The following is a 72,089-nucleotide window of genomic DNA, read 5'->3' as shown; positions in this document are numbered from 1 at the left end:
GGATTCCACTGGTATTCACTGTCCAACTTTGCTTATAATGCTTGTGAATGAAGGCAATATCGAGGCAGACGCACAGTATGCACATATGCCAATAAAAGACTGATCAATTGCAGTTCTAAACATCGATGGGAAGATTCAAGTAGATAATACCAAGTGAATTTAAGCTTCACCTCATTGCACAAACAAGTGGCTATTGAGACTCAGTGGCTAAGTGGATAACGTGATGGCATTTGAAACGAACGGTACTGAGTCTGAGTCCCGGAGTGAACATCAACTCCGCGATGTAAGTAAATCCTGCTGACGAGTCCAAAAATAGGACGAAACGCGCATCCTAGATGCTACTACTAGTCACTACCCAACTTTGCTTATAATGCCTGTAAAAACGATTATTAATTTACTTATCTTTTCATATTTACGAATTTCTTAAATGTAACAATATTTAAATAAATTGAAGCATTGTCTGTAACTAAATCGATTATTGTAAAGGAAACAGAGCATTACTTATACATTTTTGTTAGTTTTAAATAAAATGATTTTATAACTTCACTTGATTTTATGTAACCATTTCTACTTTATAAATTTTGTTTACTGGACATAATACAAAAATACCTGGATACAAACACTTTCATATCCACAAGATATTGTTTTAAAAAACACCAATCTTTTATGTACAATCAGCTGTAAGTATAATTTTCCATTATAATTCAAATTTCTTTACGTTGTTTTCCTTTTAACTTTTTGCATTCTTTTTTTATTGAATGTTAATATTAGGAGTAGCCTCAGGTCTCAATATACACAAAGGGAAAAGCAAGATTCTTCGATACAACACAGCATGCACCAATCCAATCACAATTGACGGAGAAGAATTGGAAGATGTACACACCTTAACATATCCGAGCAGCATCATTGATGAACACGGTAGATCTAATACAGATGTGAACGCGCGAATCGGGAAAGCAAGAGCAGCATATTTACAACTGAAGAACATCTGGAACTCAAAACAACGGTCAACCAACACCATGGTCAGGATTTTCAATACAAATGTCAAGACAGTTCTACTGTATAGAGCAGAAACCTGGAGAACTACGAAAGCCATCATCCAGAAGATACAGGTGTTTATTAACAATTGTCTACGCAAAATACTTCGGATCCGTTGGCCGGACACTATTAGCAACAACGTACTGTGGGAGAGAACAAACCAGATCTCAGCTGAGGCAGAAATCAGGAAGAAGCGCTGGAAGTGGATAAGACACACATTGAGGAAAGCACCCAACTGCGTCACAAGACAAGCCCTCACATGGAATCCTGAAGGCCAAAGGAAAAGAGGAAGACCACAGAACACATTACGCCGGGAAATGGAGATAGACATGGGAAAAATGAACAAGAATTGGATGGAACTAGAAAAGAAGGCCCAGGATAGAGTGGGTTGGAGAATTCTGGTCAGCGGCCTGTGCTCCATTGGGAGTAACAGGCGTAAGTAAGTAAGTAATATTAGGAAATTATAGTCTATTATCAAATACATGATACTAGAAGGTTAATGATCATTTAATTACAAAAACTTTTTAAAACTTAATTTTTTTGATGCAAATATATAAAAATTGACTAAATATCTAATTCTAGAAAACTGGATTTAAATTCAATAATGTAAAGGTATAACAATTATTATTAGGGAAATTGACATCAATAATATCTATCCCGTATAAAGTTATTGATGAGAAATTATACAGAGTCGCATACTCTTCTTAATGAGCTATATGTTTATAAAATACCTTATATTATTAGATTTACATCATTAAGTTGTCTCATTAATTTATCTTAAACGGCCATCCAGTGCTTCCAGGTTTTCAATGGTGATCTAGCTTCAACTGATTCATGATTTCAATCTGTGAAAATTTCTAAAAATCTCCACAAACCCCTTCTGATAATTATCTTAAATAGTTGATAATTATCAACAGAATTTATTATTTTTTTTTATTGTGTTCAACCAATGAATTAGTTAATAATTTATCTATTTCTTCTTAATTTATTTCCTTTCATCGAATAGGTAACTACAATAGATTTACGTGTAAATATGATTTTTCGTGTGTACATGTTTACATTTATTAAGTAGGAACATATATGTATGTAAAGAAGGGGGGGGGGAATAAATGCACTAAGTTTGTGATTATCTGAATACTGAACATTTTGAGTAAACATTTGTAGTTATGTTTTTTTTGTAGACTAATAGTTTCAATATTTCTTTAATTCTTCTTTCTGTAGAAGACAATAGAAAGTAGACTCTTAAGTAAAACCACTTCATTAAAATGTATAGAATATTATTAATAAAGATAGGATCACATATGATATATCCTATAATCTCTTTGTAAGCATGTGTATACATATATTTGTATATTAAGTCAGAAAATGAATGAAGCGTAAATAGAAACAGGATACCCCGATCTTATGCTCGAATGATTTATAAAAGATATGAGAAGTAAAAACATTGAGAGCAATAAATATAACAACAATAACAACAAGTAGAAACAGAAGTCTATTTTAAAGAAGGGGGGAAGAAGAAAACATTCTTTTCTACATATTTCCTTTATAGAAGAAAAAAACAATTTTGCTGTCTGTAATATCACTAAAAGAAGGGGAATACTATTAGTAACTGAAATATATCATAACCATATACACATACAGTTTTCATGAAGTACCAATCTATAAAACATACTCTTATTGAAAGTAGATACGTACATATAAACATATCTCAACATCAATGTATTACATTGTCTTTAATTATTATAGTAGATTTTATGTAAGAATTTGATATAAATGAAGTTATTTAATAACATTCCTTTTTATAGAACAAATTGACAGATAGTAATTAAGAAGCTTATGACAGATAGATTGAGGTTGAAAATATCATTCATTGGAATCATGTTAAATTATTCCAAATTTATATACACACACCAATTTGAAATATGCACCAATGACTATATTTTATTGGTGGAGAAGATTTGTAGCTCAGGTGGATGATTTTGATGGAGTTTTGTTTGTGTACAGAAGAAGCTGTGAGACGCATATGGAGAAATTCGAACACTTCACTTCTATCTGAAGGTTGTACTGATGATGTTCAGAAGAATGATGAAAGCTCCAGCTCAGAGAACAAAACTCCATCAAAAACTATATTTTATTATTGATTTTTATAGAATTACTGGGTTCTAAGGTGTATAATTTGTGTATAACTTTAAATGTTCATGTTTATTAATGTGTAAATCTTAATTAAATAAAACTGTTTATTGAATTAAAAGTATGAACAAATTTACTTAATATAATCATACATTAGCTTATTCATAAAAGAGAAATATTTGCCTATTTGATTGTATCAATTTCACTAAGCACATGTTTTTTCTTCTTGATTAATAGTCGAGATAATTCTATGAAAGAGAATAATCTTTCTAGCCTTAAGTACACATTAGATTTGGATGTGAAAAAAGGAAGAACATGCTAATGATGATGATGATAATGACAACCTTCAGTTTACTCTGATCTCGATAGCTGGTCAAATTAACACGTTTTATATGTTCACTTACTGAAATGATCTTATTGAATAAACATGGGTATCATTACCAAGGTTTGATTTGATAATTTCGAATAAATTGAGCATTGGGTAGATTGTTATAAATAAATAGTATATTTCTAATATCCCAATGAGTAGAAAAATTAGATTTTCTGGCCAATTTGGTTATTTATTCTCTGAAGAAGTGACTTACACTAAGCCACGAAACATCAGAAAATCTAATTTTTCTACTAATTGAGATATTACAAATGTACTATTTATTTATTGAATAAACATTTAAAATAACTTTATTTTATTTTAAATCATAGAGATTTACATCTCATATGATATTTTAAACAATAATTTTCAGATTTAAATGTATTACTTTGATTTTAGTAAGCAATGATGGACAGTGGCTAGCAGTAGCATCTAGGATGGGCGTTTCATCCTATTTTTGGACTCGTCAGCAGGATTTACTTACATCGCGGAGTTGATGTTCACTCCGGGACTCAGACTCAGTACCGTTCGTTTCAAATGCCATCACGTTATCCACTTAGCCACTGAGTCTCGATAGCCACTTGTTTGTGCAATGAGGTGAAGCTTAAATTCACTTGGTATTATCTACTTGAATCTTCCCATCGATGTTTAGAACTGCAATTGATCAGTCTTTTATTGGCATATGTGCATACTGTGCGTCTGCCTCGATATTGCCTTAATTCACAAGCTTTTTGTAAGCAGCTGACGAGTCCAAAGTAGGACGAAACGCGCGTCCTGGATTTCACTGCTAGCCACTATCCATCTTTGCTTATAATGCTTGTGAAGGAAGGCACAGTATGCACATATTACTTTGATTATTTAACATTTGCGATAATCACTTATATTTTCTATATGGTTGAATAAAATAAATCTAAAACAAATTATTGGAATATCTTGATATTCCATAACTGTTTTAGTTTATAGTTATTACTACTTCTACAAATCATACTTATTGTACTAATACTTCATGTGTTACTATTATCAGTTATATCACGAATAATATTCTATTAGGGAAAAAAACAGAATAAAAACGAAAAATAACAAACTAATTTGATTGTAACATAGAAATTGGCAGTAATAAGGGGTATTGAAAGCTTTCTGTTGTAAAACGATGAGATATCGTTGTGAAATAATTCAAATCAAAAGTTGAGAGAAGTTGCTATATAAATATTCCTTCAAAATATATGCTTTCTACAGAAAAGTGAACTTTCATGCAATGAGTGTTAATGGTAAATTGTCGTAATTTGTTGAACCAAAGTGGGTTCTTAGGTCTAGTTTTATCGAATATGAGACAATCATCACCTATGATAATCGTAGTTTACCAACCACGAACTGAACTTACAAATCTAAGAGATTAAATTACAGTTGGTTAGGTCAATATTGTAGTGCCTTCCACAAGATACAACGGGTTTGAGTTTGTCTGAATTACGGGGTATACGCTTCTAAGGAATCTCAAACTGGAATTTCAATTACCTATCCAGTGTTTTGTGATTTTAGTGATCATCTATCTGATACCATACAGTGATCAGTTCGTGCAGTTTATCAGTTAGTCATATTTAAAACTTGATCATTTCGACTAAATGGATATCAGTTTCTAGAAAAAGAAGAAAAATCCTTTTATTTAAACTATTAATTAAGATATACTAGTTGTCAACAAAACTAAGGGCTTAGTAAAGAATGATAGCATAACTATATATGATAATGTATGGTCTTTTTCTTATTGTTCTCACTGAAAAAAAATGAAATACAAATCAATACTACTGATATTACTGTTTAAGTACGTGTGAGTCGATATATGTTTTAATGTGTTTGTTTTTGTTGTCTTTAGAAATTTTTCTACCAAGAAACATATCCATACTAAGTAACCATAATATTACCCAAAACAATTGAAGTGTGTAAAAAAATTTTTTTTTGTTTGTTTCAATCCTGATTAAATTGTCCGTTATGGTCGATGTTATTACAAAATTAAAATCACTACTTAATTATATATTTACAAACATACAATTACACACCCTAAACTCTGTTATACTCTTAATTGATGAAAGAAACACCCAAGATTTATACACATACAGGATGTTGACAATTATCTCTATAAATGAAATTTAAGTTCATTCATTTATAAAGTTTCTCTCCGACATTTAAAGATATTTATTTACGCATAAATCTGTCTTGAACAAATTATTATGAATGCCCTAATTACTTTATAAGATTACTATTATAATTACTATAACTACAATAATCTACGGATATCCATACATATCAACACAGCAAGTATACAGTTGATATTTCAATAACCAAGACTTATTATTAGTTGAAATAAATAATTCCCCACCACACTTATTATTATTATTATTATTATTACAGTTAATGCTTTAAATAATGATAAAAATTGTTATGGGACAAGAAAATGAAATAGTGACTAGTAAGGCCTTTAAGATCATTGAAGTTAATTAAATGAGACAAGGAACAGAAATAGTTACTGCAATCATAAATTAACTTTTCCCCGTCTTATTTTTTTTTTTGAAAAAAAATATATTACATATTACTTTATATGTCCGTTTATTCATTTACTACTTACTCCCTAAATGACTTATCAAATAAATAAACTCATGCAAGCATAAATTCACATTGCTTACATATTTATGCATTGGTGCGCATTACGATATATAATTATATACGGGTTATATTTAACGTTTATTTGTCTCTTTCCTATGAATTCCTTGATGAGTTTAGGTTAAGAGAAGCATAATATTAGTATAGGGTTAACTAGAAATAGAGTATTAAGTGGAATATATGATACGATCATCTCTCATTAATAATAATAATAATAACAGCTATGTTATCCATATGATAATTGTTGCTTTCATTTTATGATTAATAATAATGACTTTTCATAAATAATTAGTTATGATAAATTTATAATTTTTGGGATAATTAGAATTCAATACAAGGGAATAATTTAAAAAAGGCCAATATTCTATACTTATTACATTAGATACAAGTATGGAACATAGTTTATGAGAAATTTAGGTCATCTAATCTTTTAAGGTGCATATATATGTATGTATGTATATATATAAGCAAATTCCTATATATCTACATTCTATTACTATGTTTTTCTTTCTCTGGAGAATGAGAATTGACCGGAAGTCAAGTTTTAGAAAATAAGCTAGACGATGAGAATAGTAGTAGGATAAGATAATTAAAGAGATAGAAGCTAAGGAAAATAGAATTAGTAGAAGGAAAAGTTTATATTTCCTTCCTTACTTTCTTTTATTTTTACAGAAGAAAAATTATAACCCCGGTAGAAGACAATAAATGATAAACAACTTAACATCATGTATTTATTCAAGTGTATATACACGTATATATATATGCATATATATGCAGGGGATATACATACTTCAACAGTTCTATCTGGTGAAACAGAATATACACACATATATATATTCCTGCATGCCTACACAAAATAATAATGATTAGCGGAACCAAAATAAGTCACTAGAAATAAGAGTTGAAATCTAATCTTTATAATAATTACATAGTGAGAAGAAAAAAAAATGTATGTCAATTATGTTAAAACAGAAATGTAAACTATTAAAAGTTTATGATAAATTAGTTATGCTGTTGTTGTTTTTTCCTCCGTAGTATATCAGTAACAAAGAAAATGATGATAATTCTAATAATCATAACAAGAAATCAGTTATACATCATAAGAGATAGAGAGAAGAAAAGTTATGTTACTCAGGGAATATTTATGAGACAAAATCGTTTATTGATAATAAACGATATATAATTGAAATGAAAAATACGATTTTAAATGATAGAAAAGATTTATAGCTTATAGTAGTAGTAGGGTAGTGTTTTATGAGTTCCATAGGTTAGAATTGTTAATGATACTGAAAACTTGAATGTTAAAGAAATTTTGGATACTAGTAAAGTTTCAAATGAATCTGAATATGAGTGGTTGTTGTAAAAAATTTTCAACAACCAAATAAAGATACTTACTTACACCTGTTGCCTCGTGTGGAGAAGCATAGACCGCCCATCAGTATTCTTAATCGAACTCTGTCCTGGGCAATCCTTTCCAGGTGTTCACATGAATGAAAGTAACAAAGGATTATATGAATGGTGACATTTTTAGAGGCTCCATAATATATGCTAGACTGTTAATTTTTTTCTTTTAAGAAACTGATATTTTACCGGGAATGTTCTGATAAAGAATAACTTCCTGCACTGATATCTACATTTTGGTAATCAACTATTTTAAATGGTTATTTTTCATCTATTATGTTTCTCCTTTTTCTTTTTTACTTAATATTACATCCCTGTAATAATGATTGTACATTTTGAAGTCTTAAACTAATCTGTTTGATATTTTCAAGGTTGGTACAACTATGTAACAATTAGCCTTGATAATTAGGCATTAATCCCACTGTACAAAATACTTTAAACACAAGGATGTCATTTTGCTAGAAGTAACTGTTTCACCGGAATGATGATTTTGATTCTTTTGAGGCTTACAGTAAGTTTAGGTTTTGTGTGTAGTCATCATGTATCATTACCTATCAAAATCGATTGACATTTCATTTATTGATTTTAAGAATTCAAAACCCGTTCATCGAATCATAACCTTCTTCTTCATAGCAAAAGTTGTGATAAAATATGATAGTGTTTTACTTACCTTGTTTGAGCTATCTTCATCTTGTATCCACCAGAGTTAAATGGATCAAACATATGCTTGGATGACTTTGATTTTCAAGATTATATTATTTATTATTGATATGAAACTCTATCAAAAATGTTTAAACGATACTATACTGAACACGCGATTAAGTTATTATGGGTTATGTGCAATATTATGAACAACTAATGGGTATGTTCGCTTCTACTTTTATATTGTTACTGTCTTTCCTGTCGAGGATTCTCTAAAAACATATTTTATATGAAAAATTGTGGGACCTTCCTGATTACTCTACATTTGAGATCTGAAATTGCTTTGTTTAAATAAATTTTAGATCAAAATTATAGTTTGAGATTGAATGGTCGAATGTATTTAATGTGTTATATTAATAATAGAAATGTGTGATTTGTTTATCATCCAGTCACTAAATTAGTTCAAATGATTGTGTAGGTTGATTAATACGTTATGGTTTGAATTCTTCCTTTATTGATGATTAGAATTACAATCGATAAGCCTCTTTTAGCATATGTGCATCCTAAGTGGATCACCCAGAAACTTCCATATAGTCACAAGCATTTTAAAAGAAGAATCTGTTGGTAACTAGCAGATATTACCTTCAATAAATATGTAATATTGCCCAATCATCTTTTAATGTTATTGGTAAGTATCTGACTCCAACCTGACTTGATTGAACTCCACTGGTCATGATTTCTTACTTGAGAATCACTGTTCAAAATCGCTCACTTATGAATACGTGATTGTTAATAGTGTTAAGAGTTTCTGCAGGCTGTTAAATTTTATAATTTACAAGTTAACTAAAGATAGCAATGTAAACCATCGGATTTCAACTTGTTGATCTAAACATTAAGAGCTTGAAAAGAGATCTGAAAGTTTTTGGTTTAATCTTCGATATGATCTCAAATGTTTGACTTTATAAAGTACCATGTTAAAACAAAGTAGCTCATCACTATTTTATAACTGTCAGTCCATAATATAAACTAGAAGATTTAACAGTTACTACAAACCCCTTTCACTGAAATTTAAACTCTCAAATAAATTTAATAAAAATTTCAGAGATTGAAATCATGAGTCAATTGAAGCTAGACCACCATTGGATGCCGGCTCAGTGGTCTAGTTAGTTAAGCGCTCGCGCGCGAGACTGATAGGTCCTGGGTTCGAATCTCTCGGGGTGCGGGATCGTGGATGCGCACTGCTGAGGAGTCCCATACTAAAACGAAACGGCCGTCCATTGCTTTCAGGCTTTTCATGGTGGTCTAGCTTCAATTGACTCATGAGTTCAATCTGTGAAATTTCTAAAATCTCCACAAAATCCCTTCTGATAATAAAAAGTTATTGAAAAACAAACAAGCAAAATGTCATTATGAGATGACAAATATCAAACTTTTTATTTTGATACACTTCACTAATATATTTTTTAAGTTCATTTCCATGCCTAAATACAATACAATACAATCCATTTTGTACTATCCTGTAATGAAAAATGAGTTCATTTAATTTACCAACTAATTATCATATTTAACATTGAATACATTATTCATAATAATAATAATAATAATAATGGTAACTATTATTATTATTATCATACATTTTTGCAAAATAAAAAAATACTTTAATAATTCAGTGATAAGAGAAAGCAAATCGGTAACTTTTTATACAAACCAGTTCAAATTGTATTTTCCGTTGTTGTTGTTGTTGTTGACTAGACAATTTTCAATCATTACGATCATATGAAACGTTTAATTTATTGTTAACATATAGTTAGTTTGACCTTAAATTAAAAAAAAGTAATTTTTTGTGGTTTTTGATTGAGATCATAAACCGATTAATGTTAAACCATCATTGAAAACCTGGAAGCACTGAACGACCGTTTCGTTCTATTGTGTGTTTTTATTATTGTGTTTATTACAGATGTAAATTAGAATATAAAGATTACATTATTATTACCGATTAAGTTATGTTTAATATGTATAGTATAAATAATTATTCTTTACAAAAATTATACTTAGGCTAATGAAAATTCATTAAATAAATAATATGCTTTAAAGTTACTTGGTGTTGTTTTACTTGTATCTTCCCATTGTTATTTAGGACTGCAGTTGATCAGTCTCATGTTAGTATATGTGTATCTTATACGGATCGCCTCGATATAGTTTTAAGTCACAAGCTTTTCAAGCAAAGATGAATAGTGATTAGAAGTAAAATCCAGGACGCACGTTTCGTCCTATTTGAGACTCGTCAGCTGGATGTACCTGCATCCGAGTCGATGTTCACTGGGGGACTCGAACTCAGTACCGTTCGCTTCGAACTTTTATTATGATATAATAAAATTTATCATATTTTCTATTTCTGAATGTTTATCATAAATTCGATAGTTTAAATTGTAATGATATCATTGATCTAGGTAGCTTAATATTAAATTCAGTATGTTTCGGTTTTAAGTAGTTATAGTCAGTCATTGAATAGTTCGAAAATTAGCTTTCATGCTGGTTGATACTCAGTAAAAATTTTGAGGTATTAGAAAGGTAAACCATTACATACTGGTTCAACAATCTAATGGTTAGGCACAAGACCTAAATGTCCTTGATTTGATCTCCGGCGGGGGTTGTGAGCGTGAACCTCTGAGCAGTCTTATGGTAAGTAAAGGAGTTGCAGAATTTACTCCCGTAGCTAATAAGTCACTGTATAAATCTTGGATATAACACTTCAAACTCATAGATTGTTGTTATATTGACTTCTTGTTCTACCATAATTTTCTTTTGCGCTGAGGTTTGTTGAGTAAGCATGGTCATAACCTGTACTTTGTTAAATGTTCATCTATGAACTGTCTGTTTTTGTGTGAAGGTAATTTGTTTGTGATACTTTTTTAGAAACTTGACAGTTATACTGGTTAGACTAACAAATTAGTGATTAAACACATTTCGGGCTAACTAACTACGAAGTGATGTGGATATAAATCGGTACGACTGTTATGTAACATAAGAGATATAATTATTCGCAACAATTTAAACTTAAAGGGAATTTCGACATGTGACAAATAACAAAACATAGAATTTGCCATCGATATAAGTGCAATATGATGATGTAGGCTAACAATTGTCTTAAATTTGGCAAAAATGAGGAGTACAAAATATGAATATGATGAACTATGTTACCTTATCATAACCAGTATGATTTTGATCGTGAGAAGTAGCATAAACACTTCAGCCCTTACTCCAATTAATCAGTTGAAATTAAGATATGAACGAAAGGATGTAGAACAAAATTACATCTATCCCTCTCCAGATTGAAACTCTGCGAACGTATACACTAAAAACTCTCTATGAGATGGGATTCAGAACCTTCTGATACCACAGCCAGCATGATACTAATCTTTAAACCAGCTAACTTTACATCTCACACGTTTACAGGTTAGCTACAAAACTTCAGAATTTGATATATGTGTATTAAAATTGTTTCATGATTGACTCGTAACTGTTAAGCTATTTAACCACCATTAACTGAGATGAATCAGTTATCGAATTCTGATTGTTTTTTTGATTGTTCCTTGACTGATGAACATCATCTTGGATTGATACGAAATCAACATAAATCTATTTAAGTAAATAAAACTTATAACTGAAATTTTATACATTACTGGTAGGACACAAACTGTGACCGAAATTTCAACCAACATACTGATTGTCAATATTTTTTTCATTTTTCAGTTCTCTAAATTACATAAATATGCTCCGCTATTTCTCTCTGTACATTTTTCTCGATCAAATAATATATTTTTTAAAAGGCTAATTTACTATTAATGAACTTAATTACTATCTTAGTTTTAGAGGTTCTTTCAATAGTCATACAATAACCTATTTCTTCTTTTTATTTTCATCTCTTTCTCTTCCTTTTTAACACATACGTACACATAAAGACTTGCATACAAGTACAAAAGAACTAAGAAAACACATTCAGTTTTTGTATTTTTATTCTTTTTTTTTCATTGCCTTTAGTGAAACAATTTCATGATAAGGCTCCAACCTAACACTTTTTTCCATTATGCCTATCCTCATTGTCTTACTCTTCGAAATTTTCTTCTTTTTTTGCCTCATAACATCTTTTCGAACCGGATATTAAGGTCATTAAGCGAATAAATTCTTTAATATGACCTTGTGTTGACAATTATTATCAACTATTTTAAAAAAAGTCAATTATCCATATTTCATTAGAGTTATACAATTATTATTATTATTATCATTATTATGGGGTTTAAAGAAGACATAATTCAATAGGAAATGAATAACTAAAGGAAACACTATTCAGACTAGTGTACACATCATTATATATATGCATAGTAGAGATATAAGGAAGTTAAATTTTGAATCATAAAAATAATTGAATGTCAACTTCATTACGAACTATCGACAAATAAAGAGAATTAATTAAACTGAATACTTATTGAACAGCTGATTTATTCTGGTTAGGGGATCATCCATAATGAGTCCTAACTACCTTACACACTGGATTTTTAGCCGAATAAAAAGTTAGTTATTTTAGTAATCAGCAAATATTACTTCGTTATTTTTGTGCATGACTTGTAAGTAATGTATAAACTGATAATTCATTTCAATCAGTGTTCTTTGATGTTCACTTGTATATTTGCGAAAAATGTATGCATGGTAACCATGTACATAGTACTCAATCTTAATGTGCTTTCATCTAACTGACCAATGGTTGTGTGAATTTTTCTGGAAAAAGAAGATACAATACCTTTATAATAAATGAAAATTAGTGACTTTTATATAAAGGCTTTCATAAGTTCATGTTATTTGAATGAAACACTTATATAAGTAGAAACTCTACTTAGAATATGGAACGAATTTTTACTAGTTTTTTCATGTCAGCAATTTACATAAAAGTTATGTTTTCAGCCTAGCTTCGGAAAAAATTGATTTCATTAAAAGGTATGTTGCAACCAGTACTATAATACTGAAATGAACAGTGAATTTACAAATCATTAGATAACTTGTTGTTTTAGTCAGTGAAAATGATTTCTCTACCTGTCCATTTGTGTATAAATAGGTAATTTGCCAAACTTCTTTATTCTATTTTTATTGATGAAGTAACCTAGGCTAAGGACGAAACATCCGCTAGTTATAAGACGTTTTTTGATTTTCTTCAATGAAACAGTTTACAAATCTGAATAAAATAATATATTCATAATATACTTACAGACTCTTCTCTTTCTGCTTCTATTAATCCAATCATGTACCCAATAGCGAATTATTTAGATTGGTGGTTCATGGAGTTCTAGTGAGAAGTTGGAACCAGTGGGGTTCATTTCTGTCGTGTGAGAAGTGGTTGACTACCAATCCCGATAACGTGAGCTAACTGAGACTAAATATGTAGATCATTGAAAGTCGACTCACTTGTAGAAAATTTGAGCGCTTATCATAAAACCTGGAGATCCTGGATTTAATGCCTATTGAGGACATGGAAACATACTTTCGGAGAGTTTCATACCGAGATGAAATTTATGTTCAGTGCCTTCTATTTTTGATAGGTTGTCTAGCTAAGTTCACTTCGTGATGTAAACTACAGAGTTTAACAATCTCTACAAACCTTCCATTTCCTATACGAAATAATACTAACCAAAAAAGTTAATTATATTTAATGTAAAATAGGTCACTCTCTACAAAGAACTATAAAATGCATAGATAAAAGTAGTAAGAAATAAGTTCAAAATTAAGAGAAAGAAAAAATTCACTTCTTAAGGAAATCACTTTCTTCTTTCTTAATTTCTTATTCCTTGTTGTTTTGTGTTTTTTCGTTTTATTAACAAAATAACCAATCATACTATTATCCGTCATGGTATAAAACGGTAGAGATAATAAACATAACGTCTTAAAGAAAATCAATGTGTCCTGTTTCTCTATCACTCTTATCCATAACTTCTTTAATTGACCGTTATTTTGCGCGTAATTTATTGTTTTTTCGTTATTGCTGTCTTATCTTACGCTACTACTATTACTACTACTACTACTATTTCTTCTTCTTTCTAATTTGCCTTTCACTCTAAAATGATAGACTGAGATTAATTTCCCCTTTAAATGTTTTTTGTTCCCTTCAAGAAAGAGAAAAAGGCTGCAATAATATTCTTTTAAAATTGATATCTTCCTCGGTTAATTTCTTAGTTTTGAGCATCAAGTGAATTTTCTAGAGATTAGACGATGACTTTATAACATTTCTCACAGTGATTAGATTTTATCAGTGTTGTTGTTGACTTAAGTTTAATAAGTTCACAATATACATTTCCCAACGCTTGCTCAACCCTTATGTGGAGTAATAAGACTTTGAGAGTGAACGTAAGTAAATCAATTGCCTAAGGTGAAGTAAAAGTGTAAATAAGTAATGGGTAATACAAATAGACGGATATGTGGGTGACGGCCTTAATCAGATGAATATTTTATTTATAGTGAATAGTTTACATTTATTCCCCTTACTTACTGAGTATCTGTGCGATATGTGTGGGAACGATTGGGTTGTTGAATTGTCGAAAGTCTCTGTTTATTTATTCTGGAGATCATTACTATTTGTGACTTTATATCAGATGGTTGGAGGTAGTTCTGCGCTATGTGGTGTTCGTCAGTAAAGCCTAATTTGACGCTTGTGGTAGCTGATGCTCTCTAGTGGATTCGAGTAACTTAGACTCAATGAAATACAAATCTATCACTGTCAATGACTGGAAAATCATGATATTTTTTTACACTTAATAATAAACCATGGTTAAGTGAATTCAGTCAAATAACTAGTGAAAACCAGAGAAAGCCGGACGACGTTTTCCTCCGATTTCGACATTCCTCAACAAAGCGCATCGTGAGTGACTGGATCAAGAGTAAACTAAGCTGTTGTAAACTCTTTGACTTCATATTACTAAATTGGAGTGTACTGGTTTAAATTTCCACCTCAGTCAATTCCCGATCTAAGATGACATTATTAAGTGTGTTATTTAAGACACTTGATTGAACCAACTGCCCACTATTTTCCACTCCTTTTCATAACTATTCGTTTTTTAAGTACATGGGTTAGATTTTAGGTAGAATGATAATTGCGTTCAATTGAAGAATCTCATACTAGAAAACGAATCACTTGCTTAGTGATTGCTAAGTTTGAATGGTTTACCCAACTAATATCAGGTCATTAAAAGACCAATTTTGAAATATACAAAAATATCTTTAAAAAAATTCATTAAAATTGATTAGTTTTATTATTATATATAAGGATTGTGAATAACGTTCGATCAGGGGTTAGATATATTATTCATCATATAAACCCCTCTATCTAATTTACCAGGTTTTCATCTTCGAGTGATAATGATAACAATAAACAAGAGCAAATTAATCTACTAGGCTTTTAGTGACACAAATTACATAACTTCATGAGTTATAAGTAGGGTTTGTTAAAAGAAATCAGTAAGGCTGAAGTTAAACTTATTACACAGACTTTAAAAATTGAATATATAAATCAATGTGGAAAAGATATTTTCATATTTAATTACTTTTACGGTTTTTATTGCCACCCTTTTTGTCACGGGTGATGAATAGTTATGTACTGAAAAGAAAAACAAATTCTTTACATATATTTTATCATTTCTATGAAGTTCTGTGGAATATTTTGTATCGTTGAACGTAGTTTTCACTATGAATCAACATCAAATGAACTATCAGTCAAAAGCAGTGAACAATGGATGGTAACCGTATCGTAGCATTTAAACAGTGTAAACTAACAATATTACACATAATTCAACCTCTAGGTTTTCAATGATTCATCAGTTTATGTTCATTTATGATGACAAGTAAATTCATATTTTATTGCATGAACGAAAAGAAATATAATGACTTTCAAATGGTACTACTTTTCATATCTTAACATTGTTTACAAATGGTTTCATTTATATGATAACTAAATGTTGAGTAACCTACATGATATTATAATGATCAAGTTAGGCCGATATTATTCATTTCATAGACTCGTATGTCACCATAAGAGATAACTTTTCAAACAGTATCTAACTATAATCTGTTAGTTTAAAGGGAATTGAAGACAAATTTTTCCATTCTATATTTGTTTTTACTTGTTACCAAATTCGACAATATTCAAAGTTTTTCAAGGTAACTTAAAGAAAAACGAAAGGTTATTCTGGAGATTATTAGTTCTGTAATGACAAATCGATATCACTGACAATTTCCTTAGTATAGAACTTAACTTCATACTGTTTATTGTAGACAATAGTTTATTTCATACCCTAATGACCAAAATACTTTCCCCTATTGATCGATATTTCGGATCTTTAAGCATTTGAACAGAAATGGATTTTCTTCAAACGAATTTAATATTACCTTGATCCAAACAAATTTCGAATCCAAAAAATATTCATATTTCAAACCAAAATATCAGATTCTATCTACTTTGCTCTGGTTAAATGTATTTATGAGACTTAATACATGAGATTGAAAATACTAGTTGATATTCCTTTAAGAATTCATGATAAATTGTCAAATATATTCTGTCTTGTTTTCATATATTTTTATCAGATCAATATCAGGGTTGAAAACGATAAAGATATGGAATCAGTTCATGAAGTAATCGATTGTGTTCAATCCTATATCGGATTTATAACTTTGCTCCATCACAGAGTAGTATTGGATTAAAACCAAAGTGCTGTTCAGTTGTAATTAATATTCAATTGTTTTTCAGCTTATCCCAGATCGTGATGTAAAGCTATGGTTAAACATGAACGCATTGAACGTTTATAAACATATCTATGTAACACGTGACTTCAGCAGTATACATTATTACTTTATGGAAGGAAAACACACGTGTTTTCACCCTATGGTTTGAATTCAGTCTAAAAATATCGTTGAGCAACATCCATATATAAGTATATATAAACAAAGAAAATGGATAGCAAAAATTTCTCAAAAATTTCTGATTTGAGAATAAACATCCTTGAAAGAAGGTAGTAAGCGAAACAGATGAATGAGCTTTGGTGATAGGATAAACAACTCGCTAATGTATATGTATATATTCATCTATGTTAGTTAGCCTATTAAATGTACACAAATTATCTATCGTATGTTAGTGTATACGTGTGAGCATGTAAGAATTTTTGTCATTAAACGCAATAGGCTGAATTGGAAGGAAGAGCAGAAAAACCACATTATTGAAATGCTCATAAAGAAAAGTTGCCTTTGTCACTAATACTAACTAACTTGTGAGAATGATAAACAAACAAAAACTATAGAGTTTATTTTTGCACGTGTATACATCGCTTCTCACATTTATTGGCTCATGTCTTGACTGTGTTTATCATCAAACTCTTTTGTAAGCTGTGTTATGTAGACTTGTAACAACAAATGACAAAAAATTACTTGTCAACTGTCATATATATATATATATATATATATATATATATATATATATTGTATTTAGTAATCTAATTTATATGTTCTGTTTGCCTCCCCCCCTCATTTTGTACCTTGGAATTCACTGTTAACCATCATGTTAGAAAAAAAGTAACATATATTACGAGGCCAAAACCACTATATTTAGTATTAGTAACAATAAACAATATAACTTTAAAGGGAGAAGTCAATACTAAATAAAAATCTGTGCATAAGTATATATGTGTTTTTATGTGTGTAGAAGAGATAGAATCATTGAGATGACCAGACAAACAGTGAGTAGTATTATTCTAACAATAATGACTTTATAATGATATTAATGATGACCAATCTTCATTAATTTTTGGAGTTTCTCCAAAAAACCAACTAGGCATACACATATACACATACATATAAATCTATACAAACTTTCATCTAAATTACTTTTCTAAATATTCGAAATTTATTAACAATACATACCGTCATCTTCATTAGTAGTATTACACAACGTAATCATATAACTTAGAATATCATTGAATAACAAATGTTTAGTTGGTTAATAGTCTAAATCTAGATCTACATATAAAAAAGAGAATATTAATATTGAACTTAAAAGAAATGGATATTGTTCAACAAACATATGGTAAGTCAATATGAAGATTTTGATATTTTGATAACTTGTGATATAAATCTGCAGTTCCATTGATATTATTTCTAAGTTATCAACTGTCATTTAATATAACTTAATATTGTCGAATCTTATATATCTATATTGTATTAATTTGTAATTAGTGAACTCTTAGCATATAACTGAGTATCTCTTACTGAATGTATTCTATGTATTAGGTATATAATCTGGCCATAAATGTTCAGTGACAATAACATTAGCGTATACTGTTGTTAAAGATGAGTAGTTGAAAACAATTTACAAGATACAGGTTTTAAACTCTAAGGTAAAGTTTCTCTAGAAGTTCAGAGAAAATTGGATTTCTTCAACATAACGATTAAAGATGTGATGAATGAGTAGTACCTTGATTGTATAGTTCGAACAAGTCAAGTATATCAAAATACTTCGTCACAATTTTATTATTGTATTCATCTTTATAGTTGGGTATGACAGTAGGCAAATAAAAATACTGTCATTGACATGAATTGTGTGTCACTGTCGACTTATCATTCTTCTCAGTTAATAAGTTGTTTTGGAAAAGATTTGTCATTTCATGCATCATGATCAATCTAAACAAAATGAGAAGGACAAAATTTACTGAGTACAGTGAATTTATTACATTTTGAGGCTTCTCATCAGATGTAAACTGCCTTAATTTACTTCAATATTATAACCAATGAAGTTAAGTTCGAAACAATTTAAGAAACAAAAGGGAATAACATATTTGACATAATAGTTAAGACTGATTAATACTTGTATGTTGAGGATGAAATCATAACAATGGAGAAATGAATGAAGTTTTAAACCATAATAAAGAGACAATGAGTAAAAACAAATGAGTGATAAACAAGGCACCTAATTAACATAAAATTAAAGCTAACTTCAGCGGTGAATATCAATGGGATTATACTTTGAGTTCTAAACACTAATTAAAATATAATTTAATTAACAAACGTTAAAATAATATGACTATCTTATCATGGCAATGATAGGTTTACCACTCTTTCTGTATACATAGGCCAGATCGAAAGCTCTTGTTGGTAATGACCTCTGCAAAATGGAGTAAAAGTGGTACACTTTGCCTACCAATTATTTTAATTGCTTTTAGGATTTTATGGGTACTTTTATCATAACATTTACGAACAGTCACAAAAATAAGGCTCTATGATTAGACATAAAATGATGTATGTAAAGATCTAGGAAATTGAATAACAAAAATTACAATGTTTCCACCGCCAGTCCAGTTCGTGGTTCTTCAATGAAGTAATCATCATCAAAATACTCGAAAATAAAGTTGTAACATAAACAATTTTTTGAACAAATATCAAGTTGTATTCACGTACTGAATTTAATTTGGGATGTGAATATGAGTCATGTGGTACCATGAAAATGTGTTTGTAATGCTTATCTACATTCGATAACTATACTTGGGTTTAGTGACTTCTGAGAGAAAGGTTAACTTGTAATTAATGAAGGAACTTGAGCCCTTTCAATAAACTAAACTGAATACGGTTAGTGGTATCATGGGAATGATATATTTATAAATAAATTAAAAGAGGAAAATTATTCACTTATCATGCATTCATTTGAACACAATTGTAGGCATTAACAGTGTACGATCGATTATTTTCTTGAAGAACCTCGTGCTAGACTTTCGAGTAATACGTTGGAAATATTTAATTCATAAATATATTCCACTGCTCAAGATCGTTACGGAGATGACTTTATCTTTAATATCTCTTTCGTGTATTCTACATCCAGTTATTACGAAAATCAGAATTCACTATCGAAGTAATGAGTGAATACCACTGTTATCGATTATAGACCATAGCACCCCCCCGAAAGTCTTCGCTCATATTCCATGACTGCTACTCTTAGGTTAGTCTAGTTCCACTAACTTTCATTACTTTAAAGGTATGAACACTTTCGAATCAAATTTAGTTTAATTTTTTTCTATTTTGATCAAACATAAGCAAGAAAGCCATTTAAAAACTACTGAATATTGAACCATTCACTAATTTTACCAGAGATTAGTTATCAATAACCATTTAAACCGGCTTAATTCGTTGTCACACGTCACAGATTAAATTATTTTACCAATATTCAGTAAATACGTGAAAAGAAACAACATGGAAACTGGTTTTTACCATAAATTGTTTAGTACCACGTCAACAATTGATAAAATATGGATTTTAACATGATTAGATAAGGGATTCGATTGTTTCATAAAAAAAATGCAGATTTGTATAGTAATTTCTAGTATAATAACTTTTAGATTACAAAGAGCTTATCTAACAGTATGTCATTTTAATAGTTCGCTCAAACTTAGATGAAAACCCGAAGCATCACTGAATGACTGCGCTGGTAAACTTTGAAATAAAAATTCATTTTCCAGTTGGCTGAAAATTAATCTCGGTTGAAATTTATACTGAAGACGTCTGTAGCACATGTCAATAGAACGTAATAGTTGGCAAAATAAATGTTAATTGAGTCATCCACTATGACAATGAAGCAATAACGATTAAATAACAAAGGATTTTCATACTAGAACGAAAGGGCCGTTTAATGCTTCCAGGTTTTGAATGGGTGTCTAACTTCGATCGGTTTGTGATTTTAATGAAAGTCAACAATCTCTGTAATCCTATACTGATAAAGTTAATTGGTTGAGTCCATTGATTTAAGTTATAAATCCCTCTTATTACTCAAGATTAAACCAATTCAAGTTTACAAATTAGATGATTTACATACATTTCACTATACTTCAGTCAAACGTTTACTAGATAATCTATTTCTAGTTAGAATTTGATTAATGGTTTCTAAACATAACAGATGATTTCTTTTATAGTGTTTCCTCGTAACCTCTTTTTTGTTGAGGTTGTAAATGACTTTAGTTATTTCTTCGTCTAATATCTAAAAATTTGTCTGGCATACTTCATTTTATAATCTGACATAGCAATTTAAATTTAAATGACAATTTTCATCATTTGCTAAATGAATAATTACTTATGGTTAACTTTCCCTCCCTCAATACACAGCTGGTTTGATACTTCAATATTTCTTCATTAGAATCATTACGTGAACAGTAGTTATGTAAAAAGATAGTTAAAAGAGTGTGATGTATACTACGTGGAAATATTTTTATTACGCAATAAGAGATCTACACAAAATCATGTACTCACTGGTGATTATCTTTGAAGTGCGTTTCCAAGGTATTAATAACAGGTTGGGATCTGTACAGTTAAACCATGCCACAAGTAAAGTAGTTATCACCCATAACCCAAAGAAATGTTAAACTAAAAAGAAACAAGTATTCACCATTCTATAATTTTCAGTGGCTCTCCAGTATATACTACTCAATGAAGAAAAGTTATATTTAGGTCAAACAAGTCTCTACAGATCGCCTGTCTAAATTTCCATTACAAATCCTGATACAACGATGAAGAGAAAAAAGAATATATGATTATTTAAGTTTATAGTAATGAAGAATGTAACTTTTATACATTTACTTATTTTGATAACTTTATAGGAGTCATGAATGACAAAGTTGTGGGATAATGCTTATTTATTTAATCTTGTCTTTTCTGGGTCCTCTACACAACAACTGACATCTTTATTTTTGTAAATACTAGTAATTATGTCATTTCGTCTACCGTATTTACAAATAATATCTGTAAATGATTATGTCATTAGTTCTATCGCTGTATGAATTAAACCTTTATGAGTATGGAAAATAGTGACGAGGATGACGATGATGATTAGTTTTATTGATAAACTGAGTCACTTTATAAGGTCCTTACAATAGTTTCATTTATAAATATAGTGGTTGTAAAAAGTATGCAGAAGATTTAGAGCATAAATAAATGAAATGAATTCTCTGTATCCCACAATGTTTCTTTTTCTTATTTTACGACCTAATAGATCATCATCTTAAGATGTCCTCATCAGACGTTAGGACTGATACTTCTTGAGTTTACTTAAATGTGATGTACTCAAAATTAAATGAACAACTTCGTTTTCGGCTTTTTTTATATCAAACTATAAGAAATTGTTTTTTACTTATTAGCTTATTCGACACAACACTGTGATTTACATAGCTACCTATTTATGTATTATACTAGTTGGATCATAAATATGAGGTTTTGCTAATTAATTCAATCATAAGGTTGTTCATTTCTTGTAGTCGTTATAATTTTTTGGAAAGTATTCTGATGGATTAAGATCAAGGATTTAAAATAAATCATCGTAAAAAGACTTATGACCTTATGTCATGTATGGTAGTTGGAACTTGTATCGTACAAAAACTATCAGTTTGTGTTTATCACTTTAGATAAAGTGGAGTAAAATCCTTAAAAGTAACACTTCAGGAAAATCAAACTAGTTTATGTAAGTAATGATCACTGGTTTGAGAATAATATTAAATAACTGAAAGCAGTGAATACTAGTGATGTTTCTTTGCTGGAAAGTGTTCATAACAACTGAATATTGACTTTTGAGTAATTTAATGAAATTTTTTTCTAGAAACTCGATTAATATGATGGTAGTTTTTTTAAATGACTGAAGAACTATCAGTATAGGGTTGTATAAATTATTGAATTTAGATTGATATCATGAACGGATCAGTGTTAGATCACCATTGAAAACTTGGAAGAACTGGACGGTTGTTTCATCATAGTATGGAACTGTTGAAGATTATATTTAGTTGTGACCTATAAGATATATATTCGAAAATCTTAGTGTAATATCTCGATCATATATGGAGTTGGAATAGAAATTCTTTCATAACATGGAATAACTTGCCTTGCTTTATAAAATTTTTTTAATACCTTTGTTTATAATTAACCTCACTGTCACCATGCCTAACAAAAGTTTATTATCGGCATTATTATCATCCTGTAAAAATAAGTATATATATTTGCGATTGTACAGCTTTGAAAATGGATTCGCCGAAAAGAGAACTCTTTGCTGAACTTATTTTTCTTATTTGATTTTCAAAAGCTTGTTGTTACTGTTATTATTTTGAATTGGTAAGTTTTCACACCTTAACATATTAGATCATATCAGTTGCATAATACATTTATCACATGGAATCAATTCTCTATGTAAATGATTCTTTTAACTTATCATATTTAATCATTAATTATCGTTAATATAATTTTATTCTTTTCAATTGTAACTAGTAACAGAAACATGATTAATCAAAAGCATATTTACCATGTTAGTGTACATACACGTGTTTGTATCTGTGGTTATTTCTACATTTGTATATGTTTATGTGTAAGTTTTTATGTAGTTATTTTGTTTATGGGTCAAATGGCTACCAAAAGGTTAATTTATACTTGTTGAATGAAATTATTTAACGAACACTCCCTCTCTTTCCATCTTTTTTAAAAAAACGATTAATGCCATCAATTATTATTAACAACAATAGATAAGCAACAATTTCGAAAATATTATGACACAAATTATGTATGTTGTAATGACGATAATAACTTAAAACTGGTTTGTATTCTTTTTTTCCAGTTATTGTTATGTGAGTGTGTTGCTGATGATGGTTAGGTGAATGTGAGGATTATTATTTGGATCTGATTAATAAAATAAGCACTACATGCGTTGTGTTAGGTTGTATTTACAGATGAAAGTCAATAGAAAAACGACCTAAGCAAGAGAATCACAGGCCTAAGATAACTATGTATGTAAGAACTTAAAAAGAATATTTGTACAAATGAATTTAAAGTTAGTGTTATAAATTAGTGTTCCCTACAGTAAGAAAGTTGAGACCAATATCTGGATTTACCAAATCTTCAATCATGTATGGCATTAAACCCACAATGAATGTTTGGTCTTATTCTGGGCTCGTCAGCTAAAAGTGCCTGTATTCGAGTTTTTGTGTCCACTATAACTCATGGACCTAGTTTTATCGGTCTAATGTACTCGCTGTACAAATTAGTGGACTTATGAACTCATTAGATTAAGGGGGAAATATCAAAAGCAAGATACGCGTGCATTTAACAGACGAGTCTTAAATAAGACGAAAATGGAGTGCTGCCTTCCATTGATAGCCATAAACCAAAATTAAGTGAAGTATTTTATCATGGACAATATTATGAAATCCACCCAAGATATATATAGGCCATTAGGGACTAATTAATATCGTTCTGAATATCTACACAATGAAAACAAAAAGCCTTATAAGTTAGTTTTTATGGAAGATTCATACTTTGTTTCCAGGAGGATATTCAAATTATAGAAAGTGATTCATTTCACCCGGGTTGTTATCTCAAGACAATGTCCATAAATTCTATGTTTTATTAGCGTTTTACCACTTGATATGGGTGGTCAGAAATATTTCTCTCTGACTAATATTCCATCATGATCAGAAATCTCGAATCGAATTTCGATGTTAACTTATAATTAAATTAAACGGCAATCCTGCATACAAGTTCTCTAGTTCTAATTAGCGGTACACTGTTGAAATATTGTTTTAATTTCAAATGGTTTGGAAAGACTCATCCATCCAAATACAGTCAATCTGAACACTGCAAAGCCAAATGAATAAAACAACAACACATTGCTTGAATCTTTTAGAGTGGACCGTTCCAATTAGTATAAGTCATTCTTAGCTACTGAAATTAATTGTGAAACCTCGAGAACATTCAGTGTTTTCATTTGTCCCTTTCACTAATTACTGTATAATTGTGTAAACGCAGAAGTAATTTTACATCAGTTTAGATAGTGTTAAAGGCGTGAATAAACAATTTACGGAGAAAGTTTGATTTTTCTGAAAAATCTGCTTATTTTTGAAACCTCATACAATCTCATGTATGTGTGATAATAATTTACGGTTCTAATGAAGACATTTTTATGTAAACTGTATTATATCAAAAGAACCATTAAGATGGGTAATTTACTGTTCACTTCTAGTGAAAAATTGTTTTAATTCAAATGGATGACATAAAATTTATCAAAAATTTAAATAACATCATTATTTAATAGTTGAATTCATGAATCAATCGAAGTTGGACCACTATGGAAAACTTGGTCTAGCTTCAATTGACTGATGAATTCAACTACTAAATTACTATAATATCCACAAAACCCGTCTCTGATTACAATCATCATATGCTCATTAGTGACCGTCTCCAAGAGGTATTTCTTGAAGTTCTAGTAAAAAGTACTGACCAGTGAAGTTCAACCGGGTGTGATAAGAGATAGTAACTCACTGATGACAATGGTGGACGGTGGCGCAACTTCATGGATTGGTTAAAGTTAGACATGAGCACTGCTGAGAAGCCCCATACAAGAACGAAATGGCCGACCAGTGCTTATAGGTTTTTCATGGTGGTCTAGCTTTAATTGACTCATGAATTCAACCACTAAATTACTAAAATATCCGTAAAAAATCCTTCTCTGACTTTCATATCTCATTGATAAGTATGATAATTTCGAGTAAAATAATTTCTTATATATAACAAGATTAGTTAGGTATATAAAGTCAATACAAATTTAGCTCATGTTGGTTTGAACAACTTAACATAATTATTAGTACCAACAAAATACATTACCCTTGATGTTTCGTGAGAAATTAACAATGATACAGAAATAAAGTTACAATACCTAAAAGTAATGTAAGCAGATTTCTAGTGAAAAGGATTTATTTGCATGTAAAATTTGTAATCGTAGAAATTTATTTATACGGACATAGTGATAAGATTAATTCAACAATTGGAAGTCTTTTTCATCAGGATAAAAACTGAAATGCTTTGTCTTTACAGAGAAATAAGAATAGAATCCAGTGAATTATTCGACTAATCATTCCTATTATCAGAATGCTTAAACTCATTACCGTGAGATTATTTCAAAGTTGAATACGTAACGATTGTCACACGATATAATGCAAACTAGAAATGATATACTTAATAGCTATTAATTAATAAACATTTTTGTACTTGAGTAGACTTCACCAATAATCTACTTGTTAGACCCCATAATTATTTTCCATTTTCCCGAATTGTAAATTCTCCATAATATACACAAGTTTAAAATTATTCAACTAATCAAAACATCATAATTAGCCACAGAATTAGTTTAAGTAACTACGTCCTTATCCTTATTGTATCTTTATACTTTGATAAGCTAGTTTCAACAGCTGAACACAAATACATACCATGTCATCAAAACCTTATGCTACACTTGTCCTTATCCTTCTAATTTACTTCACTTGTGAAGTAAAGTACTAAAAATAAAGTAACTTTTTATTATCTAATTACAAATGATAGATTGGTAGATTGATGAACTAATTCGTCAAAATTTAATTTCACTATGCAGAAAAAAGGAGAAATAAAAATACAGGAGACATAAATTGAAAAACGACTGACAGACAACTCTTGAAGATAACTTAGATTTCAACAAAATGTATCAATAAGATGTAAAGGAATGATGATCAATGACGGGCCTCGATGATGATGATAATGATGACGATGAAAATGTTGACATTTACTGGCGTCAATATGTTTTAATATTAATGTATATCTTTAAAAAAATACAAAGCAATCAACTATCTATAAACATCACAATGTTAGTTATATGTAATCAAGTCAATCAAACTGTCAAACACAATAAATCCTGTCGTATAATCAGTCTTTTGAGAAATTTAGCTAACAATTGAATGTGTCGATTGGTTATATTTTTTCTTTTCTGAATTGTCTCTATATTCATCGTCCAGAACAAAAAACATTGATAGAAGGCATTAGATATTTTTGAGGGTGTGGGGGGAGGGAACATTACAAACTTTGTTGACGCTGTTATTCTCTTTGTTAGTTATTTTGTGAGTTTTACTGAAAATAATAAAATAGGTAATTCTTTTTTTCACCATTGAAAAATTTCTGTGATAATTAAAAAATATACGGATATATGAACGAAGAACATTCCTCTACTGTGATTATTATGATTACGCCTACCTACAGGGTCAATTTTAAAAGTTATTAAACGTATAGCGATGTATGAAGTACAGCTATATACTATTTCTTTAAAATATGAATTGTAGTAATCCATTTGTACTTTACACCATTCACTCAGTTAAATGGATAGATAAATATAGTTTTGCGGATTGGCTGAAATTAGACATTAACAACGTTGGATGCTAGATCAGTGGTTTACAGGTTAAGCGTTCGCTCGCGTGACCGATAGGTCCTGGCTTTGAATCTTGAGGGGTGGGATCGCGGATGAGCACTGTTGAGGAGTCTCACAATGGGACGAAATAGCCGTTCAGTGCTTCTAGGTTTTATATGGTGGTTCAGTTCCAAATGACTCATGAATTCAACCATTAAATTACATATAATTTCACAAATGATTGTATTTATTCATAATTCATTGTTGAATATCTCAATTATTCTTAGTATTTTCACAAAGTGGTTTCAGATGATTTTCTTCTTACATTTCCTTTAGTTCAACAGTGACATTTCAATTGTTACAAATTATTCTAAAAAAAGGTACTATTCATCATTGTAGAATAAAATTTTCTCCTACTTTGATTATTGTAATTATTATTATTATTATTATTATTATTATTATTATTATCAGCTTTATTCAATATTATATTTTTGGTACAATATAGAATTCTCAGCATAAAGTATTTCAACAAGTTTCCGTTTCTTTCTTCTTGGTCGGTCCTGGCGATAAATATTAAGTGATCGCCAGTTAGATGTTAGCAGTTCAGTAAATGAACATATGAAAAATGTGCATTCTTTTCGCTGTATATTACCAGCAACCACATTGTCTCTTATTGAGTTTTTTGTAACTTTGACATAATGATATATTAAAACAAACAAAAATAGATAACTTGTTGAAATATCTAGATGGCAGGAACAGGTAGCCCAGAAGCTCAAGCAGGCCGCCCTTTATTAAATGAAATGGTTGATAATTTAACATCATTTACCAGTAATAATAATTTTCAGTATCGATAGTGAATGATGACTTCATTAAATAAACTAATTGATGAAGTAACATTTCCCTATTCTAGAAAAGAATACCATTAATATTACTTTTAAGACTGCTACCACTAATACCATGACTATTATTATTTGAAGAACATATATCATTTGGTTCATACTCTTACTGATGCAGTATTATTAGTGTTAAGTATATATGTTGCGATGCGTAAGGAAATAACTTTTAAGGAAAGGTTTCAAAAGAATTTATATATAAATGTAACGTTAGGAGTTTTCCGCTACCAGTTTGTTTAAGTCAACTTATCCATACACACATAATATATATACTATGTGTGTGCAGGGATAATTTGGCTTGAACGAAATGGTATATATATGGTGTTTTATAGCTTCTTTTCATTATTATCATTGTTCATGTTTGTCCTAAACGAAAAAAAGAGTTAAATTGTTGTATGTTCATCTCATTTAGAATAGTTCTTTATTCGCTTAAATTCACCGAACCACTTAGGCTGGGAAAAGAATTTTTAAAAATATTCCACATTTTCTTTTGGTCTTAAGGGACTAAATAACGTGAATATATATATATATATATATAGTTTTAAAAAGGTTTCTCGCCTTTTCTCACTGATCAACATGCATCACACCTTTCTATCTCTATCCAGATAACATTAATTTATAAGATAGAAATAAATGGAAATTAGTGGTATTATTCTGTTTCTTGTGTGTATTCTCTTCCTATCTAAACTTTTTATATTATAATATGAAAACGTTATTTACTAAACATTTTTTTATCCTCCCTCGAGATTCAGTTCTTGAAATATGATACATATATATTGCATAAAATGATAATACTGATCGAAAGGCAAGAATACAACAACATTCTTCTCCATTCTTATTTATTTTATAAATAACATTATATATATATATATATACTACTATTAAAACTGTGCATATATGTTAATAACATTTTAATAAAAGTTTTAACTTTAATTGAACTATGATACACCGTTAAATGGTTATATTATACACATGTGTATATCTTTAAAAGTATTTATTTTTCATTCTCCCTCTTTACTCACCTACGAAGTAGAATAAAAACCAATGATAAAGGGAATGAATGCTTCTCTATCATCTCTTTATAATAAAGTTGACTTATTTTTTCTTTACTCATAATTCTCACTTTATACTTAGATAAATTTGAGAAAATCATGGTTACAGTTATGCAATAACTCGTTGTACAGAAAATCACCTTTTTTTTCCTATTTCAATAATTAAGAATAATCTAATTAAATATATAAGTTGTAAAGAGAAATATAATATCAGAAAGGGATTTTTGTGGATATTTTGGTAATTTAATAGTTGAGATTATGAGTCAATTACAGCTAGACCACCATGGAAAAATTGGAAGCACTGGACAGTTATTTCATCCTTAGTAGTGCGCATTCATGATCCCGCCCCACGGAATTCGGTGAATAAAAAATAATACAGTTTTACTCTTTAATGTTAAAAGTATAACACTCAATAATAACACGATTGATATATTTCAGAAAAGATTGTTGACTACTTATGAAATTGAAATTTTTACCATTCAACTGTTGTATAATCATGTTAGTCTATTTTCTTGAATACATTACAAAAGCTAATTATATTCAGAAATAACAACGAACAATACTGTTGAACTATTAATGATTATCATCATGTTATTTTGCAGAATTTTGTTTGCTAAGTTAGATTTGAACTAACTAGTACAAAAATAAACTAGCATTGATTGAAGTAGCTAGTTAACCATATTTTAAATTGTATACATTCTATGAAATTAAACTAACCATTTAGTTAAAGGCTTAAATTTGGAGAACTTAAAAGGCTTAATAATTAGACTATACTCGCCTGGCGCGAGACTGATAGGTCCTGGGTACGAATCTTTCGAGATGCGGGGTCGTGGATGCGCACTGCTGAGGAGTCCCATGCTAGGACGAAACGGCCGTCCAGTGCTTCCAGGTTTTCCATGGTGGTCTAGCTTCAATTTACTCATGATTTTAATCTGTAAAATAAACTTATTAATGTCACATAGTTTTGATGTTAACTATTGAATATTGAATAAATTGGAAAATTCATGAATTATTAGTTGATTAAGTTACTAAGTATTGTTTGAACTAGATAATGATGTCTTGCATTATAGAGATATTTAAATCGCTGATGTGATATGAGATTTACTAGATATTATGATCACCTGTATTCAGAACTTTCTTATTAACTTTTGTTAACAAATCAGTGTTGCATACAATATAAAATGATATTAAATCATTTAACAGATCAATTGTTAAATTTGAATGACAATAGAATTTCATTTAGATTTCAGTCACTGATAAGCAGTAGATTAAATGGATATTATGTGGAATGAGGCTTATATAAAAAACATATACTTACTTACTTACACCTGTCACTCCTCGTGAAGGAGCATAGGCCGCTCACCAGTATTCTCCATACAACACTGTCCTGGGCAATCCTTTCTAGCTCTTTCTAGTTGTTATTCATCCTTTTCATATCTGATTCTATTTCCCGACATAATGTGTTCTTTGGCCTTCCTCTTTTCCGCTTCCCTTCAGGATTCCACGTTAGGGCTTGCCTCATGATGCAGTTTGATGATTTGCGCAATGCATGTCCTATTCATTACCATCGTCTTTTCCTAATTTCTTCTTCAGCTGGAATCTGGTTTGTTCTCTCCCACAAAACGCTGTTGCTGATGATATCTGGCCAATGGATGTTGAGTATCTTGCGTAGACAGCTATTTATAAATACTTGTACCTTCTTGATGGTGGTTATCGTAGTTCTCCAAGTTTCAGCTCCGTATAGTAGAACTGCCTTGACGTTTATTAAAATTTCTTTATATGTCGGATGATGACTGAATATGAATAAGTGCTTTGCACATTAGTACTAAACTACTTTCAAAATTTATAATAATACGTAACCATGATTTGACATTTTTAAAGTAACATTTATTCCCTCCCTTCACCCCTCTGAAAAGCTGTTTTCTTTTAATGGTTGGACTCATGAGTCAATTGAAGCTAGACCACCATGAAAAACCTGGAAGCACTGGACGGCCGTTTCGTCCCAGTATGGGACTCCTCAGAAGTGAGCATCCACGACCCCACCCCTCGCGGGATTCAAACCCAGGTCCTATCAGTTTCGCGCCAGGCGCTTAATCAACTAGACCACTGAGCCGGCATCCAACGGTGTTAATGTCTAACTTCAACCAATCCACGAAGTTGCGCTACCGTACACCATTGTCTTCAGTGAGTTCCTAACTCACAACAGATCTGGTTGAACTCCACTGGTAACGACTTCTCACTAGAACTTCAGGAGTGTCTCCTAAAGTCAGTCACTAGTGAGCAGGTGATTATTATCAGAATGGGTTTTGTGGAGATTTTTGGAAATTTCACTGGGTTTCTTTTAATAGGACAATAAATCTACTCTTAGATATTTCAGGATAATTTAAATGATTCAGGTTTTCTTCATAGATATTTCACCCTATTTATATGAAATCTAATCATGATCAAAATATATTTTTATTGTCTTGACAGGTTTAAATCAAACTGATCAACCATCATCGGATCATCAATTAACAAAATATTTAAATATAACATTGTAATGATTCGAAATCAATAGAAAACCATCATAATTTATCACCTCAATCAACAATTGAATCATTGGATTTCACTATAAATGAATCAAAAAATTCACCAAAATCAAATATAAAATGTTCTAATGATAAATTAAAACAAGATTTCTCTCAAATAAAATTATTATCTAATTCATTTAATACTATCATTAATGATAAGGAAAATTTAAATTATTATCATCAATATAATAATAGTAATAATAATAATAATAATAATAATATGAATAAATGTTTCGATGTAACTGATTGTTATCAATCACAAGAAACGGATCATTTTTCAGATTCATTCAATAGTTCTACCTCTTGTACATCAACATCTCATTATATTCAAATTCAAGAAGATGGTATAGATAATACAGATAGAGAAGAACTTGAAATTCGTCGTAAACGACGTAAACAAATATTACCACAACAGAATTTTCATTTTACTCCAGTTATAACTAATAATATGGATGATTTAATGGAAATTAATGACATATCAAACGAAAATGATATGACCAGATTCATAGATTATGAATTAGATGACAGTGTAAGTTATCAACCAAAAATAAGAAAATTATCTAAATCTTCATCAAAAAACGAAGTGGAGCATTTAGAAAGTGAAGAATTAGAAGAAGTGAAAGAAAAAGAACATACAGAAGAGAATATAGAGAATAAAGATGTTGTAGAAATGAATTCAGATGTTCAAATGATTAATACTGATGATGACCATATACTTAATCAAACAGATAAATTATTCAATAAAAGTTTCTCTCCTACTATTAACATAAATTCAGAATATAATAAATTAATTAGTGAATTAAGTCAATATGCCGTAGAAGCATTTCGTCGAAGTTTAACAAATAAATCAACTAAAGTACAAAAAGGTTTAGATAATGAAATGAATAGAAACAATTGTAGCGGTGATATCGATGGCGGTAACACCACTACTACTTCTATTAATAATAATAATAATGATAATAATAGTAACACAGAAGAAAGAATTATTGAACAGACGTTATTAAAACTTGAACCGCATATATCTGAATTAGTTGGTCAATCATTAAGAACAAGTATTGAAACAATAAAAAAAGAAATGTTATCTAATTTTAAAAGAATCAATAATCATTCATCTATGAATCTATTACATAGTCAATCTGAAACTAATGAAAATAATAAAACATTAGAAATTAGAAATCAAGAAATATTTCCTGAAACATTTCAACATTTCAATGATCCACATAAAGATGATACTAATTCTAATGAAGAAATGAAACCAAATCATTCAATTGAAATAGTACCTATGGAAAAAATGGATCATTTAACTAATAATTTAAAACAACATAATACAACAATAAATACAAATAAACAAATGAATAATAATAATAATAAAATATTACCATCTAATAATATAATGGATCAATCTATAGAAAATGATCAAATTTCTATCATAAATAATCATTTACCAAATATAGTAACTCATTTAAATGATCCTATTCAAGAAGCTTATAAAACATTACTGACAAATAATATATTAAAATTACCTATAAATAATCTTACATTCAATTCAATGAATCATATGAATCCAGCCTATTCAACTTGTAATACTGATCAAAATGATTCTATTAATAATTGTATAGATACAATTGATTTTAATAAACAAATCATACATCGTATCCATGAAGAAAAAGAAAAATCTTTACAATTTCCTTCATTTTTCACTAATTTGAATGACAATAATAATCAAATATATTCAAGAATTTCATCTAATGATCTATCTATGATTAATGTAAGTTTATTTATACTTTAGTTATATAATAGTGAGAACAATAACATTTTAGATTGATTTTAGCAAGTGAATTATTGAAAATCATGAACCACTAGTTAGTTGTTTTATTCTAGTTTGGTATATTTTTGGAATTATGCAAATGCTTTAAAACTCTCTAATAGCTAGCGAATATTTTTTAAAGTTTTAAATTCGAGAAATATAACTGGAAATCCAAGACACTGACTAGTGTTTATTCATTTTAGGAGCGAAATGTTTGTTACTGATAACAATCAGTGATTATCATGAAGTATAACAGGTTACTGAAAGTGGAGATATGGATTGTTGAATCTTGAGTCAGTGATCTAAATCTAATGCTTTCACCTCTAGAACTTTATGACCTTGGTTCAGCCCTGTGAAGAGTTATAGGTTGATACTGCTGTTGAGTTTTTAGGTTAGGGTTAAACAGCTGTGGGTTGTTTTCTATTTTCTAATGAGGCTCTTGTTGATGTTGGCGGTGATGAAAAAGATATTGAAATTGAGAATATCTACACAACCTATTTATTTAAATGTCTTTCTGTTAGAGGTACATTAGTCCACAATAAGAGCAGAAACTATTTAAAGCTTATTAGTCTTAAATATCCTCTATTGAAATTGATAATGCAGTTAATTATACTAAGCTAACAAGGAGAGAATCAATGACACAGTATAAAATGATCTTCGACAATACTGAAAGATATCAATCATTTCCAAATAATTGTTTATAAAAGGTATTGTGTAGCAACAAGATGCTTTGTGCTTAGTCGTTTTTATTTTGTCATAATAATATCTAAGCTACATTAAATCTTCCTTTCACGTATTAAAGTAGCAACGGTTCCAACCATTTTCAATAAAAACATATAACGTTGTATCAATGAGAAATCCCTTTTGAGTAATATTCATGTGTCCAATTTCTTCATTAATTTCATTGGTAGAAAATTTGTTGGTACAGATCTGTAAAATAGTCCTGAAGCCATCATTCAAATAAAGAAATATGCCATTTTCTCATTTGCACATTATGACAACATAACAAATGCGAAAACATTTTAAATTAAAAGAAAAACCACCATCAGGATCATATTCTGTATGTTTAGTTTGTAACTCTCATATTTTCTCACATATCTGAAGCGGAATATCTGAATTCTATCTCTAAGATTCAATCAATTATAATGTGGTTTGCGAAAATAACTAGACTAATTTATGTTTGGATAAATAACCATAGATTGTATAGACAAATATTCATTCATAGAACTATGTAAGATATTACAATTTAAAGTAGATTGAGCTTCATAACTGGCAAGTATTCCGTTGATAACTGTCCAGTGAGCAAGTCATTCATGAATTAATGAATAAACGTCTTCATCCTCTTTGATGCTACCAGATAACATATTGTATTTTATTTGTTAATAAGTTGTTTACTTATCAACTTTCAAAAATTCCATTCTTTCTATAAATTAATTAGCTATTTAAGATCGTTATTTCAGATTGATAACCATTTGAAGCTTTATTATAAACGGATACTGTATATAAAAATACCCAATAAAATAAAACAGAAGAGTATGTTATTCTAGATTAGAATTCTTTAGTAGTATGAAGTTAAACAAACTACTCCTCAGAGCTTTCGCCTTCTCATTACTTATTACGCCATGGGTATATTTTCGCTCATTAATCTTAAAGAATCAGTCATTATTATCTTTAAAAGCGTCTATAGAAGTTCCTTCTAAAATCATGAATTACTGAAAAATGTTATATGGAACGAATGTTCCATATCACTAGAAAGACCACTTAAATTTAGACTTATACTGTGTCCGTAATAATAACCTTATCTGTAATGAAATGTGGAGTAAATCAGTTTCATTTCGAAAGGCCTGATGATTGTAAAAATTATTCAGAAAACCTAGTTTTAGCGAAACATATATATGTATTTAATGCTCTCTAGTTTCACAGTAAGGACTGTTTACAAAGTAAACTATATTCATTTGAAAGACTATAAATAAAAGCATCTCACTATCCGTCAATGTATTCATAATTTAAAACAACTTGTTTCAAAATTTCTTTGATCGAAATTGAATTTGTTATTTCATTCAGTATGTATGTATTTACATTTTACAGACGAATTCACCTCCGTCTTCATCCCAGCCAGTTGACTATATTAATTCTAATCAATCAGTTGATATTAATTCATCTGAAAATGTTACCTCATCAATGTTGACTAATACTACCACTTCAACATCTTCATCGTGTGATCCTGTGACGGCAGCGGCCGCCGCTGCTGCTTTAGCTAATGTCTTAGGATTTCCAATTCCATACAGTTGGTCACCGAAAACATTAACTGATATGCAAGATGCTTATGGATTACTATCAAATCCATATTATCATTGGCCGTGGAAACTTCTTAATTCTTCTTATGCATCAAAATATTCTGATCAAAATACACTTCTTCAATCTAGTTCACTAGTCAATAATACTATGAATATTATAAAGCAATTGAATAAAGTAAACCCGGTCTCAACATTGAATTCTTGTTTGAAATCAAAATTTCCATTTAATGACGAAAATAAACAAAACAATATAATGATGTTCAACGATACAACTTCTTTGTCAACACAAGCAATGTCATCAGATGAACAGGTAGAAGCTATACCTTTAATAGTAAGACATGACAGAAAAATAAATAAATCTGGTTCAGTCGTAAATAGTAATAGTATCATGTATACCAGCTGTTCATCAAATTTGACAACTAGTACTAGCGTAACAACGGCACCAATAACAAATGAGAGTAATTCATTTCATGGACCAAATATTAGTCGCAGAAGACGCACTAAAGTTACTGACACACGTCTAAGTCATTCACGTGTTTCACGTTATCCAAATAATGCATTTTCGAATTGTACAATGACGAATTCTGTCATGCACCAAAACAATCGACATTATCATAACCAACCAATATCACAACAACAGTCACTTCTTCAATCAACTTCAGACATTATTGACTTTGGGCAGGCATTAAATTTGGTCACATCAACTTCTACATCTTTTGGATTGAGTGGGAACCAACTGCAAACTGATGATAAGGAATCCTTACTTATAAGCCAAAATCTTTTACCGGGTATAAATCCGGCCAAATATCGCAACACTGTTATTTCTACCAGTACTACTACTTGTAGTAATATCAACAATACGAGTGATTTAAAATTAGATGATTTCTATTCTGCTAAGTATCGATCAGAAAATCAAATTCATAGTGGTGGTAGTAATAATAGTAGTCCATCACCAATTTCATTACGTCTTTCAGGCTATTCAAAAGAAATGACTGATAATACCTCAGAAAATCCGAAGGGACATTGTCATAAAAATGTAGACATTTCAGAATCAGACAAGAATATCGATTATCAGCTTAACGGAGTGGATGAGAAGTTACATTGTTTGAATACACTTCAGGAATACAAATCAGTTGAAAAAATGTTTTCGAAAACATTGAAAAGTTATCCATTATCTCTAAAATCAAATTTACTTAATAATATCGGTACACTACCTGCAGTTATGAATACTGTTTCCACTTCCACATCCTCCACTTATTCTCCATCTGTTTTCAAAGATATAAATACGTCATTGGTAGTGACCTCTTCAACATCACTATCCATCTCTTCTACATTCCCTACATCATCTACTACTGCTTCTGTGTCTATCACTTCCCCTTGTGCATCAGTTTGTTCAGACATTAATCAACGTAAATTTTTGTCAAGATTCAATCAAATTTGTCTGTTAAATTCACGCCTCCCTAACTCATTACCACCTATTCCTCCGATCTTTTTCAATCCTACAGAAGATACAATTAACAATAATTTCAATCATATCAGTAATAATAATACAAACAATACAAATAAATTTTCCACCAGTAATTTTTACGATTATACAAGTATACAGAATTATGGACAAGAAAGACAACAACAGTCACTTTCACATAGTTTTGGAGCAAAAACTAATATTAACTATTCTCAGCCACATAATATTTCTTTACCATCGTCTCTTCCTTGCAAATCTCCCAGTCCATATTCATTATCTTCAAAATCATCTATATTTTCACCATCACAATCGTTAACATCAGTCATAGGAAGCATCGATTATAATAGTGTTATTACTACTGCTGCCAATAATGGTATTGACCATAACAATACTAATATGACAACTGTATGTAGTTCACAAAATAAACATCACCGTCCACAACAAAATCTACCCAATTTAAATAGTAAACAGCATCATAATCACATAAGTTACATAAACAAATTATACGATAAATTAAATGCAAGTGAAAATCTACTCAATATAAAGCTTGACAAATCACTATTATTGAACAATAATTTTAGTAGTGAATCAACCAGTGGGATTACACTATCAGAATCTTATCAAAATCAACTAATTAATTATTCACATGAACTACGAATGGTAAATTTGCGTTGTTGTTTTTATGTAATAAGAAAGTTTATTCATTCATTAGTTCACTTTTTTTTCCACATTTATTTTGTAACTGCAAGGATCTTTGGAAATGGTTTTTATTTAGAGTTTAGTAATCTACTGAATCTGATCAGAACAACTGAGGCTTCTTTTAAAGTTTATCTGATGATATAGAGACTACTTATATCATGTACCGCCATTATTACAATTAATGAATATACTATTTGAAATATTGCTATCACGTTAACTACCAGTAGTAGTATGGCTGGTTAGATAACGTTTATCTTTGTGAAAATATGATGAAGAAACATCTTACCACATAGAAACACCTTAAACATTCCTTGTTAAATAATACTGTTATTTCACAAATATTTTCAGTCATAACTTTCATCATTGGTATTACTGTAAGATAACTTTTCAACTATGTATTGACTGTCCCAATAAATTTTGTAATAGATCAGTTGGTTCTGAAGAACTTCTACTGTGATATGTGCTACTTATGTTGACAGATGTAATTAATATGTAGCACCAATTCAACGTGGAATGTATGTCCACAAAAGACTGAGATATTATTCAAGAGTACAGAATGGGAAACAAAAATTAATTGTAATAGCGACAGAAATTAGGGAAACGTAAAGCATAAAAAGAACAACTGAAGGAATATGTGAAAATAATGTATTTTGTGAAGGCACTCAGTAATTCCGCATTAAACAATAAGTTTGTCTTCCCCACTTGAGTGTTCGTTCACTACACTACTAATTATCCTTTAACCAAATGAATAGATATGAAATGCCATTTTTAATTAGAAAAATTAAAAGTGAAATTCTTCAGTTTGATAGCACTATTTGCCTGTTATGCTTTTGTAAAAAGAATGCGTAACTTTCTTTCAATCCCTACAGTTGAATCAGTCATTTTCACGGTGGTGAGAATTCAGTCTCTGTATGCATAATATAAGTAAGTTATTCAAGATAAATCAACGGTTTTGAGGCTGATGAATCAAAAATTTGATTATCTGTTCAATTTTCTTTAGAATGTTCGTTCAGGAATATAATATCAGTCATACTACATACTAATTGTTTTCATTAAAATGTTAGTGTTACTAGTCTCTCTCAAGAAAGAAATTTACTTGTTTCCCTTTCTCCGATAGTTTTTAAAGACTTTATGGTTTTATTGAAACTTCTCTTGTTAGGATTCTTATACTAATATGAAAGCTAATTGTAAGCTCGTAATGGTTTGCAGGAAACAGAAATTATTTCCAAATTTATCCGATTTACATCGGCTCCCCAATCATTAATTTTTGACCATCATTTGTCTGTTTCATATACAGAACTTTGGAGTATGTCGAAAACTGATGGGTGAAAATGGTTAAAATACTCATCTATACGTATTTAAGTCTTATGATATTGAATTATAAGTGACTGTCTGATATTTTGAAGTTATAGTTTATTGTATATTTTCTCCATCTCAAATAAATAGTTAAATCTTAGTGTATTTTATTTTGAGGCCAATAATAGAATTCATAGTGAGTGCTCAATTCTTTTCAGGACACGTCAAGTGAATTACACCTGGATCCTGATTTTCATCTTCAATTAAGATTCCGACTAAAATCTTTTACTTCATTTTCAACTACTTTTTTCCTAATAACTTATTCATTTTGTTCCCTTGATTGTGTTTCTTTGTTCTTGACATCATTCTCATTTTCCATACTGTTTACCTAAAGTCTGAAGATAGAATAACTAAAATAATACTTGAATACAAGAGCAGGAAAGAAAGAATATTTTAACGAAACAATTCACAGAAAGACTTAAACAGAACCAAAAAGAGAATTGAAGAGTGAGAAAACACACTAAGATTACACAAATCTACGAAAAAAAATCATATTTTATTCTTCGAATTCGTCATCGAATTATTTCTACTTTTTTTTTCTTCTTATCCCTCTTCTTTTATCCTAATTTTCATCTTTTTTGTTTTCAAGTTGGCATACATTTCCGGAGTAAATAAAATTTCTTTCGCTACGTTGTTTCTTTCTTCTCTGTAAATTATATTCAATAAATTTTTGGTATTTTACCAGTATATTTATTGAATAGTTACGGATATAAGAGAGAAGAAAAAAGAGAAGAATGAAAGAAAGAAACTAGTGTTTGTTATTGCTATAATTGTTTTTTTTATATTTGTCACAATAATAATGATAATAAAGCTTATTCGATGGAACATCTTGTTTCTTTCATTTGTACTCCGTCTTCTTCGTATTATTATTCTTCTTTTCTTTCCTGTAAAGTTATTAGAATTCATTCATATTTGTCTTTAATTTATTAGAAAGAAGTAAAATGCTAACGGGAAATGAAAACAAACTCACAGAATCACTTTTGACTTCATCATCATCATCATCATCATCAACATCGCTATCACAGTTCTAACCACTACCAGTGTGTTTATAACAATATGGCTTATACCTTACAATACTAATAAATACATATGATCAAACTAATGCATACAAAAATGTACATACATAAATATGTTTTTATCTTGCCTACCTGCTGTTCGTAACAGGCACCCATCGTTTGATGTGTGAGTCTGTCAGTATGCATATATATTAGTGTATATGTGAATGTATGTGTGTATGTCTGTATATGTAAAGAAGAGAGCAAATATGGAATAAAGATAAAAAATTAATAATAACAGAGGCGAAAAAGGTTATTTCTTTCATTTTTCAACATTTCCGTTTCTTTTTCTCCACAATATCATTCGTTCACACATATAAATATATACATATTATATAAACTATCACTTGTTTTCCTGTTAAACAACTTTGTCTAAGATACACTTCCTACTAGGTTATCAATGTAAATGAAGCAAAGCTATTTCTATTTCTTCTTTCTTTCTTTTTCACTAAAAAGAGGAGGTAGGTGAATCTTTTATCTAAGTGTGCAAAACAAAAGAAAAAAAAACTGAATGACTTTTCATTTATTAGTACTTGGCACATTTTTGGAGAAATCTTCAATTGTTTTTTTTTGTTCTTACATTTTTCGGATAAAATTTATTATTGTTCTTATCATCCATTCTCTTATTTTGTTTGTTGTGTTCATGTATTCATATATGCGTGCCTGTCATTGTGCGGACTTTTTGAGTTATATTGAATATAATTTTGCGTACATTTATGTTCGTATGTAATGAACAGTTTCTTTTTTGGTAAAAAATACACACAACTTAGGATAGTACAAGGTTTGAATAGAATAAAGGATATCCCCTATTTGTGTATTTTTTCTTATTTCATTTTAGAATAAATAATAATACTAGTTTGCATATGTCAGATTACAACAAAGAATATTTTTAACAACAGTACCAATTATGAATAGTAGTACTGATATTATTATTATTATTACTATTAAGAAAAGAGTTTTAGTCATAAACCGAATTTTCTATGAAGCAGTAAGGAATTGTTAAATTACTTCAAAGACATCAATGATGTTGATTAGTTTTCCTATAAGAATAAGTTTTAAAGAATGTAGTGTAGTTCAATTAAGTTTACAAATGTTGAAAATGCATCCCACTAAGCAAAATAAGAAATAACTTTATTTATGTTTAGTTATTCTTCATTTATTGTCTGACTATTAACTAAACCGATGACATGTAAAAAGTAAGTGAATTCTACAAACTATTTCACTGTAGACTCATCAGACTACTTATGTCTATACAGTTTGGTTAATAATGTGATATAGAAAATTCTAAATATGTTTCTAATTTGCTGTCTTAACTTTGTATAATTGTGTATTCGTTAAAAGTTCTATACTACAAACACATTTCAATATTCTTACTCAACTAGTCCCACATAAAGCTGCCTATTTGACTCCTTTCAAATCAAATCGTTTTTTTTCACAATAAATTAATAGGATCTAAGATACACCATTCAAAATAGTTCATTTCCTAATTACTGAAACTATTGAATTATAACCCTATGAATTGAAAGTCATATATTTGCCAACAAAACGAATCATTCTAGATTCAGTACAAAGAACCATGGACTACTTACATGTACTAAATTTTATTTTACAATGAAGCCAGTTTATCAAATTGATTAATAAAAATATTATTTCCTAAATTTCTTTTTGGAAATATCTATCCATTCATTCTTTTTTTTGTTTTGTTTTCTTTATTTATCTAAACAATTTCTAGACAACAACTTTAACACCGGTACATTTACGTAAAGCAAAATTGATGTTTTTTTATACACGATATCCGAATTCAACACTCATTAAAATGTATTTCCCTGATGTGAAATTCTATAAAAATAATACAGCTCAATTAGTGAAATGGTTTAGTAATTTTCGGTAAGTCAAGTTTTTCTTAGGTTATTGTTCATTTTTTAATTGATTTTTTAAAAAGTTTTCTTATTTCTGAATTAATCCATCTGTATCGCAGTGATAATTAGAATAGAACTTAGTACCCCTAAACTTTAAACGGTAGATCATTATTTACCTGATGGTTGAGTTATGTAAATTAGTCACTTAATTAACGAGTATTTATATTTTTTATGGTTAGCGTTTTTTTAGCGAGTTAGTTTTCTACGGGATAGGGTCGCTAACCCCATGCCTAACCCTCCTCCTTTATCCGGGCTTGGGACTGGTGGTAGCCCCCAGAGGGACTCCAGGTGGAGTTATTTAAGGTTTTTATAGTTAAGCATTTGTCAAGTGTAATATCTTTACAGATTAAATTTTCGTTGATAGATGTAAAGATATATCAAATTGAATTTTCTGATAAGAAACTGTTTTAATACATTTTTACAACGTAATAGCTAACTGAATGTTAAAGTATTTATAGAATATGTATGCATAGCTGTCGATCGTACATTTTTATCTTACGGTGTGTTCTGCAATCTGAACCGTCTTTTTTTCTGATCTTCAAGCCTTCTGCCTATGTTGTGCTTTTGACGTACCGAAACTGTTCTTTCAATCTGGCAACTGTAGCGGCTTCGACACCACGGTCCACAACAGACTAATTACAGTCAATCTGGCTAGTAGTATTTACCACAAAGGTACACATAGTTCAACGTATACTGATCAAAATCCAGCCAAGAATATCGAAAGAGGGAGAATTAAGACACGTACTAACAATTATCTAAAATCATACAGGATAAATATGTTAGTAGCTCCCCAAACTCAGTAGCTCAGTAGATAACATTTTTAGAGCTTGAACAGAAAGGTACTGGGTTCAAGTTCCAATGCGAATATGAACACGGATACAACTATATACAACTGATGATTCATAACTAGGAAAAAATGCACTCACTGGATTTCAGTACTCTCCATATTTCATTTAATCTATAACTGAGAGCATAACTTGTACTCAAGCATAACTGAATATGGATTTGAAAAGGGTTTAAATATTACTTTTGGAATATTCTTGTGGTTAAACGATGATAAAAAAAGATTAAATTTTAATTCTTCATGATAATATTACATCCTATGCTATGAATCAAGTGAGAGGTTATCTAGTTCTCGAGTAATTGGTACTTATCTTTTCTCAGTTTATCCTAACATAGAATATACTACTTCAACGAAAAACGTCTTAGTTAAAAATATTTTTTAAATTTTTCTCTTCAGTGTGCATGCAATATAATATGAGTACTTACAAACTGTAACTTTACAGTGCCCACCAAAAAAGTATATTTTCTCATTCAACCTAGTACAAACACATTACATTAAGTGTGATTGATTGAAGCTTGAAAAGCAAACTATTAAATGACAGCTTAGTGACTTAAAGGCTAAGCGAATGCTACGAAACCTGGATATGTTGGGTTCAATAGTTAATAAGGTTGTGAATGTGCACTATTGAGGAGTTTGGTACTGGGAAGAAATAACTGTGTTTTTTTCCTGGTTTTAAATGGTTATCTTATTGAGATCGTCCCGTTATATAAATAAGTAGACTAATTAATCAGGGTAATAAACAACAAGAAAACAAATTTCATGTAGAACAATAAATTCTGTTAAGTCTTGTAGATTACTATTGTGAAACACGACAACAGACAAGAGAAATGTATATTTACCATGTGAATTAAATAATAATACACATGTATAGTTTTCAATCTTCCATTTGCATCTTTCGGCATAAAAACCAACATCTTACTTTCAACGTAATGAAACTCTTCACTCTATCTAACAATTGTTGTAACTTCGACGGCATGTTTCGACACGTACTGTTTATAAGCAAGCAGTTTTATCAATACAGTTCACTACACCACCAATTCATATAGATTATTAGTTACATTTCATTTTCTAATATTACAAGCTTAAACCGTTACTAAAAATGATTTAATTTGTTAACATAGAGTAAGGTATTGTTCATTATTAGGTAGATTTAAAGTGTTTTGTTTTTATCAGAAGCGGTTTTGTGGAGATTGTAGTAATTTCAACAGTTGAGATCATGAGCCAATTGAAGCTAGACCACCATGGGAAACCTGGAAGCACTGGACGGCCGTTTCGTCCAATTGTAGTAACTCACTGATGACAATGGTCAGTGTGTCACTCAATTTCGTGAAGTACCTGAAGTTAGACATTAACACCGTTGGATGCCGGCTCAGTGGTCTAGTTGGTTAAGCGCCTGGTGCGAGACTGATAGGTCCTGGCTTCGAATCCCGTGAGGCAGGGTCGTGGATGCTCACTACTGAGGAGTCCCATACTAGGACGAAGCGTCCATCCAGTGCATCCACGTTTTCCATGGTGGTCTAGCTTCAATTGACTCATGTTTCGTTTTTTTTTAAATTTAAAATAAAGTCAAAGAAATTTCTTATTTTAAAATCAACATTTATCATAACTTTTAATACATTCAACAAGAAAAGAATAAAAATGTTACGATGAACTCATGAGAATATTAAAACATCAATCTTATGAATAATTTCTCAAGGGAACATCTCATCAATGAATTTTTTATGGAAAATAAACAAAAACTTTACAAAAAAAAAGAATTTCAATATAAAGAAATTCAATTTGGTAATCTGTACATAGTCAATTAATCATTTACGCTACAATATACTTTTTTTTAGTATTTTTCTTTCATCCATATTTCTTTTTTTATATTTCTTTATTTTTATTTTTGTTTTTTTTTATTTTTTAAAATCTTAATCAAAATCATTTTCTATGTTAATTTGGGTTGTATATTAGGGTACATGTTCAATGCTGACATAGATATTTGGTTTCAATGGATTGTTTTTGATGCATTAATGAATAATTTAAGATAAATAAATTTTTTTAAAAAAATAAACACAAAAAATTATTTTGAATGAACGCTACATTTGATATGTTAGCAATTACATGATTAATTTAAATAGAGAAATTTTGTCTGTTAAATTGAATTTTGAATGTCCCATAATTCTATATGAATTCATTATTTGAATATATTGTATTGAATAAGAAAGATTAGTTTAATGAAGAGTTCTCTTTTCGGCGAAAGCTGTACAATTGCAAATACATATATATTTACTCTACAGGATAATAATAATAATAATAATCGAACACCTTGTGAACACAAGTCACTCAATCAAGATATGCTCTGCGTTCAAAGACATCTACAAGGTAAGTAGGAGTCTTTCAAAGACAATTAGATTGCATCTTCTTTGCATTGCCAAAGTAATAGACATACATCTGGAAAAACCAGAATTGTGTGTAAAAGAGATTGATACAACCTCTTTTTCTACTATGATCTTAATGTCTTGTCATTTTCTTCTTTTTTTCTTTCTTCATATTCTTCTTCCTTTACAGCCATCTGCTTCCCCTTCCATCTCCCCTATAAAACTTCTACCCCCAACTGGTTTATTTCTGGGATTCTTCTGATTACATTTAATTTCAAATTCAACATTTTATCTTATCATGCTGAGCCATCCTTTCCCATTGATAATTTCTCTATCTATCATTTGATGAATACTTAAGTCTTTAACAATCAAACTATTATTAAGTTTTCATTGTTTTAAATTTTTTTAATACTTCTGTTTACTTTGCCATACTGTCACCATGTCTAACAGAAGTTTATTATCAGTATTATTATAATTATCATCATCCTGACAAATAAGTATATATATATTTGCGATAGTATAGCTTTGAAAATGAACTCGCCGAAAAGAGAACTTCTCGTTGAACTAATCTTTCTTATTTATTGTCTTAATGGGTGCATTCCTTTTACTGAATATATTGTGTTAAATTATCAAATTAGGTGAAAAAAACGTTGTTATGGTATCAAGTGTGATGAAATTACGAGATATGAACTATTGGTAAATTGGAATTTTTTTCGGTTCAAATGTTTTGCTCAACTGTCTGAACCTTGATGAAAATTCCATTAAACTATTTAATGAACCATCAGAAAGATTCAATCTTAGTCTTTTTTTATAATAATAATTGATATAATGCAGTTGACCACTGCAAACAATAAAAGATGGCTATGCAACATCGTGGATTGATTAAGGTTAGAAATCAACACCGTTAGATATCCGTTCAATGATTTGGAAATTAAGAGAGGCCGGAGGTCCTGAGTTCGAGTTTTGTGCACTGTTGAGCAGTTCAATACTAGGACGAAACGGCCATCCAGTGCTCACAGGTTTTCAACTGTAGTTTAACTTAAATTGGCTCATGATTTCAATGAAATTCATTAATTTTTACACCCCCATACTGAAAACAATTTGCACTTATTACTTTCATTTATCATACACTAGTGTGTATATCAATCATTTAGCTCATTTCTAAGCTGTAAGGTTTAATGTACAGCCAAATAGAGGTTGCCTAAGATGAAGTTGTACTACATATCATCACTATGACAACTCTAAATAGTTGATAGTAAAGTTGACTATAATAATGTACTAACGAAGTTCGAATTAAGTGATAGTTACACAAATAAAAAAAAATTATTTTAAAATTAACCTCAATCACGAACTAATATTAATAAGAAATAGTAATAAGAGTCAAATAGAGATGAATGGACATTTAGTTTCATTTTGCAAATTCTTAACATTATATATTGAAGAGCTAATCCTGAATTAAACCAGAAGTATTTAACTTTCGACGTTAAAATATAACCATCGGTATTTAATTTTTTTTAACGCATTCACCAATAAGCATGAATTCAATAATTATTAAGATAAATTGGGATTAGTTGTTTATTTTATTACATAAATCTTCATTCCATACGGACATTAACTGAAGGAAATAATAAAAAAAGACATCCATTCACTTGGTATTGTTTTGTTTGTATCTTCCCATTGAGGTTTAATTATATTATTTCAATTTGAAACCGTTCAGAATCATAAAATTAATAAAAAACACAACCACTAGAAAGAATTCATTGAGAAAATTAGAACAACACATATAAGTGAACAATTGTTTTCAATTAGATCGTCATCAGGCTTTACTCTAATATACATGAATATGTATACGAAAATGCTAAACCAATCAAGGCAATATGGGTCAATAATCACAATGAAATATAATAGGTCACCACACATAATAAGTGAAACTACAAGTTGACAGTAGGAAGACATGTGTACTGATAGCAGTAAGAATAGTAAAATACCACAACAAAAGTCTAATCAATAGTTAAACGTTGGAAATCGAAGGCCAAACGTGGGTAAATAGACTTGGAATAATCATCACAAAATATTAAAATCATTACGTAATAAGAAGTGTGTGAATAATTAGATAGTGAAGAATACAAACGGAAAGAGGCGAAAAATTAAAAACAAATACTAGATGTGAAAATAAGACTAATGATAACGAAAATAGAATAAAATAAATAAATAATAATAATTTTTAAAAAATCGTTAGTTAAGTTATAACTGACCATGGGAGGGAGAGGGGGGTTACGAATTTCTTCTGTACACATAAATTGGGATTATATGTACGAATTCCTATGGCTTCAGCTATATGTAGGAGGCGGGAACGAACTCCGTTGGGAAATGATGGAGATATACGATAGATCACTCGAAATGATTTCAATTTATCTACAGCATGACCGCTATCAATGAGATGTGTCAAAATGTTGTTGTTTTAATTCATTTGTAAACTATTTATACAACGATCAAATTTTCAAAAAATTTTAAAAATTGATTTCAGTCACTAATGACAAGTATGTAGATATTAGGCTATAATCAATATACTCTTTAAATCTGTGTCATTTGACTAAACAGTTGTGACTGAAGTAATTAATTGATGTGAATTTTTGACTTATGTAAGTACACGTTAAATTTGCATCACTCAACGATTTCCGAATCAATCTGACTAGAATAGGATATTCCATTTCTTACATAAAATTAGTGAGTAGATGAAATCTTACTTGAAAGATATGTATTTTAGCTATGAATAGAATAAAATGTAACGTATGAAATAGGTATGAAAAATAAAATCAACTTAAAGTGTACAACAATTTCATAATGTTATTTGTGTTGATCATCTTTTATATTTACATATTTGGTTAACAATTCAATATTCAATGATCAATCTTTTGAGGTAGTGACACATTCAGCTTAATCTACAATTTAGAAATGGTTCAGTAGTATTTCATTAATTCTATAACTAACTTTAGATGAATAAAAGTTCAATGAATCAAAGTAAGTGTTATTTTAAATATTAGTTTGTAATGTAAATATAGTTTTACAAATAAGTTAGACATTAACACCGTTGGATGCCGGCCGGCTCAGTGGCCCAGTTGGTTAAGCGCCTGACGCGAGACTGATGGGTCCCGGGTTCGAATCCCGATGGGTGCGGGATCGTGGATGCGCACTGCTGAGGAGTCCCATACTAGGACGAAACAGCCGTCCAGTGCTTTCGGGCTTTCAGTGGTGGTCTAGCTTCAATTGACTCATGATTTAAATCTGTGAAATAATATGGATATCGTCATATTAAATTTTAAATTTTATCTTAGTAACCAGACAATAGTGTCTATGTCAACCAAAAAAAACAGTTTTACTAAATAATAATTTTCTAATGATTTCATGAGTAAACGTTTACAAAAAAATATTTCAAAAGGAATATAAAAAAAGAACATTCAAGTAAATCTTATACATTCACTTGTCAGAAATGAATGGTTAAACTAATGATTGTATCTTTTGAAAATTTATGTAGTTTGTACTTTAGAATAATAAATATACGGATGAATAAAACAAATATCTGAACTTACATAGAGAGATGGATAAAAATTTTATTACGAAAGACGTTTAAAAGTGTTTTGTGGTGTAGGAGTATGTTAGATGAAAGCTAGGGGGTACCACATCAAAACATGGCATGAATTCATAAAGTCACTGACAAGTGGACTTAACCATGTTGGTAGGTGTAGACCACATGATTAGGATCCATGATACGACAGAAACCGATGGTTAGAGACCTTGAATGACATGGCTCAAAATTGTTTGCAATGGCACAGGTACATCTATCCTTTGTGTTCTCCCAAATTCTAATCTTCTGAATTCTTCATGTCCCTTATTTTTTTCTCTTTTCAAATTTATTTCACTGAATTATAATTTTTAGACAATATCTTCAAACCCTAATCTTTCCGATTACTGTCTATACTTTTAATACCTCTACCATTACGGGATTTGTATCAACAATTGTATCTGTGTGGTAATGTGGTATGGCAACTTGAATTGATTTACGTACGTACGAAGTTCTACGTTGTTGCTGACAGAGTGACCGATTTGAAAGTGTTTACTAGTTAAAGTGACAAAAAGATAATTTAAAAAAATTTTCTATTCTATATGAAAAATAGTAACGTAGTTAAATCTAGAGAAAAATAAGAGATTTAATGATTATGTCGAAAAAAATCAATTAACATTTCAACGCTTATTCACCCACTATTTTTCAGTCCACTTGTAGAATGGAAAAAGATATTCCCAATAATAGTAGGTTCGCAGACAAGTATTAACAGATATATTTATGTGTGTAATGCATTTGGTTTTTAAAATATACTACCAATAATGCAATTTAATTTTTTATTATATCATATTTTTTAATTAAAGTAAATCCGTATCGGGTAGGGACAGGTATCTACCTCAGTACAATGAAAGATGGTCGCGCAATTTCGTGGATTGATTGAGGTTAGACATTAACACTATTGGATGCCGGTTGGCTCCGTGGTCCAGTAGATTAAGCGTTCGCGCGCGAGACTGAAGGCCCTGGGGTCCGAATCCCGGGAGCGAGATCGTAAAATGCACACTGCTAAGGAATCCCACAGTAGGACGAGACGGCCGTCCAGTGCTCCCAGGTTTTCAATGGTGGCTTAACATCAATCGGTTCATGATCTCAACCAATAAATGATAAATATTAAGATTATTCTCAATTAATCCTCCCTTAGTTGACCACTATTCATTTTTAACATGGTAGTGAAGATTCGTAGCTCAGATAGATGATTTAGGTGAAGCTTTGTTCTCTGAGTTCGATGGTTTAGTTTCGAAGCTTTCATTGTTCTTCTGAAGGACATAATCAGCACAAACTTCAAATAGAAACGAAGTGTCAGAATTTCCCTACATATGACTCACAGACTGTCCTGTAGAACGTGATCTTGATTACTTATTTTCGACCGTTAATCTGTCATTGTCTATTTCTTTATTTTGATTATATCTCTGATTGATTTGATTCTTGACCCTATATTTGTCTATGATTTTTCTGGATGGTTGATAGATTGGGTCGATTTCAATATGTTTGTTAATTGCCGATTGACCCGAGTGTCAAACTTTTAAAAATTCTCCGGTGTTTTTAGAATTTCCTCTATCCAAGACCCCAACAGTTTTCCAGTTGAATTTGTATCCACAAGCGTCTACGTGCATTGATATGAGCGATGATGTGTCATGGCGTTTGAGTGCTGATTGATGTTCACGCGGGTGACCACGACCAAACCATTCAGCTCAGAGAGCTAAACTCCACCTAAACTGTTTCTTTTTATTTAAACACATCAGAAATTTTAAAACGGAGGGAACAAATCACCAGGTATAAATCCAAAAAACTGATCTATCAGTAATAGTAATATCAAGATTAGGATCGACATGATTTCGTCAATGATTTATATGAGACAGAAATTTTGTGTTCTAAGCTTAACAGCAACATTCTCTTTTCAATCTCTAGAATTTATGAATCACTTTTAAACATTTCAACATTCAATGATGAGACAAGGTATTTTACTGATAAGATGGTACGGCTGTAATATGAATCTTGGTTACTCAAGATTATTTCTTGAGGGTTAGCAGTGTCGCGTTCTACATTAGTCTTTGTTTACCAGTGAAAACATTTAAAGGAAAAAAGTTTAATTTCATAGCTTCGAGTGTATAGCATCCGAATGCTTAAAACTAAGTACGACGAACTTAGATATTATATTAGATAGGTTTATTAGTTTATGTCCAATTTTTCACTAATAAAACGTTACTAACGTATATCGAACCTATGAATTTGTATGTTTTGATCCCTCATTCATACTTAAACTATGATTTAAATAATGAGTTAAGATGTAGAGTTGATTGGACAATTTATTAGTTAACTTTAGTTGATATATAACATCGGTTTGCAATTTATTACATGAAATTCAAATTATGAAATCATTGGAAATCAAGGAGCATTTAGTGGCTGGTTTATCAATGTATGAAGATCACCAGTGATAGGAACCCACAATTTTAAAAAAAGGTTCAAATTCAATGCACTCAAATATCATAATAGAAACCTATTCAATCTAATTGATGAATTACTGCCTTATTTTGCAAAATAACTGTAACTGAAAATATAATTTTTTTCCTGCCTAACTTAGCGGATTCGATATATCATTCTCGTCTCAAGATTTGATTGTATTCAATTCCATCCTCCATATAGTAATCTGTGTGTACTGCAAAAGAGTATAAAAACTGGGATGATTCATTCACTCAATCTTCTCTAGCTTTATAAAGTTCTTTAGTAAGTGTTATTTGTTGGTAAAAATCGCTTTCGAAATACACAAAGGGTCTCTACAAAGTTACGTGACACCATCATTTATCTAATCTGACAAGAATTCAACACGTTTTTTTTAAACTAAGAACTTTCGTCTAAATTTGATCGAATAGTTTCACAATATTTGGACGCTGAGTTGATAGGAGACATTAACGAAGAATAATATATTTGAAGTAAATCCAACATTTTGCCCGGCAATGTGGTCCAAAGTGTTTCTAGGGAATATAATCAAACATTAAAATTATCGAATCAAATGCATCAACAGGTATAAGTATAAGATGATCAACTATTCTCTTGACACATTTGTCTTAATGAGATGCTAGAGCACTGTCTAGATCCAACTGGTTAATATCAGGGGCTTGATGTTCTATATTCCTTACATGAGATTTTCTTTGAATTTCTTTTGAAGTAGGAACATAACATAGATAGATTCTTGGTTTTATTTTTGTTTACTTGTAACAATATGCATGTACATCCAACTCCATCCAACAATGACAAGAAGAAATAACAACAGGGAACATGTCTACGATCATTTAAGATGTTCATCAAACTTCTACAAACCTAAGCAATATGCACACATGTTAACATAATAATTATAATCTTTATAAAGTAAACAATGGTTTTCTTTAAAAAAATGTTGTTTATTGTTTTAAAAAATAATAAATGATTAAACATTAATATAAAAACTCAATATAAATTCCAGATAAACTAACAAGTGTACATATAAGACATAAATAAATATTTTCAAAATTAATGTCAACTCATAAGGGAAAATTATTGTTCAACAGATTAAATAGTATTGTAGCATCTTTCCTTATCCCTTTATGTTTCATGGATAAAAATAAAAACAACAACAACAACAGCAGAAAATCTCTTAAGTAAGTAATAATAAGTGCTTTAACACATATGTATGTCAGTATGTATACACCAAGACTCCTAATAGTAGATGAAAAGAAAAGGTAAATAATTAAAAAACCAACTGTCATATAACATCATGAAAAAAAAAACAGATTGTCATTGTTTCTTCTATCCTCTTGTCCTTTCTATATATATATATAGCTTACCGCCGTTATCTCTAATATGATTACTTCTAAAAATGATTTTTATGATTGATTTTATTGTTAATTATCAGAGAATTTTATTTAAATCAACAACCGCGAATAAACAACGCTACACTATTTGTATACACCATATTTTTCTTTTGAATTGCCATGTCAAATTATTTTCTACTAAACTATTACTCTACTATTGTATTCAATGTTGTTTACAACTTTTATTTCCTTGTTTTCTTATCGTGTGTGTGTGTGTGTATAAACAAGCTCACTTGTATATTCAACAAACACTATTGATTATATTCCATTTACTTATTCTAAACATGTTTTCATTTATTTAATTTTCAATTAAGAAAGACATTTTTATTACCTTATAAAAACCATTAAAGAAACATAGATTACATGGGTCATCTAAGATATCTTTCATGGATAATAGTTTATTCAGAAGTGAATTGTTGCTAGAAATGAGTACTATAATATGCTTTTAATGTCAAACTAATAATTGAATAAAATTCAATAATTTGAAAATTAATTTTATCATAACTCACTATTAGTTGCTTCAACTAATAACAAACAGTGAATACATGAGAACTTTCAATATGTTTCATGATGGTACCGAAAGTTTTAAGATTGTATGGGAAATAAATTAAATTTTCAAATGATTAAATCTATATTATCCATTATCTATTTTTATATAAACGGATCAGAGATATCTTTTTAAAAAAATCTATTATAAGGTATTGTGGATTCTGACCACAATCAGAGAATCCTATCTTATGATATGAATAATCATATAATAAGATAGAATGCTCGTTAGGTTCATTTAGATTATAACTTCCAAAAATAAGAACGAGTTACAAACATATTGTGTGCTATTAAATGTATAAATTATCTACATGATCATGTTGACATAATGTAAATTGACTTAGATCACGACAGAATCAGTATATTGTCAAATTTTATTCATATTTATTGTGGAAAATAATAATCATTGTCTTTTATTCATTACCGGTACAATAATGAGTAATTACTGGTTTGTTATCCAGAAAAAAATATCATATAAGTTTTTGAAAGAATAGTAAATCAATGACATTATTTTAAAATAACCATTTTAATTAAACATTAAAAGCTTTTGTTCATAAACAAAGACATCGAAAACTAGTAATAGAGTAATAAAACGAAAAATCTTGAAAAAGTCGTTTCAGCAGATATCATTTTGTTGAAGAGAAATAATATATATGATTATTATCAAGATGGGGGTTTGTAGAGCTGGATTCATGAGTCGATTGAAAATAGACCACCATTGAAGACCAGGAAGCACTAGATGGCCGTTTCATTTTAGTTTGAGACTCCTCAAAAGCGTGCATCCACGATATCGTACGTGAGAATCAAACGCAGGACCTTCAGTTTCATGATTGACTTCAATAGCTATGTCCTGGAGCCCTAGTGAGAAGACGTAACCAGTGGAGTTCAACCGTGTGAGTTGTGAGGCAAATACTCACTGAAGGCAATGGTGAACGCGAAACCGTTGTTTGGTTGAAATTAGATGTCTGCTCAGTAGTCTAGAGGTTAAGCGTTCGCGCGCGAGACTGAAAGTCCTGGATTTGAATTTCGCGTGAAGGATCATGGACGCGCACTTTTGAGGAGTCCCAAACTAAACCAAAACAGCCATCCAATGCTTCCAGGTCCTCAATGGTGGTCTAGCTTCCATTAACTCATCAATTCGATTAATATATATATGAGTTAACAAGAAAAACCAATTATTTCATCAATAATGAACTAAACACAATTTAATTCTTTTTCCAATATATAAATTATTTCAAAAATTATTCTTAATAAATTAGTCAGATGATTGAAAGGAAAGTAGAATTTCAGCATGAAATAAAATATAACTGACTGTTAAATCATATTTTTTTTAAAAAAAACTACTGGCGATAAAATCATGGAAGTAAATATTTGTGTACTTTTTAATGGATATCGTATAATTTTAAAAAAACAACAACAAAAGTTTATCCAGAATAGTTATGATTAAATGATCATTTTGACCTAATAGTAATCAAAATTATTCGAGAATAAAATGTACTTGTACTTGTAATTGATGTGGTTTCAAAATTCCGTTTCTGTATAAGTTCATAACCTTAATATTATATCATCAATCGGTTAGGACTTATATTGATGATGGTAACATTAGTGATAGGTAATATTTATTGTTTGTTTTTTTAAACGAATAAAAACTTGTATTCCAAATAATTTTTACATCATTTTGCAATTGATTTCAGTTAAAAATTTATTTACTTGAATATAGTAATAATAGTGATAATGAATCTATGGAGTTAGGTGGTTGAGAGTTGTTAACCAGAAATTCCGGACCCAAGTTTCATAATACTTATCACTCATCAGCAATACTCACCTTAAATCTTGAGGTAAATGATGCTCTTTGCATGATTTGAACCAGAGTCATTTGGCTCCGAAACCTGAGTTGCTACTATTGAGTTAATTGAACAGCTGATGATCTCTTATAGGGTTGAGGTATTTTAATGACCTCTGAGTGCTACTCATGGTCATGTTCGTTTAGTTCTTCAGTACTGATCAGATTCTGTTGATAGTCAAATTAATATTACATTTAGATAAAACTAAACTCGAATACAACTTTTTGTTCTGTAGCTTATTAATTTGTGAACCATCGATTAATTCAAAGGATATTGGACAGTCAGTTAGCCCTAATTTAATATTCTTTATCAGATTTTCACTGAATTATACTCAAAGTCTTCAGGTATTGAGGCCAATAGATTTACTATGTACCACTTAAAAGGAATCCAAATGGTTGATTTTTTTTAGGTTGGATTGTTTCTCTTTCTCTTTAACATGAACTAGACAGAAGAAAAAAATGGATAGAACGAAGAATTTTCTTTTCAATTAAATTTTCATTATTTCTATATAATAAATGCCAAATTGGGAATTTTTTAAAATAAACTAAACAGGCATATTTAAAATGATCTTTCATTTCTAATCTCTGTTTACCATAAATTATTTTTCAAAGAATTTTTATATGAAGTTCATTAAATCCTTGAAGAAGAACTTTCAGTAACTTTAAAATCAAAGTTCAGTAGTTTACCGTCAATGTCATCGGAACGTATTCAAATTTTATTGATAGAATCCATCATTATATTCAACAAATGGAAATATATGATAAAAGCTTTAATCTTTTTACTTTTGTACTAATTCTCTCTCCCTCTCTTTAACTCTCAAAATTGTTAACTAGTTAGTTAAGTATGTAGTAATCTATTTTAACAACAGAAAAGAAAAAAAAACGAGAGCATATGGTGATCTTATTTTTTTTTGTTCTATTCATAACAATAACGCGTTATTGTTCTCATGTTAATTTTATTTTACTAAAATTATTATTTTACTATTTCCTAATTAACATAAATATTTAAAACAATTGATAAGTAGGATACATGAAAAAAAAGAGAAACATTGAGAGTATAAGAAGAGAAAGAAACAAATCAATACAAACATTAACTTGGTAACATTAAACCACAGTATATACATGAGAACACATAGATGAATAAACAAATACTTTATATCCCACCTTAATTATATTCATTATAATTGTAACATTCAATAAAACCTTTAACATAAGTTAAGATTAAAATCTTACATAGTTCACCTTAAAACTTTAAATAAACTACATTACTATTACTGTAATTGAATAGATTCATATAAAAAGAAGGAAAAAAAAAGTTACAAAGATGTATTATGTCTAAAAAGATTTATTAGAGATTAAAAAAAATAATAATTTATAACAATAAAAGAAAACTAGTTGCACGTTTCTTTTGCCCAGAAAAAGAAAGAAATGGAAGTATATATATATATATATATATATATATATATATATATATATAAAGAGAACAGATTGTACAGAATACAAAATAGTTGATCATTTAAATTTATCAATACTACTTATTATTATTCTTATCTAAGTAGATAGTAAATTAGTGAAATGGATAGGGTAGGGGTGAGGAGAATGAATGGTTGAAACTTTGTAAAAAGAAATATAAACAGATATACATTTCATTTATTTATCAGTTAACCTCGAACTTATGTTAAATAAATAAATATATGAGCTTGGATGATGAACCATTTAGATAAAAATATAATGAACAATTGAATTATTAATTGAATAAATGTCTGTGTTTACCTATTTTTACTTAGTTGTCTATTAGTTTTTAAAAAAATATATAATTGAAAAATATAAAAAGGTCAAAAGAAAAACTATTGATATGTATATATATATAGGGTCACGTGTCTTGAAGTCGATTTGATGACTGGTATCAAAAGTGAGTCTGTTGCGTTGATTAGTTCATATGGTTTAAAGATCCCCGTCATATTAAAAGACTAATATTTGAACGAAGCATATTCTTTTCGATAAATTCTCTTCAGGTTCTACAATCATATATCCAAATTAATAATCCGAAAAAATGGCCAAGTTAAGGGCAAAGTACACTGTGTAAAGCATGTGAATTTAGGATTGTGATAAACAAAATACAATAAAATTGCTAATGTTAATATGATTTATATAGAATGTTAACTTGACTCTGCGTATATGTTAAGTGAAATTTTAAGATCCATGCTCAGAATAAATATGGGTCAAATAAGGTGAGAGAGAAATAATAGTACAATTGCAATTCGATCAAATAAGTAAGACGTAATACGGAGGGATGAATGCGAATATATATATAATTGGATATATAATTGTAGAACCTGAAGAGAATTTAACGAAAAGAATATTCTTCGTTCAAAGATTAGTTCATAGTTTAAACAAATGAGAAAAGTTCAATAAAGGATTGACTAAGTGGATAGCTGAATGTTTTATTAAATTAAGCCCTAGTTTCAATAATTATTCAACTATATCATAAGTTAATTCAAAAAACACCTATACTGTTGTGAAATCAAAAACAAAAATTGTTGACGTTCTTTTTCTCATCAAAGCTGATATATTTAACCACTGATTGAAATCATGGGTCAGTTGAAGCTAGACCACCATTGAAAACCTGGAAGCACTGGACGGCCGTTTCGTCCTGAGGAGTCCCATACTAGGACGAAACGGCCGTCCAGTGCTTCCAGGTTTTCAATGGTGGTCTAGCTTCAACTGACTCATGATTTCAATCAATGAAAATTTCTAAAATCTCCACAAACCCCTTCTGATAATATTTAACCACTGTACATCATTCTGAGGAGTATTAAATCTTCCAAAGTACATGAGAACTTTGAGTTATTGGATTGATCAACATTTTTTTCTCATTTTCATGAAGCACGTGATTGAAGTGATAAACTTATAAAAAAGTTATATCTTGTCTGTATTTTATTTTTACCAACAATAGTAAACAACTTATTACCATAAATACAAGATTCCATTTGTGAAAGTAGTAAAAACAGTTTCATGAGTTAAAATGGATCAGACTTTTAAAAAAAATTCTGAAAGTAGGAAACCTCTACGGTGATTAATTTATTACTTTTTCCAGTTGAAATGTACATTTTCTCAAAGCAGATGAATAGAACACAGTTAAGAGAATAGTTTAAAAGAATCTGTTTTTCTAGCCTGTATCGTCTAAGTAATAAAAAAATAAATAGATAAATAAATAAATAAAATACCCCCATATCATTAAGCAAGTAAGTAACAAAATAGGGAGTGCATTATCCATTAAATATTCTTCTATTAATTAATAATACTTTATGTTTAATTGATATAAATAAGACAATCTAAGTAATCTTATTTAATATTAGAAAAGGTAATAAAGAATAAAATCTAATTTAATCTACAGTAATAGAAACATTGGTAACATTCTGAAAGAGATCAATTTAATAATCTTATGAATTTTATATCATGATAATACGTTTTCATTAATTTAGGATTTATTCCCGTCCCTCCTCCCACTCTGCATATCACTTTTCTTTTGATTCACCTAGATTTTTTTTTATCTCTATCCTTAACTTATTCTGTCTTTACATGACATTCATATGCTTATGATAATCACTAAGTAAATTTATTATGATACATAGTAAAATTATCTTGTTCCTAATAATGTTATTTAAAGGGAAATATTAATAGAACATAATTGCTTATTGAATAGAATAAGGTTGAAAATATTGATCATTTGAATCTCTTATAGTAAAGAATATTGATTTTGTTTTCATGTGTTTAAACTAATAATAATAATAATAATAATAATGCTTGTAAATTAAGACAATATCGAGGCATACGCACAGTATGCACATATGCCAATAAGAGACTGATCAATTTCAGTCCTAAAACATCAATGGGAAGATTCAAGTAAAACAATATCAAGTGAATTAAACTTCACCCCATTGCAGAAGCAGGTGGCTATCAGGACTCAGTAGCTAAGTGGATAACGCGATGGCGTTTGAAGCGAACAGTACTGAGTTCGAGTCCCAGAGTGAACATCAACTCTGAGATGCAGGTACATCCAGCTGACGAGTCCCAAACAGGACGAAACGCGCGTCCTGGATTCCACTGCTAACCACTATCCATCTTTGCTAATAATAATAATGGTTTCACAAATGGTAAAAAATAAATGTACGACAACTAAACTAGGAAATTACTTTCATTTCATAATTCATTTATTCTCCATTTTTATACTAAATTAAATAATCTAGAAATATAGTATACTAACTCATGATTTTATATGTAAGTCAAAAACAAATAAAAAACAATGGATGTACTTCGTAGTATGATATCCACTACATATACTGGTTGTTTAGAACTGGGTTACATTTGTTTCTCAAAGTGGTAATAAATACAATAAGATGGCAGGTGTTGTCTTATCAGATACTAACCATCTTCATTCATATCTTTCTCCTTGTATATCTTCTGGTAGAACGAGACGTAATTAAATTAAAATCCATGCACGCAAGCAAAAGTATAAAAGTTCTATAATACCTTACCTAGCAAATATACTCTGTGACGAACAAGTTGTTAGAGTTAACCTAGTCAATAACCTGAATTCTTAACATGTCGCTAATTTGAAAAGTTGTACAGTTTTTCGTTTTTTTCAAACGCATTTTTTTGTCTTTTTTTGCGTAAGAAACTTGCTGAAATACCCTGTGCTGAGAATTCTATATTGTACCAAAATATAATATTGAATAAAGCCATTAATAATAATAATAATAATAATAATGAAGATAAGTGGATTTTTATGACAGAAATGTTACTGTGCAAGAAACTTTTAGTATTTAAACACTACTTACATTAATGAGTAAGTTTCATTAGTGATGTGTCAATGATTTAGGCATCTAATCACAATTTTTTGACTGTATGAAGCTGAGTTTGTTTACTCTCTAGAATAATTTTAAGAAGTTATATGCATAATAATGTTTATTGCAAAGGTTCAGTTCAAATTATCCAGTCAGTAAATTGTTGAATCTAACAACTCATCTTATATAATAGTTCCATTAAAACAAAACCAGTTTTACAGTGAATACTGTCATGGTAAGTTCAAGTTCAGATTACGCAATACTACTTTTGAACATAAACTCAGCAAAATGTTATTAAAATTAAAATGATAGTTTGTATCTAGTTTAGTTGAACAGTGCCTATAATGAGGTTGTAATCAGTGTAGTTCTCTAAATGATTTTTCATAGCATTTCTTCGTTTATGTTGTTATTTTCATAGGGAATTTTACTACATTCAAATGGAGAAATATGCACGAGTTGCCATATCTGAAGGAATACGTATTGCTGATGAAATTCATGTAACAATTGAATCTGAAATCTACAGAGCTTTAAATTTGCATTATAATCGTAATCAACAATTAGAGGTAAGGAAAACTATTTTTTCAAAAATCGTTTTTAACGTTTGTATTTACTTTGCATTACTGTATAGGCTCTTATATCTAATACTTTAGTAATGTTTGTGCGTTTATGTTCTCACAATAGTTCTTTACAAGCGATTAAACTATATAGTTGTCAGTAAGTTTCAAATCATTTAGCGTTACTAGAATGTATTTTTTGATAATAATTGGTAAATGAATTAAAAAAATAAACAGAATTAGATGAATCTTTAACAAATTCATAACCTGAGAAATCAAAGAAAACGAATCAACACTTATCTGTAACACCCAGATAAACATTATAAACAATAAAAAAAAACCCGCAACAGGTTACTATTAAAGTTACTGATTTCGATAAAATGCTAAATTAACCACTAAAAGCCTTAGAAATTATAAGCCTATCAATAAAATTCAGTTAGGAACATTGATTATATTCATAACAACATATTGATGTATTCAAAAAGTATTTACTTGAGGGAGGACATGAAAATAACAATGATATAGTTGATAGGTTGTAGTAAGTTAATCACATAGTGATACCAATTTATTTAGTATGAATGGTCAAGTTCTGTATATTAGTTTATTTCCTCCTAATCTATTGATAAACTATATCTTTTTATGAAAGCAAACTTGTTGGATTAAACTTTCTCCTCAAAACTTTATATCTCATGACAGAGAGTGATCAATAGCCATGCTGAAATCACACATGTCACGCATAATTTCTACTTCATAGTCAGAGCAGTTTTCTTCAGTTTGATATTGTGGTATATTGTACTCACTGGAATGGTGTTCTTTTTACATCACTTTGTGACTCACCTTGGCAAGTTATCCCGTGCAAAAATCCTGTTGTGGTACAATAAATCATGAAATGTTTATTCGATTATTGGTGACAAGTTTAGATTATATCAGTGATTGTCATATTATATCACATGTGATCTACAGACTTATACAAAAAGCCACATGTAGCTACTGACATACGTTAAGCTTTGTCGGGACCATAGCATGGTTTTAACCTGAGTAAATGTTAGATCCATTATCCGACCATTCTCAGATGCTTTAAAATAGAATGTTTAACTTTATCATGTAAATTTTTGAGCACAGATCACTGAACATATGCACACTGATATGAACGTTTTGTCGATTAAAATTATTACCAGAGCTCACATCACCAATTAATCTTAGTGAGACAACTGTCAAAAACCTGGAAGCACAGGAAGTCTATTTAATTCTAGTATGGGACTCCTCTGAAGTGCATAACCTCATTCCTTCAAAACAGATTGAACCCTATGCCTTCCATCTCACATGCGAATGCCCAAACTTTAGATCACTAAACCAGTATACAACTAAGAACTGGTTGAGGTTAGACATTTACGTTGTAGGAAGCGACTCAGTGGTTTAAACGTTAGGCGTTTGAGCTTGAAACAATAGGTCTTAGGTTTTATTCCTTTTGAGAGATTAGTGATATGCACTTTTGTAGATACTTACATTAGGACTAAGCAGCATTTCTATGCTTCCAGGTTTTCAATAATTATCTGGTTTAAATCAGTTCTAAATTTAAATTTCAATAATTTTACAATTGCCACAAATCACCTATATTAATAAAATTATTATTTTACTACATATAGGTACCAGATCATTTTCGTATTGTTGTTGAAGCAACATTACGTGAATTTTTCAATGCACTTTATACTGGTAAAGATTCAGAACAATCATGGAAAAAACCAATTTATAAAGTTATAGCTAGAATGGATCAACCAGTTCCAGAATTTTTCAAAAGTCCTAATTGGATGGATCAATTAGCTGATGGATAAATAAGAAGAAAAACAAAGTAATCAGTTGATTACTTATTATTATGTTTCAAATTACAAAAATATCATATAGACGAATACCTACTCGACTAATAAACATGATCTTCATAATTCAAATAACAATTTCATCACCTGAAATCATTATGAATATAATATATTTCATCATACAACTTAGAATTTAGTAAACAAACCCCCCCCAAAAAAAGGTACTTGTTCTTTCATTCCCTATAAACTAAACTTAGCAAAACAATTTGATTCCTTTTTTTTAAACAAACAACCTACATATTTTAATTTATCTTTTATTTTCAAAACAAAAATTGTATATTTAAAATTGATTTTAAGTTACTATTAGTATCTATGGTTAAAACAATCAATAATTTGTACTTGTTAAACTACATTGTACTATTAGAATAATAATTATAATAATCTATTAAAGTAATTATATTTCATTGAATATAATATTTTATTTCACCTTGAAAATTTTTCATAGATGTTCTCTTTCTTTTATTCCATGTGTATCATTATTCGTTTTACAAGTGTACAGTTATTATAATTTAAATTATTCAGTAAAATTTATTGATTATAAAATGTTTGTTTTTTGTAAACAATGATGGATAGTGGCTAGCAGTGGAATGCAGGACGCGTGTTTCGTTCTATTTTGGACTCGTCAGCTGGATATACCTACAAAAAGCTTGTGAATTAAGTCAATATCGAAGCATATGCACAGTATGCACATATGCCAATAACAGACTGATCAATTGCAGTCTTAAACCTCAATGGGAAGATATAAGCCAAACAATGCCAAGTGTTTATTTTTGCTTTCCTTTTTTTAGCATTATAACTGTAACCTACGGTGGGATGTGTACTAAGATTAAGCATTAGATCAGATATCAGTTAGATATCATAGTGTATTTATCTATTCTTTAAGATAAGATCAAGAATTTTAACACAACAATGTATCTTTGTTCAGTGATCAATTCATGTATTGGATTATATGTTCGAGATTTCTTGATTTACTCAATTTTATTTTTGTTATATGAATACTTTTGTGAAATGCAATATAATTTTTCAAAATGGTATTCGAAACTGAAGAGTAGGTTAATGAACTGATTACATAATTACAAAGATTTGCTAAAATTGTGAATTGGTTTCCCTAATTTAAATCATGAGTCAATTGAAGCTAGACCACCATGGAAAACCTGGGAGAACTGGACGACCATTTCGTCCTAGTATGGGACCCCTCAGTGGCGCGCATCCACGATCCCGCACCCCGCGAGATTCGAACCCAGGCGTTTAACCAACTAGACCACTGAACCGGCATCCAACGGTGTTAATGTCTAACTTCAACCAATCCACGAAATTAGTTTCCATTAATTTGTAAGAATTGAAGTACTGCTAAAATCCAGCTGTCAGTAGGTGTATATTTCAGCTTATTTTAGAATTTTTGGAAATGATTATACTTGGTCTTCCGAAATCGGTTCAAAAGCCTTTTTAACGCCATCATTTGAGTTCAAGCTTTAAACACATTGATTATTTAGATTTAATGAATCTTAATAAGAATCATGTGAACTGTTAGAATTGACTGAGTATTTGTTAAGCAAGAAGCAATTTTCTTTTACCTCAAAGCATAATAACTGTGTCCAAGGAAAGCTAAATCAATCACTACTGACATAAAACATGGCAAGAATGACTAACCTTTTAAGTTGTCAGACCTCACATCAGCACACTAAGAGAACAAGCCAATAAGATTAAAAGTAAATAATAGTTAATTTACACTTCCGTTCAGATTTGAACATGAGAAGTACGTCTTACAAGAAAAATGAGTTTAAAGAGTAAAAGTTTAAGAAGGATATTTAATTCTAGACTGGGGTAAAGATATATAATGGATGCAACTCCATCGCTACAAGTAAACTGTTGTCATCAACCGTAGATTCCGAGTATTGCAAACGATCCAACTAAAAAATTGACTGATATGTCCTAGATTAGCACTCAGTAATATTATGGACTGATTCCATGTCATGATTTGGCCACATCCAGGTGTCTTTCACTATACTCTCACCATCATAGGCATTACGTATCATGGCAAGCAGTGACTGGGTATATGTTATACATGCCCCAGCCTCTCAAATCAATGACGATTTTTAGTCTAATCGAATGACTAGTCGTTTTTCCTTAGTAGCCGCCGTCTAGCTTTTGAATTGTCCAATCAACTGTTCCATCAGATATTATTAGTGTTTTGGAGATATCGACGGTAACTTAATATTATCCTCTACTTTCAAATGCCACATTTTATTGACTAACGCGATCTAAGTCGAGAAATATACACAAGGAATGACGACATGTATATCTCAATAGCAATCAGAAACAATCAAACTGGATTCAGATCCCGATCCACTAGACTATAGTGAGATTATTACTCTCTGAAGATAAGTTGAATGGACTATACTTCGTAAATCAATTTAGATTTAATGATTAGTACAGTTCAATTTAACCGATTTGCACTTAGTTAAATGAAATAAACGATTAGATCCCCATTTGTTACATTATATACAACTCAATGAAATAGTATACTGAAGATAATTATTTGTAGAATCATGAAATGTTAACTACAATTCTTTTTGTGAATAAAATGGTTTACTATCATAATCGGTTTTGAAGCCTGGAGGTTGTATGTATCCATTGTTGTGAAATATCATAATAGAACAAAGAAATATGTTTAATTTCAATGGCTGAGATGATGAGTCAATTGAAGATAAACCACCATAGAAAATCTGCAGGCACTGGATGGCAATTTTGTCTCATTGTGGGACTCCTCAACAGTGCGCATCCGCGATCCCGCCTCACGAGGTTCGAACCACTAGACTACTGGGCCGGCATCCAACGGTGTTAATTTCTAACTTCAACTAATCCACGAAGTTGAGCGACACATCCACCATGGTCTTCAGTGAGTTGATATCTGACAACAGACCCGATTGATCTCCATTGGTCACTGCTTCTCACTAGAGCTCCAGGAAATACCTCTTGGATCCAGTTACTAGTGAGCATATGTTGATTAATATCAGAAGGGGTCTTTGTGGATATTATAGTTTGAATCTCATGAGGCGAGATCGTAGATGTGCACTACTGAGGAGTCCCACAATAGAACGACACGGTCGTCCAGTGCTTCCAGGTTTTCCATGGTGGTCTATCTTCAACTGACTCATGATCTCAATTATTGAAATTACTAAAATCTCCACAAAACCCCTTCGGATACAAATATATTTAAATTTAAATATTATCTTGAAAGGATATTAACAATTACTTTACGTTTTTTTATATTTTGAATTTTCTTGCGTGTTTTACACCAATTCTTTCTTTATTATTTACTATTAAAAGATGTAGCTGAGATAATAATTAACTTTTTGATGCATAAAAAAATGAGAAATAAATTCTTCATTTGATAAAAATGATTACTTATTTCCGGAAAGTTTAGAAAGCTTATGGAGTATATATATATTAGCAATTTCGCCAAGCAATTAAAAAGGAGCTTATAATTTGCAATCAAATTAGCTTAAATATATATATGGTAGAGTAAACGAAATGTGTCAACGTTGGGCCTATTTCCTTAATTATCATAATAATAATGATAATAGTAATACTACTAATAATAATTAATACATTTTGCTTAGTCATCAATGCGGGTCTCCCATACATGTATGCAAGTTCATGCATGTAAATGTGTGATTATATGCGTATGTTTAGTACATAGAAATATGTATTCTCTTACTTATTTATAAATAAATATCAGTAATGTAAAACCAGTCAATTCGGAACGTACATTTTCCATTCTTATTATGTGTTTAACTACTTATGAACGTCTAACATAAGATAGTAAAATAAATATAAGCACCATTGAGTAAGGAATTATTAAATTAACTTATATTAATCTGTACAAGAAAGTTAAAATAATTTACATAACTAGTTATTATTATTATTCTGACGACCATAATGAATCTAACACAACCAGCTACATATTTTGTCATTTCCTATTTTCAACACTACTACTTCGATAATCAATTCAACTAGTTTTTTGAAGATGGGAAATTGATTTCAAGGGGTAGATTATTTGTCGATGGATTTGTAGCTCATCTGCTTTTCAATATCCAGTATGTGTGCGATATCACTTTATTCGCTTTACGAACTCATCAAGTTGAGATGCACTATAATGTCCAAATGGCTTTAAATGACTGAAATGAAATCCCCGATAAAATTACACTTATATACAGTGCTGATCCATTAAATGAATTTTAAAAAATCACCCAAAATACTAGACATTGCACTTAATTGAACATTGAAAGTTATTTATATTTACACGCCTTCAGTAATTTTTAGACTTTATATGAGTTCAAGTTCATGACAAAATGTGTACTAAAAATATGGTCGATCAACAGTTTATTTCACTAATTATTGAGTGCAATATCAGTTGACGGTGAGACTATAATTTATGGACGACCTTGAGTGAAGCCTAAGTGACCTTGAGAGTGTCCACCTGATAAGTAGGACCAAATAAGGATTATGAAACATTGTGGGGGATTAAATTTATGATTTTCAGTTGATGGTTAAGGTTAGGAATTAGATTTAGGGTTTTCATCACGAACTGTCATGAGCCAAAATTCCAAAACTCAATTAATCCAGATAGATGAGTGAATCTTGCGCCAAAATCCGAGACCTGTTATCTTAGACTTGATTAGTTCATCCATAGTTGACTTCCAATCATAATAATTCTTATGTAAAAAGGATTAAACAAGCTATCTGATTATCGATTTTTAATAACTTATACTTTATCATAAACACTTTTAAGTTTGCTGTATTGAAATTCATTATTAATATCAACTAGATGAAATGAAACCTAGTTCTACAATGGGGTAGAAAGCAATTGTTTGATTGATAAATTCTAACATTTAATATGCGGTTATTGTAACTACAAAGAAATAATAATAACTGAGTAGTCGTATTCATATTTCTTTATTGATCTTTGAAACCCCTTCATTGTACAGGGCTTAACTATCTATTTATAGATGTTGAAATTAATGTGATTTAATTCTCAGATGCATCTCAGTTTTCAGTGATATTCCAATTGGTGCTACCTTGTAAAAATAACTATTTCTAAAATACAGTAATCCTTCAATATTATATTTTAGTAGATTAGTTGACTTCACTATTATTAATGATCCTATAAGTTAAGTGTTCAGAAACTTATTAATATGATAAACACTAGCAGACTGAAAAAAATGATGTCTCAATTTGTGTTTATTTATCTAAATGAATTGTTGACACATTCATAGGATGATTTATTTTTTCAGATATAATATAATCAAAGAATTCAAAAACGGTAATTCACAGTATAAGCAAAGATGGATAGTGGCTTGAAGTGGAATCCAGGTGCGTGTTTCGTCCTATTTGGGACTCGTCACCTGGATATACCTGCATCTCAGAGTTAATGTTCATTCTAGGACACGAACCCAACACCGTTCACAGTTTATTGTTTAATTGTTTTTATTTAATGTTTTTGGATTACGCTTGTGAAAAATTATTCTTCTTCTCTACGATATTATTAAATCTCTTAATTTTTAAAATATAGTCGTCTTGTAAAGAAAATCACTATTTTAGAGATCATAGCTAACATTATTAAGTCATCGTTAGTTGGACTGTATAAACCAATTATACACTTTAATATCACATGGAAGGATCAAGTTATGTGACTGTATAAGTTACATGACTTTGAACATTTGATTATATTGAGAATGATGTATCATATTAGGTGAGAATAATATCAATCTAGAATCATGTTTTTGATCTTTTTATCAAATAAAGTAATAACTAAATTTCATTAAGGATGTAAAAGCATCTTTCTAATTTTAGCATGTTTTGTGAGTGTCGAATAAAAATCACATCTATCTAACTTATTATACGGAGAGATTATATGTGATAGAGAAGATTTGTGGCTCACGTAAACGCTATCGACGTTGTTATATTCTATGAGTTAGACAGTTTCACTGTATAGTTTTTATTATCGTTCTGGATGACATCATCAGCACTTAATTAATCTAGAAGTGAGGTTCTTAATAATTTCACAGGCTGTAAATAATTTCGTTCTCGTGGGCTGTTTTGTTGTTAGACGTCACTAAATTCGTTTTACTTCGTATTCTAGTTGACTATTTAAATTCGTTGATCTCTGACCATGTCGCCGACCGATGTTTTTCCTATTATTTGACATACCATGTATAATTTCACGTCCATTTATTGCTGACTAATCTGAGTTTCAAGCTGTCAGAAACTTTTTGACATTCTTGGAGTATCCTTGATCTAGAATTTAGACAATTTCCCGGTTACATCTATGTTCATAGTCATCTATATTCAGTGATGTAAATGATAACGTATTGTTTTTTTCGGCTTATAGCTTGCTTTCATGCATGCCTAAGTAAAAAGGGCGTCCACTCTGTCCAATATAGTTTTAATCGCAGTCGCAAAAATTTGTTTTGTAGATAAAGTTACATTCGACTGCTTTCATTGTAGCTTTTGGCTGGATAAAAGGATGTGAGATGGTCTCATTATTTCTTAAGTTACGTTGGTTCCAGAGGCTTTTAAAATCCTCGCGATGATTACCGAAAGGCCTTTCTCATACCGTAAGTTTATCCATCTTCCATTTTCTGAGGCTGATTTCGCAGTGGTGAGCTGATCCACCAATCACTTTCTAACAATGTTGTTGTGGTAGTTATTTTTACAGAAGACAGACAAAGAATGCAAATTTCTAATTTTTATCGTACAGAGAGTGCATTTTGACCTTTTTGAATAGGGTCTGTACCTAATTCTTCTTGCGTGCTTTGCTGTAATTTATTACTTAATTCTTATGGCTTGTTCCCAGTGTTCCTGTATTTATTCTGTTGTAAAACATCCAAACGTGAGATCTTATTCTTTTATTCTTTCACGTTTGTAAATTTGATGTTCTTGAAGATGTTAATTAATCTATGAATGTTTTCAAGTTGTTCTCTCATTGAGTTAACGAATCTGTCACCTACAAAATGATTATACAGAATCATTTTGAACATGAACAATTGTTAGCAGGATTAGCGATGGACATTTTATTTTTGCAATGAATACTGCCGTTCTCAGAAATTTTGCATGTTCCAACATCCAACAAGTGTTATTTTGTTAGTTACTAACCTTCCACCTCATTAACAACTTACCCATGCCTTAACATCTTTTAATATATACGTACATGTGGAATATGTCCGAACAATTTTAGCTCAGATGGAGAAACTGGTCAAACCATTAGAATTTAGTGAGTAGAAACCAAAATTACACTACAAATGCATCGGCTTGACACTGCTCAAGCCTTAGAAATATCGATGAGGACTGTACGATTGATACATACTGTAAAAATTGTAAATATCATTCATTTGAATTTGTATTCGGAGTTATGATTTATCATTATTTTTAAAATGATGCATCTATATCCAAGATGCACTAATCTCACAATGTATAAGCCTACTTCTAAAGAATAATCTGTGGAAATTAGAGTGGACCTACCAACATTTCTGTCTGCTCGTAAACAGAAATGCCAGATGAATAGAAGCAGTCTGTACGAAGCTCTTTGTTGTGATTTCATGCTATTTAGTAGTAACCAGGTTGGTGTATCTGTAATCCTGAACAAATTGGTTCTTCTCTTCCAATAAATGTAATTCGTTATAACTGTTAGAGAGGTTACCACTGATCTATTCATGTGACAACTTAGATTTTAAAATCAATTGATCACTGAATAGAGACCAATATCGTGTTTTCTAGACCAGTGCACCAATTGAATGTTACCGATCAAGTTACAATTTGGTCAATTGGTTCAATAATATTGTTCATCAGGTGAAATGTTTTAAAGGCTAGACAATATGATATTGGTTACTAATCACTGACCGATAAACATCAGATAAATATTCTTGTAAATGTAGAATGTTTCTGTTAATAGATATGTTCAAATTATGTAACACTGAAATATTCTCTTTTCAAATGTTGAACTCAAAAACATCAGACTGATAACATGCATATTTTAAAAAAAATAGTTGAGTTTATAGTGTTAAAAATTATGTATTTTCATAAATACAATTTCAAACATTTCTTACAAATTAATCATTTGACCTGACCCGATATAACTAAATGACCTTTGCATTACCAAATTGTAATATTCTTTGTATTTTAAACATCGCATTACATCGTATCGCTCATGTAAACATTGCATCAAATAATAAAACACGAGTTCTTTTACTTCAGTATACATTGGCGAATATTTGAATGGATAAGTAATATAGTATCTGCCCTAACGAACGAGAATTTTTTTTAGTAAAATGTTCGTGATTGTTTGTTTTTTACATACTCTTTAATCACTAACCGTCTAAACACATGTCCATGAATTAATTAAAAACACTGATGTACAGAGGAGGGTTGATCGAAGTAAATGGCATAACTGCATTTGAATTAAAGATATCGTATCTGAAGGAATTCGTAAAAATCTACTGTAAAACTGGTTGTTCATAGAATAAGTATGTGACAGTTCAGAAAAAAAAACGTGAAACTGAAAAGTTTATAGACTAGGAGTTTCCAAAATGCAACAATCCTTCTTACAGAATATGTGATTATATCTACATGAAATTCAATCAACAGAGTAAAATTGTCGAAATGAAAGTAAAACGGATAAAACAACTGAAACAGAGCTGAGAAATGATTAATCGTAACCTATATCATCTATTACATCTGTCAATGTTCTTTTGGAGAAGTGATTAGAAGTATGGTCATTACGTTTTCCAGGTAATTTAGTCATCAATATTTAGAAAGAATGAATTCATGCTTTTTGCCGATAATAATCCTAAACCTTAAAAAATCACATTTTCTTTATGATTAGGTTATATGATAATATAGGAGAATAAAATCATAATAAATCATTAAAAATTACCAATTATAAAGTTGGGGTAATCGATAGGTGGTAACTTAACAATAAGTTATTAACATTATCTCCTAATATTATGTAGAAATATGCAATACAATATTATAATAAACGTAGTACGATGTATGTATGATGTCACTAAAACAAAATAGTAGCGTGTTATACATTTTTGGTTTTTTATAATATGGATCTATGACAAGAATCTTAAAAAAACTAATCATCACGAGAACTATGCTGAA

General features: G+C 29.9%; 1 protein-coding gene across 1 annotated transcript; it reads left to right on the top strand.

The window, feature by feature from the left end:
* Positions 1-18,143: 18,143 nt before the first annotated feature.
* On the top strand, positions 18,144-62,882 carry MS3_00010483 (uncharacterized protein; the record flags this gene model as incomplete). The annotated part of the gene is made up of 6 exons (XM_051218852.1): positions 18,144-18,344; positions 31,894-33,759; positions 35,887-38,220; positions 42,403-42,557; positions 60,915-61,059; positions 62,697-62,882. The coding sequence occupies exons 2-6, from the start codon at positions 32,212-32,214 to the stop codon at positions 62,880-62,882; spliced, it is 4,368 nt and encodes a 1,455-aa protein (XP_051072374.1). The 5' UTR covers positions 18,144-18,344; positions 31,894-32,211.
* Positions 62,883-72,089: the final 9,207 nt, after the last annotated feature.

This window comes from Schistosoma haematobium, chromosome ZW (assembly GCF_000699445.3).
Source record: "Schistosoma haematobium chromosome ZW, whole genome shotgun sequence".
Taxonomy (NCBI): Eukaryota; Metazoa; Platyhelminthes; class Trematoda; order Strigeidida; family Schistosomatidae; genus Schistosoma; species Schistosoma haematobium.
Note: the sequence above shows the minus strand (reverse complement) of the source record. Positions and strands in the feature narration are given on the sequence as shown.